This window comes from Polyodon spathula, chromosome 6 (genome assembly GCF_017654505.1).
Source record: "Polyodon spathula isolate WHYD16114869_AA chromosome 6, ASM1765450v1, whole genome shotgun sequence".
Classification (NCBI taxonomy): Eukaryota; Metazoa; Chordata; class Actinopteri; order Acipenseriformes; family Polyodontidae; genus Polyodon; species Polyodon spathula.
In genome coordinates this window covers 47,219,894-47,291,982 of record NC_054539.1, presented here as the reverse complement: position 1 = coordinate 47,291,982, position 72,089 = coordinate 47,219,894, and the positions used below count along the sequence as shown (strand labels likewise).

The window sequence follows — 72,089 nt, the reverse complement described above, 5'->3', positions numbered from 1 at the left end:
CCATTTGAACTCTCAGAGCCCTGTTCACAAAGCTTAATTTAAACTCAGGAGTTTTTTAAAGAATGTTTTTATGAATACAATGAAGTTTTATATATACACAACTTTCCTAGTCTGTTGTAAAGCCCACAACAGTGTAGAACAGTTTCAAATTGTGTTTCGTTACTACTGACTAGCATTTAAACAGATAGAAGAATCAATCATACAAAACCAGGCTGTAAATACAAAATTATGGCAATTAGTATCATGAATAATCAGCTCACCAAGACTATGGTATTCAAGCAATGGCCTGCATTTTTAAATGCTGCAAGTTTTTGCAGCCAGATACCAGTACAGTGCAGCACCTTAATGTGGTTTTCATATACATATATTATATTTGGTTTTGTGTATTGTATTATAATCTTAAACAGTAAATAGTTTCAGACGTCATTTTAATTAATTCTTTACTTTGTGTCACTTTGTGGTATTTGCAAGCATGCTTGAGTACAACACCAAATAAGAGTTGAAAGGTCAAATTGTCACATGGCTTGAATTGGATGCTCAGGGGCAGCAGTTAGGATCTCCAGGTAAGGTAACAGATATAGAGAAAAATGATGCTACCCAATATTGGAGAAACAGAACCCAAAACAAGTTAGATTAATTGATTTTATCATAAAAAAAGTAAATAAGAAAACCATAATGTAACATATAAAAGCACATTTTACGGATTAGAACGTTTTAAACAATGAACGTTTTAAACAATAAACAGTATATTAATAGAGTATCAACAATTTAGCATCCACTAGTGTTTTCTACTATTATAACAACCTTGACTTGCAAAAAGAAGGAAAAACATTGAGTGAAATATCTCCCTTCAATTGATTTTCAAGGTGTGGTATCCGAAGCATAATCAACAAGTACATAGAAACACCATCTGTAGACAAACCCAGGACTGGAAGACCCAAAAAGCTGTCTAATAAGGATGAACAATACTTGAAGACAATATACTTAAGGAATAGAAAAAAAGACAAACTTTGAATTGACAACAGAACAGAATTTCTGAGTTCTTGTGCATGTTTTAACCTTTTAGTCTTGTTCCCCTTTCTCAACAGAGGTATTCTTACTGCAACACATCCTTTAAGTCCTGATTTCAAGAGTAACCTTAGTACTGTTGATTTGATTGACAACGACACCTGTGCCTTCTGCCAGGTCTGTTGTCAATTCAACGCCCGGCTGGTCTTGTCAGCTGCAGTAAGATGTTATTTATGGCATAGGATATTCATAGACCCTTTTTTTAAAAAACGACATAACTTTGGTTCCTCCCCCTTCAAAATCATGAATGAAGATTTAGAAATAAAAATAATAATAATAATAATAATAATAATAATAATAATAATAATAATAATAATAATAATGGAAACAGTTGATTGTTGAGTTTTTCGAGATTTACGATTATACTGTAGTTACACACATTTGCCCATTTTCCCATTGGAAATAGTGATATTTTGAAATATCACTGTCCTGGTCACAAAAGCAAAGTTTGTGGGGAATAATAGCCATTTTCTATAATTCTGAGGCATAAGCAATTAGGAAATAACACTTACTACCCAGGAACAAAAATTGTGTTGCATAGTGTAATCAATTTGACACTTCAATTACCGGGCATATGAACGTCAAATAATTTTTTTAGTCCTGGCGTTGTCAGTACTTTGTCTTTGTTTCGAGCCTGTGTGATTTGAACTGAAACGAACGAAGGAATTTTTGGTACAGCTGCATCATTCCCGCTGGAGAGGAACCGAACATATTTCTCCACCCACTTGCTGTGGAACTTTGTGCCTCAACACTCAGGCAGCACTTTGCGCTCCGGAGCACATTTCAGCCAGTCAAATATCAGTCAGCGTAGCGCACCAGGCTTAAGTCCAGATCTCGTCAAATTTTCTGCCGTTATCAATACTAAAAAAAAAAAACCGAAATATAATTCTAAAGATGCGTGACATGGAGAAAACGAACGAGATTAATGGACACGCTGGCAATCACACAGAATACCCCATTCCTGCTGCGGAGGTAGATAAAGTTTCAAAAAAAAATTGTCAACTAAACGCTCAGAAGTTGTTAGCTAATTTTTTTAAAAGAAATCTTTTGGTCATATTGACCGTGTCTGGCGTCCTGGTCGGTGTTGGCATCGGCATGGCAGTCAGGAACGTGAACCTCACCCGAGCGCAAATTACTTATTTTGCCTTCCCTGGTGAAATGCTCCTAAGGATGTTGAAAATGATTATTCTTCCATTGGTCGTGTGCAGTTTGATTTCAGGTGCTGCTAGCCTGGACACCAGATCCTTAGGAAAACTAGGTGGAATTGCCATCGCTTACTTTTTGGTGACAACGCTTATAGCTTCTGGCATAGCAATTGCCCTTGCCTTCATTATCAAACCTGGAGTTGGTGCTGGGGCACTGAATACGAACAGTCTAAGATTAACTGGCACAGTAACCAACAACAAAGAGCCGGTCGACTCCTTTTTAGATCTTGCAAGGTAATATTGTATATTTTATTTAAGCAATTCTACCACCTATAATAACCGTTTGTGCTTTGTCACGCAGCCAGGAGATGCAGTAGTATAAAAGCATAATGATCATTATCATTTGCAACAAGAGTGCTGACATCATTGGGGCGAATGCGTACACAGTAAAAATGTGCTTTCACTAGGTCCAGTGTCTTTATAGCTGTTTGTGGTTATAAAAGCATAAGTTTATCTCTCCTTTTTTTTTTTTTTTTTTCGTTGAAGTGGCCCATATGTTTTTTTTTTTTTTAAAGTACTGTTTTTTCATACCGTATTTCAGATGAAAAATAATAGTTTCATAGATGTTTTCTGTAATAACCATAACAAACACCACCAGTTGAAATAAAAAACAAAAAAACAAAACGTGGTTACGTTTTTCTGTTGCCCTGGTATATAGAATAACGTGCTGGCCACGTTATCCTACACGTTAGCCTCCTGTTGCAGGTAGGAGTGGAATGGGTGTGTGTTCATTTCTCAAAGTTCCAGGATGGCTTCAAACTTGTGAAGCTACTGCTGAAACTACCGTTAGAGAATGTAAACAAACTGCACTGGTTTCTGGTGAGGTAATTCTGCTCAGTTAGACAAACAAGACAATTTAAGCTCTGCAGCCCCCAGTGGATCATCCCTTGTGCATTGTACATCTCACTGGAGAAACCTGAGGGGAGTACACAAAGTTCTGTTAAAAACAAAACCAGCCTTAATATGTCTGAAATAATGCAACTGTTGATAATTACAGGAGAACAGTCTTTTAGCTAAATATTTAAACTTCCCTTGAAGGCCATGAGTAGGTAAACTCCACATGTGAACAAATAAAAAGCTGATATCAGTGCAGAACACTGTCTGAAGGTCACAGTATGTATGGGCACAAGTGATGGGAGAACCACCAGGTTCAGAAAATGTGCAATAATAAACTCTTTTAACTGGCTAGGCTGTGCTGGGAACTGGGGGGGGGGGCACATCGTCTGTATAAGGAAGGGAATTTTGCCTACAAGTGATGGCCAAAAATGAAATGTGTACTATGGAAGTTTTTTCACCTTTTCATATATAACTATTTTTGGGTGTATTTATTGCCACATTCTTTTATTTTTTTCAAGTCAATTCAATCTGATGTAGGTCAACTTTGTTGCTCATTTTGAGGTCTTTTTTTCCTAAGTTGGAATCATTTTGCAATCCGTGTGCCATCTTTAAACAGTATCATCTTTTATTTATTGACCTAACTCTGCAGGTGTTTAAAGGTGGCCCTCACATTTTAAAAAAGCAGGGCAATTTTAAAAGAAAAGTAGGGGAAAAAATGGCCTTAAAATCAGCAAAATTGCACAAGTGGACCTACATACCATAAGATTCAATAAACATAGAAAATAAGACTGGCAACAGAGAAGTTCATTTCTGCAAATTATCACTATGGTAGTTACATTAAAGGTGAAACAACTTCCATGATAAATATTTCTTTTTTGGCTGTAAAAAATCCTACATAGAGCAGTGGTAGCACAGTAAGTGTGAATGTGAGCTTCCTCACATTGCCAAGCCATTTTCCACATTTAAAAGCCATTTTCCAATCTCTCTTAAACATATAGCATTCTCACTAGTCCCTTATTTTTACAATCAAGGGTGTCTTTTGCTATAGGGTGATTACGTCACCTACCAGCCCTGCTGCTGTCTTCCCCCGTGCACGCTACACTAAGGACAATATTTCTTCACACTGTAACAAAAATGTCACTTATTATGTGAACCAAAAGGACCCTTGGAAACCTTTCAGGAGGTTCTTTTTTTATTGCCTTTTGTAGGAGAGCAGTAGAGCCTGCATGCTTATGTTGTGGCACATCATAGTCCTCTTCCTGATATTAGCCAGAAGTGTTCAAAATAACAATGTGACATCAGTTGCCATGGTGCTCCTAGTTACAAACAATCTACGTTATAGATATTCCGTCCCATGCCTAAATCATAGAGGCCCCTCCTATTTCTAAGGATTCCTTCACAAGACTTCTTAGGCCAACTTTGACCCCTGGCTTTTGAGAAGGAAATGTGAGCTATGGCTGTAATGGTCTCCGCATGGCAACACCATGAATGTTCAAACTATTTTCAGGCTGTCTGGTTCCTCTATAAACACAAAGCTATAAATTGTGAATTATTTAAAGAACGTTTGGTATACATTAAACTGTCTAATAAAATAAACTTTAAATAGTCACAAGGTAAAGCTTTAAGAAAGAGTTTGTGATGTATTCTATGATACTTGGAACCTGGAATGAGTCTACTGTTTTATAACAGCACTCAGGGGTTACATTTGCAACACACAAAACACAGTAGTGCTGTTTCTGTGCTCACAGGCATTTGTCATGTTCGATAAAGCCACTCCGATAACTTTGAAGTGGAATCTATGTAACGAGGTCAGTGCAAAAATGATCATAGGTGGTGTGCACCAGTAAATCTTTCCCTCTGAAACATTTTTATACTGGCCTCACATCTTGCTCAACTGTTCAGACTACCACCTCGGAGTGCAGAAACAGTAAAACAACATGTAAATAGAGAGATACACATTTAAATATCATGCAAACAGAGAGGTAGTAAAGTATTCCTTTAAATGGCCTATATGAATTTTGGACTGTGCATGGCAGGTCTATTTTTCTGTCCTGCTCTTATACAGATCCCAGCTGACAGTTTCATGCCATAGTGACAGATGGAATTTGGAAATGAACAAGCCAGCGGGTGGGATAGCCCAGTCAATTAGCTCAGTCCAGAAGTGGTTACGTAAATCTTCTAAGTCAGCACTAATATAGTAACACTTTGAGTCTTCAGCAAGTGTAAATTGACGCATGTACAAATCTAAATCTTAAACCACACTGACATTTGTATGATTTATTCATGTATTCATTTAGGTAAAACTATAAGAAAGTAATTTAAAGTTTTGGCAAATGCCTGGATTTTTGATTGAGCGTTTAAATGTATTTATACAGTATTCCTAAACGTTAATCATGGAAACATTAGCCACAGCAAACATAAGTTTTAACAGTCTCTTTGGGCACAGGAGACCTAACAAAAATAGTTCTTGACACGTGCCACATGTAAGATGAAAATAAAATATGGATTCAAGTTTTTTTACTTTCGAGCTGGACTTAGTTCCTTCCAATGCTGTTTAATATACAGTAGTAAAAAAATACCTTTCTGTGAACCAACCCAGGCAATCTTGACTCTTCCTAGGCCAGTCCATCACAGGATTTCCAGACAGTTTCTTAATTATTTAATTGACTGCTAAAGGTCTTAGAATGGTTTGGATTAGAAGGTACCCCTGCATGATATTATATCCTGTAGTTTAGAATGGTAAAGTTTTATGATGCATAAAACAAGCAAGCATAATAAAGAACAGAGGAATGTTGTCAGAATATGGTGAAAAATAGTACATATGAATACATTTCTGAAAGGCATGGGAAAATGAAAAGTCATTGTTCACATTTTGTATTGTAATAATAATACTCTACAAATGTTTTTTTTTGTGGCATTTTACAGTACAACAGTCTAAACGTGGTTTTCAGAAATAAGGTGAAATATTCTTTGATATGCCATGTGCTGAAGCGAGTGGTGGTTTAGGGCTTTTTGTCAAATGAGGGCTGTGATCACCAAACTCATTTCCCTTGTGATCAAATTCATTTTCTTCTTTCACAGAAACCTGTTTCCTGCTAACCTTGTGGCCGCAGCCTTTCGATCGGTAAGACTGCTCACTGTTATTCTTGTAATCAATTCTGCAGACAGGACAGTGTCTTACGGAGACAATGACCATGCAAATTCCTGATATAGATCCTTGCAGTAAACCACAGTAAAATAGGCGTGTTTGCCGTTTTTGGGAACCAAATATAATTGTGGTAGGTCTTCCCAAGACAGACGAATCACATAAACATTATACAGTACCCTTGATTGTCACTAAGATTTTTGGGTGGCAATGTCGTGTCTCATTCTGCATTGGTTGTAAATGGACTGGTAAAAAGTAAACTAATAAAGGTAAGCAAGTAAGAATTTCTTATACAAACAATTTCACCATCCAGAAATATTTATCAGTGGTTTTATTTGAATACTTATATGTATGAATAGCTACCTAGTTAGTGTACATATCCTAGATTCCATTTTAGAACTATCAAGCCTGGCAGGCTGATGGACTTCACTGTTGAAGAAACAGCTGAAAAAGCTGGAAAATTGACATGCTTCACTTGGTGTTGTACAGAAAGAGTTCCTGAGGGAGACTGGCATGTTGGCCCTCATTGCTGGCTCAGCTGGCAGGGAGATTGCTCTGTGTCTGTGTTGTTAGGAGTATCCAGGGGCGATGATGTGCTTTCAAACCCAGGGGTTGTGAACTGAGGCTATTAGGACAGCTACACCCTCTCTGGCATCCTCATATAATTGTGAGTGAACCAGATTCCATTCACTGGTTTATATCAATGTTTTTCCATCCCTTTCCAGCCCCCAGACCCCAGTCCCCATTACCCCGGTCTTCAGAGAACTAAGTCCCCCTATTCACTGTCCTGCAACAAAACAAAACACTGGCTGATGGGAGCTATGATGAATGCTTTGTCGCACAGTCTAAGACTTGGCAGCAGACCAGGGTGCTTCTATAAAGGAATTGTGTCTTGCTTTTTTTGTGAAATAATTTCCTCTAGTCTCTGTCTTTGTGTCTGAAATTCATTAATTTCTTCCCAGAGGTATAAACAAGGAATGGACAAAATAATAGGGACACCTGCTATAGCACTGTCAATAGGACCATCAACCAGGACAGCACTGATTTCGTATGGCAAACCTTTTTTATGCATACAGGGTTTCAGCTATTACTGGCATGTGGACAAACATTTCAGCTTGTGCATCTCTACATGACTTCCAATAGTTTATTAGACGTTTTAAATTAGAATGAGTGATCAGATGTGTACACTTATGGAGGTTTTATTTATTACACAATGCATGACATTGATAATATTTGCATGCATTTTTTGTCAGTATTATTGCAAGCTTTGCACATTGAAAGCTATACAGTATATTTGGAACTAATGGCCTTCCTACTTTCGACTGTTTTAAAGTGATTGTAACTAATAAATGTAATAAATTAATGTAATAAATCTTACTTGCGCACTTGTTTTTATTATATAAGTTTCAAATGTGCAGTTTTGATAGAAACACATGTAAAATATATTTCTGTTTGCAAGCCATGCCCCTTCAACAGCTTCTTTGCTGTCTTCACTAGCTGCTTCCCCTATTGACTGACATGCTTTCAGCCAGTAACACGCTTTAACCCAGAAGACAAAACAACACATTTATACCTATATGCTAATGGAAGTGTAAAATATTAATGGAATTCTTTGGTTTGCTACAGGCGCTGTAAATAGAAGTGTAGGCATACCTGTGTCCCCAGTGTTCTTAGCTATAGATTTTGAGTGCTGTCGAGCATGAAGTTTTTAACAAGAGAACTAGTAGGTTCCTGGGAATAGATTATTCTGTGACCATGACCTTGCTAGGCAATTTGCCATGACCGGTTGTTCATGCAGATCAGATAGGAGAGGGCCAAGCTAGTGTGTATGATGTGAGTGTGGAAGGTGAAGAGGGAAAAGGGGTCGGGGTCTTATTCAGGACACATTTTTTTCACAGTAAAGTCTGGTCACAGTTGGCTAAGGGTATGGAGACATGTGACAGAGAAATAGGCAGCAATAGTACAGATCATGAACTTATACTGTACCTTCTATGGCAGGACTGAAATGAAAGGGAAGCATGACCGGGTCATAGTGTTCTTTCACAGTAAAATACATACCGTTTGATAAATAAACATATTGATCTAAGTTTGCAGATCTAAATACTGCCATTGTTTTAAATCATTGAAACAACGTGCTGTGAGTTTATTTAGACACTGAGTGAGTCCAGACACAGAGGCTTGAATAAGGCTAACAACTTTATTCAAGTAAGTTAAAGAGACATTTCACTCACCGTCAGTATTGCCAGGCAACCATGGAAGTTATATTTTCTATTCTTTGCAGTTTCAGATCACCCTGGCAGCAGTTCAGTTTATCTATTCAGTTCTCCCTTGTGGGAGCAACACCCCAAACATGGTCATTGCATTCATGTGATTCCGCTATCAGGCTTATTTTTTACGTTGTAGAATGTGACAGACCATTCTTGTCCTTACCTCCTCCTAAAACAACCTTCAAATTAAACAAAGGTCACAAACACAAATTATGCTTGCATAGCAACATAGAAAAAGCCAATCAATGTTTTACATCATATCAGTGTGTGCAAGTATTGTCTATGAGTAATGTCTTTAAAAGGAAGTAAAATTAAACTTTGGTCTTAATTTTATAGTTAAATGGTGGCGATAATTAGAACCAACACAATTTGGATCAATTGAATAGACCTCTATGGATGTTAACAAACCCTAAAGAAGTAAAAACCAGTGCTTTAAAATCCATTTTCTTACTTTCTTTTTATTGACCTGACAAAAATATTTTGTTCTTTCTTTTTTTACTTTAATAAAAATGCTTTATGAAGTACAGTGTTACGGATACCAATATACAGTACAGTCAGCACTCACATATCCAACCCTATACAATTTTGACTTCAGTGACGGTTAAAAGAGTGTGATGCATATCTGATTATTGCATTTTGACCCGTTCCAACCCTTGTCCTTTTTTTAGGGAACACAAAAAAGATACAATGTCAAAAATACATAGCTGAAAGGGCTGTTGTTTAAAATAAGTAGGCTTCCATTTAGATGTACTGTAGTTGGTTTTGTTGGAACAGTACTATATTTTCAACAGAAGAAGTATTTTAATTCAGAACGATATGATTATGAAAATATCTCTTGCCAAAAGAGATAACACTTGGACAGTACATACTTTTAAATCCAGTACGCATTGTAGCAGTATGTAAAATTCCTCATTAACAGCCCAACAGCAAAATGAAATCAAAATGTTACCCATGCACAGCACTGCATAAAAAGGTAATGTAATTTAGCAAAAGATTAAAAAAACAACAAGAATTAAAACAGTATCCAAAGTCAGTATTCAAAATTGCAGAATATAGTGCTAAGGCTCTAATGTCCGTGCAAATGAAAATGCACAAAAGCAACTAAAGAACACAGATTTTTTTAAAAATAATAATACATCACACTACCTAAAACTGTTTAATGATAAACTGTCAGGTGAAACTGGAAGAAGCATGGTGTAACTGCACAATAAAGACAGACAGATTAGGCATGCGAGAAAAAAAAAAAAAATTAATCGCTGTGGCTGACTGAGTTGAGTGTTCAGAGGTGGAACGAGAGACGTGAGTTACAGAGAATTAAAATATAAAATAATAACAATGGCTACCCGTGCTGGGTTTACACCAGCATGTACTTTGATTTATTTTACCTGTTTGTTTTGGCCATCGTGCCGTTTTTTTTGTATCAGTGTTTTGTTTTGTTGAAACCTTTGTTTCGCTTATTTATTATTGAAAATCACCAAAATTACTGCGCCTCAATATGCAAGTCCAAACAATTGTGTTGGTGCAGGTGCGTCCGTCCTTAGGGAAGTAGATTGGTAGCAAAAAATGGACTCGCTCTCTGCACTTCTGCGCAACAGGAAACAAGCCCAACAGTCGAAATTATGAGGTTAAAAACATCTATTTAAAACATTTATTAAATGACAAACAAAATGCAAAGTTTATTTACTATTAAAATGCGCAAGCAGTGCACTCATACCCCATTGCTGTCTGTGACTGTCTATTTCCAGGTCTGTGATGTCACACCACCTAGCCAACCTGCCACATATTCCCACATCTCAAATTACAGTATAAAAAAGCAGCACAAAAATATTGGTCGTCTCTTCTTTAAAACAGCTTAGAACATCACTTAATTAAGGAGGCAGTGTGGTTCAGTGGTTAAAGAAATGGGCTTGTAACCATCAGGTCCCTGGTTCAAATCCCACCTCAACCACTGACTCAGTGTGTGACCCTGAGCAAGTCACTTAATCTCAGGTGAGATGTTGTTGCAAGTGATTCTGCAGCTGATGCATAGTTCACACACCCTAGTCTTGTATCTTGCAAAGCACTTTGTGATGGTGGTCCACTATGAAAGGTGTTATATAAAGATTATTATTTACTTAATTAAAAAGCCTTACAATGTGTATTTTATAGCCTAGCTGTACTAAGGATGTGGTCCAGTGCAAAGTCTTTCCCAGTTTTCTCCCTAGTTTTAAGGATAAGCAGTTTTTATTTTATTTTTTTGAGAAAGCAACTATGTCTGTTCTTTTGTTTACACTGAAATCTGCTAAAAGGTGTGCAAACAGAAACTCATTTTGACTGCAAGCTATAGAGTTCAAAGATAACTGTACAAGTTTGACAGTACACTCCACAGTTTATGCAGTGTGGAAAATAAACAAAGATAGTGCTCAAATAATAAAGAATCCAAAGTACATAGGAGATAATTTCATCTGGGGTATTTCTGTGACTGGAGTAATCAACAAATAAAGTCAAATAAACAGCCTTATCAGTAGTCCAGTACAACCCTACTGCCCCAACACAGAAACAAAATATTTACATAGAAAGTTGTTTCACCTTAAGTGGATCTACTATAGGGTATTTTTTTAGAAATTAACTTGTTTGTGCCACATTCTTATTTTTTCTATCTGTATCAAACCAAATGTAGGTTCACTTGTTTGATTATGCTAAATTACATACAAGTGAGCTCCATTTTTAAACAACTTCAGTCATCAGTATGTTTTTAGACTAACTAGATTTGACTCTGCGATAAAGTGACGTGCGATCAAGGCTGGTCAATGACAGAAGTAGCAAACCAAGACTCAGATACTGCAGTGTAAACGGTTTTAATAATAACAAATAAACCAAACAAACACTGGAACAAAATACAGGTTTAAACTAAATACCGTAACACAAACCAGACTCCTCAAAACAAATAAAACGGCACCCACACTAAAGCTGTCACGATGCAATATTAACCTCTCTGTTTCTCTCTTTTTCTCTCTCCTCTCTCCACTCTGCTACACACCACCACAAAACAAACATTTCTTCTGTCTTTTATACCATGTGGCCAGGACTGGATAGATTCAATCACAACCTGGCCACATTTCACACTTTTTCATTCAAGCAATCACACAATTAATTAGACAATCAAACATCAAACCAGGTTGCTGTGCAAACCGTGGCCATCTTATAACCTATGATATTTCCATTAATGGTGAAACATCTTCCATCGTCCATATTACATTTTGTCAGATATAATTAATATTTATTGATGATTATGAAACATTTGGTTTGAGGGCCCACCACCTGTACAGAATAAGTAAACCAAAGGGTAGTTATATAGTTGGAGAGTGGGGAGACAGAGGAATGCAACTTACTGTAATCAATCACAAAGAGGAAAAAGTTACTGATTGGTAACATAATGTGTGTAGGGGACAGTCTTTTCTTATAAACTTCCACCTGAAACAAATAAACCCTGAAATTGATAGAAGAAATAAGTACATTTTTTGTTGTTGTCATTGACTACAGCTAGGAGAACACAGGTGCATACTGCATAGAGTTAAAAACACAATGGTTAATTGAATTCACACAACACAAAATACCAACAAAGAGTAAACAAACATGATTACATGAAGAGGTTTTCTTCCGGATCTTCAAACACAATCTTATCCGTTTGCTGAGTAAGCCCCCTCAGTCAGAAAGACACTGTGCTCTGAGAAACTAAGAAAATCTAACAAATCACACTGTTGTTTTATTTTTTACAGTATGCAACTGACTACAAGACTGTCACGACTGGAAATGCAACTGTTGGAAATCTTACCTATGAAAAGGTATGTTATACTTGAATTAAAGTGACAAAATAAACCATTAACAATTGATCATAATGCAGTTTAACTTCTGCTGCATTCCAGGGGTTCTCTGCTAAATGCCAATGGCAGCTCAAATGACATCACAATCTAGGGAAAATAAGAACAGCCTGTTTTTACCTTTTTTTTAAGGCCTTTGGTAAATGGAATCAGTTGTTATCTTAGTCTTTCTCCCGTCTTCTGCTGCAACTTACAGTAGTTGCAATTAGCATTGACACCCTGTGGTTTTATCATCTAAGCATTGCATTACAGTGATCCCCCTTTATAAGATGTCTCTTTATACCGCAGATCAGGTTATAAGGTGGTACGGTCATGGCTCCCATTTGCCCCATAATGCCATTCCACTTTCATTCCCGTTATTAGGCAAAATACAAACAACAAGTTTCGTGACTATGGCTCCCAAATACAGAATTCAAAAGGGGGAGCACTGTACTCATTAATTAAATACTGGAATAGTCACACTCAAAAAACAAAATACCTGTGATGATGATAATGTGATTATTCAATATGAAACCCAGCGCTGGCTAGAAACAGGGATGGATGAGAGACTGACATTGATGCCTCATGACATTGTTTAATTAACACGCTTGTTAGTATTTGCTTAGTGTAAAAACACATCTGCCATCAGAGCTGAAACTTGTGCTAGCAATTACATCACGGCATTGATTCCTGACTTGATTGACAGCATCAGCCATTCATTTAAAAACAGCGTTTGCTTTCCTGCTTTAGGGCTGCTTAAAAACCAACACAACCAGAATAGGTCTAAACCATTACTAAATATTCAAGTATTTTTTTCCAAGTAGATTCATACATGTGTTCTTATCTTTAGGATTCCATTTATATTAGTTACTTTTTGTTATTATTATTATTAGATGTTTGAGGGAAAAAGAGAAATTGAATAAGACAATCATTTAATGAAATATCTTGTTTAAAATTATATAATTATATATACCGCATTAATTTATATAAGAATATATATATATATATATATATATATATATATATATATATATATATATAGACACACACACACACACAGACACACACACACACACACACACACACACACAGTGCCTTGCAAAAGTATTCAGACCCCTGACCAATTCTCTCATATTACTGAATTACAAATGGTACATTGAAATTTCATTCTGTTTGATATTTTATTTTAAAACACTGAAACTCAGAATCAATTATTGTAAGGTGACATTGGTTTTATGTTGGGAAATATTTTTAAGAAAAATAAAAAAACGGAAATATCTTGCTTGCATAAGTATTCAACCCCCACACATTAATATTTGGTAGAGCCACCTTTCGCTGCAATAACAGCTTTAAGTCTTTTGGGGTAAGTATATACCAGCTTTGCACACAGTGTCAGAGTGATTTTGGCCCATTCTTCTTGGCAGATTTGCTCCAGGTTGTTCAGGTTGGTTGGACGACGCTTGTGGACCGCAATTTTCAAATAGTGCCACAGATTCTCAATGGGATTGAGATCAGGACTTTGACTGGGCCACTGTAGGACATTCACCTTTTTGTTCTTGAGCCACTCCAATGTTGCTTTGGCCTTGTGCTTGGGATCATTGTCCTGCTGAAAGGTAAATTTCCTCCCAAGCTTCAGTTTTTTAGCGGACTGAAGCAGATTCTCTTGCAGTATTTTCCTGGATTATGCTCCATCCATTCTTCCTTCAATTGTAACAAGATGCCCAGTCCCTGCTGATGAGAAGCATCCCCACAGCATGCTGCTGCCACCACCATACTTCACTGTAGGGATGGTGTGTCTTGAGACATGGGCAGTGTTAGGTTTGCGCCACACATAGCGCTTTGAGTTTTGGCCAAAAAGCTCTATCTTGGTCTCATCTGACCACAAAACCTTTTCCCACATCGCAGCTGGGTCACTCTCATGCTTTCTGGCAAACTCCAGACGTGCTTTCAGATGGTACTTTTTGAGTAACAGCTTCTTTCTTGCCACCCTCCCATACAGGCCAGTGTTATGCAGAGCTCTTGATATGGTTGACTGGTGCACCATTACTCCACTCCCAGCCACTGAACTCTGTAGCTCCTTCAAAGTGATTGTTGGCCTCTCTGTGGCTTCTCTCACAAGTCTCCTTGTTTGAGCGCTGAGTTTTGAGGGACGGCCTTTTCTTGGCAGTGCCTGGGTGGTGTGATGCAGCTTCCACTTCCTGATTATTGATCCAACTGTGCTCACTGGGATATCCAAACAATTGGATATTATTTTGTACCCTTTCCCTAATCTATGCATTTGTATTACTTTATCTCTAACTTCTGTAGAATGCTCTTTGGTCTTCATTTTCCTTCAGATTCACAGCCTTACCAATGATCCTTCAACAGTGGGGTTTTTATCCAGAAAATGTGACAGCAACTTTAATGGTTCACAGGTGGAGGCCAATGGTAAGGTAATTGTGTCCTCGTTAGGGCAATTTCTTTCATCGGTGCAAACTGGGAGCTTCCACAGCACAGGGGTTGAATACTTATGCAAGCAAGATATTTTAGTTTTTTATTTTTCTTAAAAATATTTCCCAACATAAAACTAATGTCACCTTACAATAATTGATTCTGAGTTTTAGTGTTTAAAAATATAATATCAAACAGAACGAAATTTCAATGTAGTATTTGTAATTCAGTAATATGAGAGAATTGGTCAAGGGTCTGAATACTTTTGCAAGCCACTGTATATCTATCTATCTATCTATCTATCTATCTATCTATCTATCTCTCTCTCTCTCTCTCTCTCTCTCTCTCTCTCTCTCTCTCTCTCTCTCTCTCTCTCTCTCTCTCTCTCTCTCTCTATATATATATATATATATATATATATATATATATATATATATATATATATATTAGATGTATACATTGTTATCTGAAAGACCAGCTTGGTATGGGTATGAAATATTAAAATAATAAAAGTTATTGTACTCTTACCTAATGTATAGATTCACTTTCTATCATTTTCTGTCTAATTGATTATTTCCTGGTGACATTTTAAGTTTTAAACTCTCCGGTGACCTCAAAGGATATCTGGTATACCAGAGTAGGGGTGTTAGATTCAATTTAATTTCATAAACATTTAAACTGTAAGACCAAATACATTGAGTTCAAAATACATATAAATATGAAGACTGCGTGTGCACAGTACTAATGTATATATGCAACTGACTATGAATAAATACTAAATATGAAATAGATGTGCTTACACAGCTGTTGCTACCCCTGTATAAACATCAAGGCCAACATTTAAATTTGATATGCATAGTTGCACCCATCAACTGGACATTTTACACTTTACACTAAAATAAAATAATGAACCCCTCCAGATTAGTAACACCCTCATCCGAATTCCTGCCTGGTTTCCACAGACATAGTGAGTGGATGTCGACACTCCCAAAAAAGGAAAACAGCCGATCTGATGATAGTGTTCATGATTGTGATCTGAAATGGGTTTCTGATAATAACAGTGTGTGATTAGAGCTGAGTTTAGAACCCTCTGGGTATTAGCCTTGTCCAAAAGGCATTCTGCATGGTCTTTGGGAGTCACTCCCTGTACAAAATGTGATTAGGTTCATTTGCTAGCAGTGTGTTTGTGTATTGTTGGTTTTGAATAGGGGGGCTGTTACTGTACATTCAGCTATGGCTGAGGTATCTTTTGCAGTTTATTTTCAATAAAACCAGTTATAAAATGTAATTTAAAAGCACTATTTTATAAACATGCATACATTATTTGCTTTAGAGTCTGTACTACTACAACTACTACTACTACTATTCTATGGCAGACTGCTTTATCACTGTCACTATAATGAGTAAGTCAAGCAGAAAGAACACCAGTGTTATAACTAGCACGTGGCTTTCCAGGTCTCCATCTGGGATGTCTCCTGATAGTCTTTTGTTTGCAAATCAATTACTGTTAAACGTTTATTGTTTCTGACACTGTCTGCATTTTGAATCTATGAAATCCCCTTTCTCATTACTGCATTCAAGGACAATGAGTTTGTTGTCTTCATTCCTCCTGCTTTACTAGTGGGTTGTATTAGTATTAGGAGTGTATTTCCTTGTCTACATCATTCTGTGTAGTATTTCCATTTCTTCTATTGGTGTTCAATTGCAGTCCAAAAAAGTCTGCCTAATTGTTTAATCCCAATTTTACATAATACCAAGCGCTATAATCTTTTGTACAGTGGTTAAGACTTTTGTTTGGGGAGTGTGTGGTTGCTGGTTTACTCCTGCATTTGTCTGTTATATACTGTATGCAAACAGCATTACAGTGTTAAACCTTTGTAGACTATGTCAAAATACCTCATGTTTGCTTTTACAGATACCCACTGGCTCAGACATAGATGGCATGAACATCCTGGGCCTGGTCCTGTTTGCCATTTTGTTTGGAATAGCTCTAAGAAAACTTGGACCTGAAGGGGAAGAATTAATAAAATTGTTCAACTCTTTTAATGAAGCGACAATGGTCCTTGTATCTTGGATCATGTGGTAAGTACCTAATAAATGAATGTCAGTTTCTTTTGAAGTGCTTTATCACAGTAAGCAACAGTGAGATAAAATACAACTGGAACTGCTTGCACATTGGTCAACCAAAACCCTTTTTTTAACAAAACTTAAACTCAAAAAGTTTTGTTCTTTGTATTGTCCAGCAAAAATGGACCGGCATTAACATCTGGCCACATGAATGATACAAATCACATGCTTTTTACCACATCCTTTTTACTTGAAGTTTACAAACCCCACCCTCCCATGATAGCTTGACTCATTGCCTAGGCTCTTCCACGTGCAGGAGTGTGAGGTGAGAGTGTATTAAATGGAATGTCCAGACAGTAATTTATGTGTACAGAAATAAAATAATTTATTTTTATTTTCTATACACAACAACAAAAAAATTAAATAACAAAAAGAAAACAAAACGGCGTGAGGGAGGGAGTGCAGGGGTAAAAATCTAAAACGGATCGTGAGAACTCTTCCTTAATTGTCTTCGTGGTGTACCGGACATAAACAAAACAAAGACAAAAGAAATATTAGTTAAGATTTTCAAAAATCCTGCTGCTCCAAACTAGCTTCTCCCTCCACCCGTTACTCCGCCTATTTTACCTTCGGACTAACCCCGAACACAGTAGTACGTTCCCTTTAGTATGTAATGTCCCGCCTCTGTAGTCAGTGGAACACCAATCCCCAACTGACAAGTGTCCTTATCCTTCACTTGACTCCAGTGGCTGGAATTTACATACTCGTACTTCCGCCCCTCACCAAGGTGCCGCCCCTCGAAAAGATGACTTTTGCCATGGTCACGAGATTTTGGTAAGGGAAGTCCTGAGTTGGTTTGATGCCATCTACTGTCGGGAGGCTGAATCACAGACCGAAACCCCTTTGACTCATCACATATCCCACCCCTCAGAGTGGAGCTGAAGGAACACTCGGAAACCTCTAACCCTTCCTTTTTCCCTCCTTTCCGGGAAAAAAAATCAGCATTTTGATGTAACTTACCCGCACGATACCTTATTTGAAAGGAGAAGGGTTGGAGCGCCAGGTACCACCGCGTAATCCTAGCGTTTGAATCCTTCATCGTGTCTAACCACTTTAAAGAAGCATGATCTGTGATGAGTACAAAAGGTCGTCCCAGAAGATAGTATTTTAAAGATTCCACTGCCCATTTCACTGCCAGGCATTCTTTCTCCACTACCGAATACCTCTGTTCTCTGGGCAGTAACTTCCGACTGATGTATAGTATCGGGTGTTCTATACCATCTCTCTCCTGGGAGAAATCCAGGCTTATTAATGCTGGGGCCTGACTCAAATTAGTTTTAATAGATTCAAAGGCCGCCTGACACTCTGCACTCCACTTAATTTTATTTGGAGCGTTCTTTTTAGTGAGATCAGTGAGAGGGGCGGATATAGTGGAAAAGTGTGGAATAAAGCGGCGATAATAACCAGCCACCCCTAACAGTGATCTCACCTGGGTTTTCGTGGTAGGTACCGGTGAATCCAACAAAGCCTGGACTTTTGAAACCAACGGTTTCACTCTACCCTTACCCATTATAAAACCTAAATATTTAGTTTCTTCTTTTCCAGTAGCACATTTTACCATGTTCGCTGTGAGCCCCGCCCTCCTCAGAGACTGTAAGACGGCTTCTAATCTAGTCAAATGTTCTCTCCAGGAAGAATACAGGAGATAGCCACTTTACCCTGTAGCTCCCAGGCTACCCCATCCAAGAGAGCTTGCCGAATCAATGTTTGTGCACACCCAGAGTCCACAAATGCGTAAGTACTCTTCCCCCCAACCTGTACTCTTAACTGATAAGGGCCCTCCTGACATTCCCCAGTGTTCCTACCTGTTACTGCTGACCAGGATCTTGTCGCCAGGTCCACCTCCTTTACTCGACAATTCCTGGCAATGTGTCCAGGCTCATTACATCGGTAGCACACTTGGGTAGGAGGCATCAACAGAGTTGATTTGTCCTGCGAGTCCGCGACCGGCAGGTTAGGGGGGATCTCTCTCGCCCAGGATGGGGCTAACCTGGTTACCCCCTCTGGGCTTCATTGGTTGGTTGGTCCGAGTTAGTTTAGGGGGAGGAGTGGAGTCTGAGCTGGTGCCTTCGTTTGCGTCCTCATAGGCCTCCGCCAGGAGGATGGCATCCTCGAGAGTGGTAGGTCGATTCCTCTTAATCCACTTTCGATTCCCTGGCGGTAGTATAGACGCGAACTGTTCTATAACTATTTTCTGCACCAGTTCTTGGGGTGTATGTTCTTCTGGCTGCAGCCACCGGGTGCACTGATCTAAAAGATATTGTCCCGCAACCCGGGGCCGCATCCCTTTGGACAGCTGGTATTCTCGAAAACGGCGCCGGTATGTTTCCTCCGTGATCCCGAGGCGTGAGAGAATGCCTTCTTTAACCTTATCATAATTCCCTGCATCCGTGGCCGTCAGGGCTTGATAAGCTGCCTGAACTTCCCCTGTCAGGCAGGGTGCCAATTTCATAACCCAGTGTTCCTTAGACCACTCTGCAGCCTCTGCCACTCTCTCAAAAGTGATCAAGAAAGCCTCGGGATCATCTTCCGAGGTCATCTTCTGAAGCTTTGGCTGAGCTGCAAACATCCGGGCGACCCCTCTCTCTGATGTTGATGTTGATAGTTAGTGGAACACCAATCCCCAACCGACAAGTGTCATTCACTTGACTCCAGTGGCTGGAATTTACATACTTGTACTTCCGCCCCTCACCAAGGTGCCGCCCCTCAAAAAGATGACTTTTGCCATGGTCACGAGATCTTGGTAAGGGAAGTCCCGAGTTGGTTTGATGCCATCTACTGTCAAGAGTCTGAATCACAGACCGACACCCCTTTGACTCATCACAAGGAGACAAAAAAATGGGTGAAGTTCAGAACTGATGTGGCTACCTGCAAAAAAGGATTATAGCTACAATAAACTGCTGGATATTTTCTCAGATCAAAGCTCACTTGTACATACCACCAAAAGCCTTATTTCAGCAAGGCTACTACATTTTCACTAGTGTACAGTACCATTTCCTGTTAGAAATAGAGTTTTTTTAGATCTATAGGACATAGATTAATTTACTTTTTCCTTACCTTTTGCAGTCATTCTGAGTAATTCATACTGTAATTACTCAAATCTTTTTTTTTTTTTTTTATGGCTCTGTCTCTTAAGGCCTGTTCATGCTTCTTGCTACCTTGTTACGACAATGCCCTGCTTTGAGACGTGTGTCAATGGTGCAGAAGTTCATAGTCGTATTTCAAGGCAGCAGGGACGTCTTGCGGATAGACAAGCAGAGTTGATTCAAAAGTATTTAAAATTGATTTTCAAACTACATTCTGCGGCAGAAGAAGTTGAATTATTTGAATTTCAGCCACAGCTGAACCATAAACAGTTTTTTTCATCTTATGGGGCAGTGAGGTTCCCTTGCTATGAGATGCCACAAAGGTATAATTGAGCCTTCACCTTTTAAATACACTTTAGCTAACTAGCCCATGTTACATACAGCTATGGCAAAGACCTAGAACTGATTAGCAGCTCCTAAACGCAAGACTAAAAAAATAAAAAGCTCAGGCAGTTGATTGCCTAAATAAAATTGTTTGGAAACATTACACAAACCTTCTTGCTTTGTAATTAGAAACATGTTAGTCACAGAGGTCTAGAGTTGTATTGTAGGCCATAGCCAAGAAAAGGAAATGGACAGTAAAAAGCATTTAGTATTGTTACTACTGTATCACCCTGTTTGTGGTAATTTCCTGGTGAAAAATGAATGTGTTAATTTGTGTATTTTGTTTTGAACAGGTACGTGCCAATTGGTATAATGTTCCTAATTGGCAGCAAAATCTTGGAGATGGAAGATGTAGTCCTCCTTGTCACTAGTCTGGGAAAGTATATATTTGCATCGATACTGGGACATCTTATCCATGGAGGAATAGTTCTGCCTCTTATCTATTTTGGATTTACTCGAAAAAATCCCTTCAGCTTTCTCTCAGGGCTCATCACTCCTTTTACAACTGCTTTTGCCACATGCTCCAGGTTTGTAAAGGTTCATATAATATAGATTACAGTAATTTACACACACTTTGACATTATCTTTATAGACTCTTAAGGTACACACTTGTGGCTCATTTAATACATACCAGTCTAGGATCTTTAATATTTGTTTGGTCTAGCTATGCAGAGGTAACAAAACAGTTCCAGTACATTTTACCTAATATGTATTGCCATCATATAACTGACATTTTCCTATGTAAAAGATGCACACAATGTTTTAACTGTATATTATTATTTTTTTCATACCTATTAGTGAACAAAAACATTTGCACACACCTTTTGCTGCACGTTCTGTCATCAAGAAACATAGTCAACATTGTTTAGTTTAGTCATACTAAACAAATTGTCAGTATGTATAAAATAACGTTAATATATATATCTATATATATATATATATAAATATATATCATATATGTATATATATATATATATATATATATATGGTATATATATATATATATAGTAAAGATATTTCTTTTAAATGTAATCTAAAAACTCAAAAGATAGAAAGGGACTACCATTTATTGCCTTTACAATAACTCAAATGCCCAGATACTTCACAAATTGGCAATTGACAAATTAACAATCCTCCAATGCAAATGTCTGATTACTTTCTAGGATGACTGAGCTGCCATTTCATTTGTTTAGCTGGCTGAGTTTGAAGCATAAGGTCTTCTAATTTGTGTCCAATTGGTAGTGGAGATTTCAGCTGTGTATATACAGCAGGAGTGGGCTAACATAAGGCCTACCTGCTGTCTCTGATGCACTGCTCAGTTATGAAAAGTGGTTTTCTTTAATTAAAGATGGATGTTAATAACACCACAACTATCAATACAGAATTAGATCACCACGACCGAAATCCAACGGATGTAAATTGTTACAGAAACAGTCAAACAGTTTTAATAGCTCCCATGACCTTTTAGTTACTCTATAAACCCTTGTTTACCACAGTTTCAGTTTTGCCCTTATAGCATGTGATGGGAATTAATTTTTCGCAATCTGAAACTAAAAAAAAAAAGAAGAAAAAAATCAGTTTCTTCTAATTAATTTTCAGCCTCACAGATTTTCTTGTACTTTCATAGTTTATAATTAATTGACCATTTACTGAGAACAAGTCTCCTTAGATAGATAGATATTCAAATTTGTCAGTTTTATCTTTATGTTAAGAACACCACTATGACAGAACCAAAAAAGAACCACTACAGTATGTTTTAATCCTAGCCTGAATTACATTAATATTGGTTACACAGTGTCACTCCAGTAAATGGTCAGCTACAAATTTTATGAATCTACACTGGCAATACGTAAAACACCAAAAAATACTTTTTTTTAATGTATCTGACTATTGCTTGTAAGAAAATTCTTAATTTAATCACCCTTAGTCCTTTTCTGTAATGGTAATTGTCTGACTAGTTTTTTGCCTTACTGTAGTGGTTAATTTTAATGTTCTCTTGACAGTTCTGCTACTCTTCCTTCCATGATCAAGTGCATCGAGGATAATAACGGTGTTGACAAGAGGATCAGCCGCTTCGTCCTGCCCATTGGCGCCACAGTCAACATGGACGGGGCTGCCATTTTCCAGAGCATTGCTGCCGTCTTCATTGCCCAGTTAAACAACGTCGAGCTAAATGCCGGGCAGATCTTTACCATTCTGTACGTAGTCCCTTAGTATCTTAGTCAAACTAACAAAATAATTCCATAAATCATAGCTGTTAAAACCTCCATTCACGACATAGGCGGTTTTGAAAGAAATGTCAGCAGAAACATTTGGAGCCAGTTGGAAATGTAAAGTATTTGTACCTAACATAATAATTTCCTTCCTTAGCTGTTGTCCATTTTCATTTGCTATGTAGGTCTCAATTGGGCAGTTTGTGCAGTAATGTTATTTCATCAGTATAACAGTTTTATACGTTCTCCATAGTGACGGGCAGCGGTGTTTTCCACCTATGTTATATACGTGCCTTTATCTGTGATATTAATCTGTTTGCACTGACCCTACCTGAAATTGTCAGTAACCCAGAAAAAGCCAGTCCAGGAAACCCCAATTTGTTCACTGTAATTTAAAAATTAGAAGCGGTGCAGCCACATTTTCAATGTGGTCTTTAAATGAGGTCTTTGAAATCACAAGGTAAACTAGTTCACATTATTAGTTCTTGCTGTATGTTGGGGGAATTGGATAGGATCAGAAATTCTGAACGCGGTGTTGCAATAATAAGCAGATTCTATGCATTTCTGCTTCCAGTCTTACTGCGACGGCCTCCAGTGTAGGAGCAGCCGGGATTCCGGTTGGAGGGATCATCACTATCGCAATCATACTGGAAGCCATTGGCCTGCCGACCAACGACCTGTCTCTCATGTTAGCTGTCGACTGGATTGTGTAAGTTGTAGTACAATGAAATAGAAAACAGTCTGTAGATGTACATATACACACACACAGAGGCCCTCGCTGTATAACACTGTAGTCAGGAACCATAGTTACGAGACTGTGGTATCCTGCCTTATTGCTCTATTGTAATTGTATATCAGATGTAGTACACTTTCTTCAGACTGAGGACCTCAAATTAAACTATCTATTAATAGAACACTACAGGGCGAGTTTAAAAAAGAAAAAAACAGTGATTATTCAGCAGAGTCACAGACATCACCATGCGCTTCCTCCAGATTTCATATTTAAATCATTTTCATGTACAGTATCAGTTTATTTCCCCACTTTTAAAATTGTTTTTGTGAACATCTCAATTATGTGAATGAGTAAGAGTGCTTATTTTAAATATAAATGTGTCAAAGAGTGCCAATGTCTAAATTATTTGCTGCACTAAAACTTATTTGGTCTCTAACACCATGCTGGCAGGATTTCTACAGTGCCACATATACTAATACTAAAGTGTAATGCTTATGATACTACCAGGCATTTTACACATTACACGCAAACATGTTACTCACCTCCTTATTGCAGAACACCAGTGGCTTATTCTAAATCATTATAATTCCATGATATTCCCTTGTGTGGTTGTAACTTCTATCAACCACATTTAGTGGATTTATTTATGCTGAGGTTTATAGCAACATCAGAAAAGATCAGCAGGCTCCAGAAAAATATAAGCCCTAGCTGTCAATGTGCAGGCTTTCCATAAATAGAAAGCACGATCAGTTGCCTAGGATTATGGTTTTATATATTACTCTATTGTGAATAGCACAGAAACAGTACCCGTGGAATTGAACACAGCAAGTTTTCATTGATCTTTATTTTTCCAGAGACCGGACTACTACTGTAGTAAATGTAGAAGGAGACGCCTTTGGTGCTGGAATCCTCCACCACATCAACCAACAGGAAATGAAAAAGCAGCAAGCCGAACTGGAAACTGTCAGAGTGGAAGCCATACCCAACGTCAAGTCAGAGGAGGAGACATCTCTGCTGGTCACACACCAGAACTTGGGGGTCATGCCTTCTAGAAAGGGAAACATGGAGTCAAAAGAGTCTGTACTATGAGATTTGAACCCCTCCCCTTAACATCAGACAAATGCTGTGTGACTGACATCGGACGGACACCATTTTATATGTTTTTTTCATCCCGGTTTGAAAGGTTAGATGTATTCAGATTTTTTTTCTCCTGCACCTTTACAAATTACATGATATAGCCATTTTGGTAATAATGGTAAACATCTCTGTGTTCACAAATGTATGTGCACAATCAGTATGCTGAGTTTTACAGTGAATGCTGGTAATATAAGCAGGTTTTTTTGGACTATTTTCCATTTGGGATAGTACGAGTTAACCTTGTTTTATGCTCCAGTGCAGTTTGGGCTAGTTTTTCCAATCTTCTGAAGTGATTTCTCTTTTCACATCTGGTATGTGCTTGATTCAACCCAGGCTTGCTCTGGAAAGTGTTCCAAGCCTGAACCCCAAGTAAAAGGAAATCAAACACCAGGTGAATTTCATTGGTACACAAAGTAAACCACGACCATGTTTTATAAACTGAAAAGGTGTTATCTTTTCCTCCAGTAAAATGTTTGTATTGTTTTTCTTTGTCAAAGGAAAAAGGAAACCACTAGAAAGTAAACACCACTACAGTATTTCATTTTTTTTTTCTTTGAACTGTTGTTTGTTTTTTGGCAGGGTGGGTGGGGTATCTTTTCCTTTCCTGGGGAGGGGGCAGACCCCTTTGAATTATTATCATTTTTTTTAAATAGGGTATTGAAGCTGAGTCAGTCTGGTCTGGATAGCAGGCGTGGACAGGTTCATAGCTCAGTGTTAATGGTGAGTGCTAACCATGGCCTAACATTAACTCTATTATTGGAATTATCTCCAGGTCCCCAATTTATGTGATGAATATTGTCACATGTGACTTGTTACCAGGAACAAGTGTAAACTGCATTTTATTTTCAAAATATGCATATAATAATAATCAACAATCATAATATATGGTAGACCATTTTATTGATGTGATACAGCCACCTGAGATTTCTTACAAGTCCTTTATCATTTTAATGTATTTCTCAAGACTTTTTGCGCTTTGAATTGGATGAAGCCCAATCCTGCCACAACTTTGTGGATTAAATACCTGTGGGGAGTTATTAGGAAACCACGTGACCCTTCCAGTGCACAGGAGAGGGATGTTTAGGTTACAGGCATACACTGGTGACACAGGGAGGGCATCTACAATGTGACCGGATAAATGGACTTCACCAAAGTCAAAGTGAAAATCTGTAAAGCTAAATGTCTACAAAAGAACGATAGGGACTACCGAGGGTAAGAAATATTTTAGAACTTTGGTTGTTAAACTATTAATAAGTGGACATGCCCTTATTACGCTTCAAATATGGGTGGTGAGGGTCAGCAGAGAAGCTGTCTAGCTTGTATACAATGTGTTTCTCAGTGCTGTGTTGAATACATGTTATAATATATGAATTGTATATTCCACAACTAATAAAGATGAAAGAAAAAAAACATACAGCTTCCATTATCTCTTTATTATTTAGTTCTTGTGCAAATAACAGATCCAGTAGGTGGTACTATTTTTCGAGAAATATTATCAATACTTAACAATTAAATACAGTACATTTAAATGTTTACTAATGTTTATGGAGCTTTTAGTACACCTTTTTTAAAAATGTACAGCAAAACACTACCACAAAGGAACGACCGTGCTGTATTTGATATAGACAGACTCAATGACTGCTGTGTAAGAAATCCTTAGTTTATAATTGTAACTAATTCAATTATACACAAATGGATTATACTGCTTCACTCACAAACCCTGATAAATAGGGTTATTTTTTGGGGTAATTTCAAACTCTCCAGAATATGTAATAATTTATGTTAATAGCTATGCAGAAAGTGCCAATTTAAGCCTATTATATTTTCCTAATTTTAAGCTATGGTGGTAACTGTTTTCTGAATAGTGTGTTCATTCGGTTAGATGTTCAGATCTAAAATCATTGTGTATAGTTTGGGCCATGTGCTTGGAACCAGGTTTATAGTAAACGCCTGTATTCTGTGCTGTGAGTTTAGTTTTCAAATGCTTTTGAGAACAATAAATCAGTTTAGACTTCTTTCTTTATTTTCTTACTAAAAAAAATGACATTGTTGTAAAAAATGTGAATTATTAATATTATAGGTAACACCCTGAAACTTCCAAAATCTGCCATGAAAAACAGTCAGCTGTAACAAAACATTGATGAACCCTGATACCACCCACCCAAAAACAACACAAGCCAGCTGAATCTCAATCTCTTTTCAGCCATTTCCCATTGTATTTAGTGATATTAATAAACACTGGCTCAATCAATACATAGTTGAAAGGTGGCATACCCACTGCTTGAAGGTCATTACAATAAACAGCCTTACAACTACAGAAGTGATAGCCCTTGGACACCACATGGACTGAACACAAAGGACCTGCGAGTACAATCAGATCAATAGGAAATCTGATTATAAAGCGAAATAATAGAGAACAAATAAAATGCATCAAGAATAAGATAGAGTACGATTGTGACAGATTTGGCACAACTGGCCAAACTCAATGGTCCTACATTACAGCTCTTATACTATAATAATGTATTTTGTATTTATTTAATACCGTCTTAATACAATTGAAAACACAATGCATCCCAGAGCCAGTTAAATTATGGGTCTGAGTAATTTCTAGTTTTATACAATTGTTCAAAATAGGACCTCATTCATCGGTCTTGTGTGCTGCAGGAAAGCCACTTCATGTAGGGAAGGACCACTAGCATCGGAATACCAACGTGAATTGCACAGCGCAGTAACAAAATAGGTATGCTGTTAATGATTTACCCTGTGTAACCACGGAAATGTACTATTTTATAGTCACTCGTTCTCGTTGATGTGCTTATCGGTATATTTATATTCCAGGCAAGCACTCTTAATATCACGTGGAATCCAGCCTGCTGTCTACAAACCTTCATCGCCTAGAAACTTAAAAGGGTCTCGGAGGAAACACTGGTTGATTGGCTAACAGCTACTTCCCTCGCTCCGCCTTTTAGATTTTGTAGACAATTTCACCGAAAGAATGGCAGTCAGCCTGGTGTTTTGTAAGAGTTTAACAATTTGGGAGTCAAATGCCCATCCTTTGGAGAAAACATTTACAGCGTAAATCACTACTACTGTAATACGTGAACTTCAACGCAATCTGCTGTTTAAAAATGTAAGTACCAGACTGTAAACTGTTTATCAAAGAATAAAGAGGGGAGGATGGAAACGAAATTAAACGTTACGTTGAAGCGATGATAACGGAAAAGAAACAACACACAAGATGTCATTTCCTGTAAACAGCATGTGCATTTTAAATCCTAAAACAATTCTTATTTTAAATATTGCGTATGTTATAATTCGCTTCGTTTTAACCAAACCAGAATGTGTTAATTTGTAGAGTGTTCAGACTACTTTTTTTTTTCAAGTAAATTACCGATTCCAAAACGTTTTGGTATCTTCTTCCATTCTGTGTGTAAGTAAGTGCAGGGAGTGGGGGGTTGTTTGGTTATTCTGCTTTGTCTTTAGTTGTTGATTATATACCTCAGTGTTGCCCAGGAAACCTGTTCAGGTTGTATTACAATTGCATTAATGAGGTAGCATGTCAGTTTTTTAAACGCCTGAAGTACACATACATGTTGTTTATCATACGACAAAGAGTGCATTTAAGAAATAATGTATCCCTTATACAACTTAACTGCAGAATATCAATGATGGTAAAAGTCTGGTAATGCACAGGTAAGTATTACATCACAGGTAAGTACAGCTTACGCTTATACATTTACCATAGTAAAATCATGGCAAAGTGTAAGAAGGCATAGTGAAATGTGGATAACACATCGGTAAACATTGTAAAGCACAGAGAGGTATAGTAAAGCATTTTGTAAAACATGGTAAACCTGGGTAAACTATGGTAAAGCACATCCACAGTAGAACCATGGCAAAACAACAAAATGATCGTGCAAATTGACCGTGGTAAACTATAAGGGTAACATGGTTATCCATCATAAAGCCTATAAGTGCAAAGTAAAAGAATGTGAAAATAACTTTAAGAATTATAAAATTGGTTGTACAAATTTAACATGGTCAACTAGGGCGTCTTCATTTACCTGACAGAAAATGACATTTCCATTTCTGTAACAAATAACATTGGGTGTGGAAGGCGTTGGGCTGTGTTTTTCACTATACTGAATGTAAAGTAATAAGTAAGAAGGCTTTACAAATGATCTGTGGAGAAAAGTACAGCATTTCCTAGTCAACTTTCAGCTAGAGGAATTCCAAGAACACCTAGATGCACACACTTGCAAACTTGTGACTTCAAGAGAACAGACAATTGAAGCTAAAGCAGATTCACTCACATAGAATAGAATACACAGCATCTAAAATTAGAAGTTGAAAAAACTGAGGCTGAGTTTCAGTTAGTACTGGATTTGTTAGACCATGCTTAAGATTAATCCATGCTTGGAATTCCTCTACGTTCCTGGAGTTTATTAAGAAATAATTCTTGCACTTTGGTCTCTGATACAATACTCCTAATATTCCACATGTTCTTGAGTGACAAAATAAGCCTCCTGTAGGATTAGGGGGCAGTAATTTAGTTTAAAATACTATTTGAACAGTTTCATGATAACTCCCATAAGGAGGTAAGAATAGATAAACATGGCCTATAAGCTTGTAAGAACAGTAATTTAATTAAAGATCAGCATTTACGTTGAATTGTTGCATACATCTCTCCAGCTAGCACAATGCTGCAGTTACAGATTGGAGACTAGTTACTGTGCATTGTTGAAAACATGTTATTCACATAGAAACCAGATTTTGTTAAACATACTGTATATGATAGTGTAGAAAGGTATGCCCTTGCCCTTGTTGAAAAATTGTACTTAGCAAGTACAAACATTTCCAGATTAATCTGCTTTTTCCACAATTGATTTTGCCCTTTTTGCTTTTTAGTATGACACAATCAACCAGGAAAGATAAATGGCATTTGTTTAAAAGCAAACCTGTCACAGAGACACTAAAACAGTCAATGCTCATGCAGTAATGTAGAACTAGAAATTTTACGAAAGACTGCTTGCAAAAAAGCACATGAATATCAAAAATAATTAAAAAAAAAAAAAAAACAAGCTTGCATGTCACCTGGTTTGCAGCTAATGTATTGGTAGAGAGTATGCGTGAAGCTCAATGGCATACATTGTAATACAGAATGGCATGTAAACAAGAGACTTGCTTTTATCATTGTTTTAATTTCACACTCTACCAGTGACACCATTTACACCTTATCCAGTTGACATAAGGAATGTGCACCTTTATCAGCATGGCTATAAAACCAGGTAGTTGGATCAGCTTCCACCAGTAACTCTAACAGGCCTAGGAAATAGCATTCCATGAAAACTGTTTGACATGCAAATAGTAAGTGCCCTGTGTACAGCATAAAAACACAAGAGCTTGTACGTGAATTACAATGAATTAGTCTGGCAAACATGAAAGTCAGTTGGACTTATTAGTCAATAAAATGTTCTATCTCTGTAAGCCCTTGTATAGGTGACTAAATTATTATTATTTACTGAAGTGCAAACTCAGATAGTTCTGAACTGTTCCTAAGGTAACCTTATTTTGCGGAAGCAATTCGTTTTCCTTCCATGCGGAATGATATATAATTAGAGAATATTTAAGGAACAAACAAACAAAGTGGGGTGTGGGCCTACATAAATTGTTGAAATGGTAGTACGATCAGATTGCCTCGTTAACATCTGTGTTACAGTCGTTCAAAAGGAACAAGAGTTGTTGCTAGGTGTCAACATATGGTATACTACAAACTTGCCTTGCTGTTTTGTCTGAAGGTAATTTGGGCATTATGTGGCAATAATACAAATGCCTTTTTCACAGATGTAAATATTGTTACTATTACTTACCCTGTATGTTTCCATTTATTTTTATGGAACCATAAAGCCTACATATTCAGATTGTTTAGTTAAACTAAACAAAATTATTATGCTAATTGTTATGCCAAAAAAAGGCCAAAACATTGTTTGTGAAGGAAGTGGTTCAAAGCTGTAAAACATAATCTTTTGATTGTTATAGTTCCAAACTGCAAACTGCTGTAACATGAGTAGACTTCTACATATAGAAATAACAGCTATCGTGACTGGTGTTACATCATAAGCCCAGTTTAAAAACAGAGTTTAGGGTTCTGCTTTACAGTTAATCAAGAGTGAGGCACAAGGGTATAGGGTAACTAGTTAGCCCTCATTTTACAGGTTATAGTGATTTATTTTTTTTCTTAAGAAAAAACTATCAATATGGGTGTAGTCCTTATTGCATATTGTAATACAATCACTGTCACTGGCTTTGTTGAGAGGCAATATGTTTATTGGCAAATATCTAAAAAACAACAAAAAAAACCCTGCAAAAATGTGTATAACAGGAATTTCGCAAGCCCAAATACTTAAGCAATAGAACCTGAAGAAGAGGGCTTTATCATCTGGTAAGGCCCGTCTTGTGTTGTTAAATGTTCCGAGCCGAAGGAGAGTGTATCTAACATAACGAGAAGGGCCTTTCCAGATGATGAGGGTTCTATTGCTATTAGAAAATGGATACATTTAAAAAAGTAACCAGTTGTGACAAAGTGGCTGAGTGGGAACAGGTGCAGGAGTGATGCAGTGCGGTAATTAAACAGACAGAGCCTTGTAATCCTGTTTGGAACAGTGAACTTTATTTTATATTTCAGGTCTGGTGACCTAAACAGTAATCCCCACGGCAATAAACAACAGTGTGTACTGCACGGGGTAAACAATAACAGGATTGCAGTCCCAACTAATAAACACAATATCTGACTGTCACAAAGACTGCTGGAGTGGGTGATGTCAGAACCAGGAAGGGAATACACCGAGACAAAACACAATGAAGTGAAATGATGGGGACGCTTGCTTGTGCCGGTTTATTGTAAATAAAAGGTTCACACAGACAAAAGGCAGGACACAAGTATCGTGCTGGTCCCACCAGCACGCAATAGCAATTGTTATTAAATTTCTCCTCCTCTCTCCTGTTCTTCAGTCACTGAACACCCAACCCCGAGTGGCTTTTATGCAGCTGTACCAAGACTCGATTGCTAATCAATCATTCAATTGGAGTCTTGGTACAACTGCACGTGAATTAATAAAGTGCAGTTCCCCGTGCTCACATATTATTACTTTTTACTTGCACGTGAAGTGCTGTGCAATCCTCGTGCCTAAATACAAATATGCATTTTAAACACTCGTGTTACACAGACCCGTTTATATCCCGTGTACCAATGTCTATACACGAACATTTAACACACCACATGCAACATATAACAGATAATATACACAGGGGCGGGTACATTGTCACACAGACCCACAATAATACATACACGGTCACCAGTCCTGGGTGCATGCAGTAGTGCTCATAGTGGGCGATACAGGTTATTTAGTGACTATTGGTGAAGTGCCATTCCGGCTTAGTGCTGGCCATTGGGGACAGCTCTGGAACTGTGTTAGCTGTCTGATAATGGACAGGACAGGACATTTTTGTTACTTCTGGAAAGGGGTCTCTCCGAGTCCTTCTCAGTTTATTTACAAAACTTGATAAACGGGTGCAGCCGCCTCTCTAATCTGCGGCTTCCATGTCATTTTCCTTCCGAGTCAATGCATTATTGCAACAGTCTCGCCCTCTGCTCGTCCAAGGAACCCTGTTCTCGCTGCTTAGCGCCCTCACAGGTCAGTAGGGTGATTTACAACCAAGAATCATTGTATTTTTTTCACATATATCACTGCTCAGAGTGGAGCCGAAGGAACACTGAGGAGAATCTATCTTTCCCATTACTCCCCCCTCTCGGGAAAAATAATCTGCATTTTGATTGCCTTTCCCCGCAAGGTGCACCATGTGATACATGAAGGGTTGCAATGCCAGATACCACTGAGTTATCCGGGCATTGTGATCCTTCATTGTGCTTAACCACTTGAGTGGGGCGTGGTCTGTGACAAGATCAAATGAATGCCCCAGCAGGTAATATCGTAAAGAGTGAGTAGCCCATTTAATGGCCATACACTTCTTTTTGACTACGGAGTAGTTGCACTCCTGAGGTAGCATCTTTTTGCTGAGATACAGTGTTGGTTGTTCTACTCCTTCTACCTTTTGGAACAAGACCACACCCAAACCCACGTCCGACACATCGGTGTGGAGGATGAATCTCTTGGTGAAATCAGGTGGTGGTAAGGGTGGGGGCCTGGTACAGTTTATGCTTAATAGTATCAAATGCTCCCTGACACTCAGCTGACCACTTAATTAAATTTGGAGCACTCTTTTTGGTGAGGTCAGCTAAAGGGTCAACCACAGTGGCATACTTGGGGATAAAGTAATCCCAGTAGTGACCTCACCTGAGTCTTGATTTTGGGGATCGCCGCATCAACCAAAGCTGGATTTTGGTGAGGGTGGGTCAAGAGGGTGACTTACAGCCAAGAATCATTGTATTTCTGTCACACACTGTTACACTCAAGACATTTGGACAAACCCGAATAGATGTTAAACTCTATGAGCAGAAGCGTAATGATACGCTTGATTGATTCTGTTGTTTACATTGGCAAGCAAGAACTGGCATTCAGAGGGCATGATGAACGCACCGGTTCTTCAGATAGAGATAATCATGTGGAATTACTTTCTCTGATTTCTGACTACGACAGCATGTTAAGCAGTCACTTGCCAATAGCCATAGTATTCTTGGGTACCTGTAACAAGATTCCTAACTGCTTAATCTCTTTGGTAGTTCAGGAAGGAAGCCAAGTATGTAGCTATAATGGTAGATTAAACAACCGATGTTGGAAACGCAGCTCAGCTGTCCTGTGCTTTGAGGTACTAGTATGTGATTGACAGTGGCCCGAAATAATGGTTGTTACTAAAATAAAAATAATAATAAAAATGCTTTTAAAAAGACCAAATTCCCATTGGGCTTTAAAAAAAAAAAAAAAAAAAAAATTGTTATTACTTTGCAGGACAGCTGCTATAATATTGTTACCTTTATTAAAAGTTTTAATCGATTAATCATCTAATGCCCAGGACTGCAGAGAGAACTTGGTCAGAGAACATTCAAAACATTTCTGATCCATGTACACTCATTTAAACCACAAGGTGTGCAACGAAGTTCTCTCTGCAGTCCTGAATGGTGGTAGAAAGTTTTATGACCCGCTTCCGACCCGGACTCGCAACCCGCTGCAACATCGTCTTCTTACCCGCGACCCGACCCAAACCCGGAAGTGTTTGTCCTTTACCTACTGCCTCTGTCAACTGACTCTCTCACGCTCTCACATTCACACACAGATATCTCTACCATTCTCCACAGATTGAGATTACACAATAGGCTATACAGTATAGTAGCTTAGTGGTCTGGTTATATGTTAAATATCTCTACTTACTTTACTATAAAATACCTGTCTTACTTTCATGCCACCAGTTGAAAGGGAGCTACACCTGTGCTTTTGCAGAGATGATGTACCAGTTTTGTGGTCATTGTTCACAAAAACTTAATGACTGGTTTTACAAGCAACAAATCCAGTCACAAGTTCATTATTTTAATTCCCTATGATTCCAAAATAATCCCACACTTCTGATTTACCTCAAACTATTTGTTATCCACTACATGATATAAACCCTTTGCTATCTTTTGTTTCACCTCATTCACAGACTTTTTTAATATCACCAAGCAGACGTGATAAAAAGATCTTGCGACATATCAAACAAATGAACACCACTGCTTAATCAGCTGACTAATCCTCCCTAATTGCCTCCTCCTTTAGTGCACAAAATACTGGTACATTTACCTTCTAATATGTTTTTTGGGAAAGGGTTAGAAACAAGTACGCTGAAAGGACAGAAAACGTTTTGGTGATTTAAATTCAGACCCAAAATAATTTTTTATTGACCCGCACCCGAACCTCAAACTGTGAAAAAGCTCACATTCCGACCCGAACCCGCCAGTCACTGACGGGCCCCGCGGGTACCCTGCAGGACTCTAGTGGAAACTACGTTAATGTACTTTTCACTAGTTGGAGTACAGTTACACTTCACTGATGAGCCCCAAACAGTTGCTGTACTCTTGAATGTAGAAGCTTTTTGGTGACTTTGCTGCAATTTGATTGGCTCTTGTAATACTGAAATGTGCATATCCCGATTACCCATCTCTGGAGGGGTGTTTGATACTTGAAACTTTACTCCTAAACTTCACATATATTCCACTTAGTTACTTGGAAGCCTTGCTATCTCAAGATATATTTTAATTGAAATTATAATAGGCTATGTCTTTAATTACTGTGCTCAGTATGATCACAGTTCAATTTGAAGAACAGAACAAATTCTTAACATTCTTTAGCTCTACACTCCTGCAGTGTTTGATTAATAGTTTAGTAGGAAGCTTGAATGGGCTTCTTGATTTGTGTTAAGCACTTTATGGGAGTCAAATAAGAACGTTCTTTAAGGGAAAACTTTTAAACATGGGCAAGTCTAAGCTTGCTTGGTTAATACAATAATTAATCCCAGTGAGCACCAATGCCAAAAGAAAGCAAACTACAGCTGTTCAAAAGTTATCTTTATAAGTAACATGTGGGTGAGCTTCTAGTGGCATCATTGATTAATTTTTGTGCGTTATTAAATTATTATGGTGCAAGGTTTGAGACGATGGGGTATGGATCGAGAAGGATAGTAACAAACACTTTGCCAGTTTGTCAGTTTACATATTAGTATCCCCATTCTTGTGAGCTGCAATGAGTTCCACCATCTCATATCAAGGGACTTCAGATTTATTCTTCCTGCCATATTGCTGTGATTTGGGCATGGTTTTAACCCAAAATCAGTATCTAGCCCTTTATAATAGGGGCTGGAAAGGTTGTCAGGATAAAAAAAAAAAACCCTTATCTCCCCATTTTGTCATACACTTTCAGATCTTTTTGGTAAAAATCACCAAAAACAATATTATTATTATTTTTTTTTTATGATTTGCGTGCTATAAAACCACTTTACATTTCTGCCAAAATACTTGTGCACTCTATTCAGTAATATAACAGTAATTATTGTAGTTTTTTTCAGTGGTGCTTATTTACTGGTATAAGATTAGGTGTACTATTAGCTCTATTGTTGGGATGTGGTTACTATGGAAAGTGTTGCTTAAGGCATAGAGAAGTTGGTTTCTCAGAGATCAGAGTTGTTTCAGATGTAGATGCAGCTACATTTCCCCTTTTGAGCTAGATCTTCTGTAAAAATCTGCTGTACTGAATAACAATATCCTGTCCCCAAATCCTGTTGTAGACCATTTGTACCAGCTGTTTTTGCTGGTTGCAGTTCTTCACTTCTGTTAACCTATTATTGCGAAAAGGTTAGAAATTGTCTTCGAATTAAAAAAAAAAAAAAAGTTTATTGCATATTGAATTGTTTATTAAGGCATTGTTTTCTCATTCTGTGTTGTATGGCAACACCAGGTGTATCTCACTGATGTATTTATTTAGTATGTTCAAGTTTGGCTTAAAATGCTGAGTGGCTAAGGCTTCTTCCTAGTTAAAATTCACTGAAAAACAATCATGAAAAACACCTAACTGTAAAACGATATATATATATATATATATATATATATATATATATATATATATATATATATATATATATATATATATATAATGTCATGTCATTAAAAATGTTATTTAATTATTACTCAACCTACAAAAACAAAAAAACCAACTTGTTTGTTATTATATTTGCATACTCTAGCCATACCATTGCAATGTTCTCATGCAAACAAGATGGACAGGAAAACACATTAACGCTCAATCATTACAGGGGAAGATTGTTATCTCTTGTTTCCTAAATACAATTCATTTAAATTAACAAACCCTTTTTTCTCTTTTTAGTGATCGCTGGCACTGAGCACTGGATCCATGGCTTTGGAAGTCGAAGTAATGTTTTCTGAGCTGCCATTTCAGGTGGGAACAAAGACCTGTGGAAGATGGAATTACTCTGAACTAGAGAAGGATATTCCAGAGCTTGTTCATGGTGTGCATCAGCTCATGACGACTGATGAATCAAAGTCTCCTGCACACAGATCCAGAGGGGCACTTTCAGCACAAGAGCCTGAGTCATATTCGGTACCGAGTGCTGGAGGGTCACACAGTCAGAGGAAGACGGTTGCAGTCAAACCATCTTCCAGATATTCTTCAGGGAAAGCCAAGTATGTAATGAGAAAGCCGCTGTACAACATTTCCACTGATCACAAGAAGCCATCTTCCCATGTAAGGAGAGAGTTGTTTCAAAAGAACTCCGAAAGGGTGAGATAAAGATATGTTCTAAAATGTATTGCCAACATTTGAAAAAAAAGTTTAGAAAATGGCTTGGAATTAAAAAATATTGTCTTTTTTTTTTTTTTTTTTTTTAGTTAGTTGTTGGCAGTAGTTTTTACCCTGGTTTTCTCCCTGATTTGGACTTCCCAATTATTATTTTTATCCTGGTTCACCGCTGCAACTCCCACGCCGACTTGGGGAAACGGCGGCAGACACGTGTCTTCTGAAATGTGTCCTGCCAAGCTGTCTTTTTTTCGCGCTGCAGGTCTAAAGTGAAGCCACCTGATCCGTAGTGCCGGAGGACAACACGGATCTGAGTGGCTTCTACTGCAGACCCACAGGTGCCCTATCAGCCACAGGAGTCGCTGGTGTTCGGTGAACCGAAGATTATCCTGCCGACCTGAACCCTCCCCACCCAAGCGGCGCTCGGCCAATATTGCGTAACCTGTACTTGAACCAGCGATCTCCAGGCTATAGGGTGCATCCTGCACTCCACATGGAGCGCCTTTACTCGGAGCCCTGTCTTTTAAAATTTGTTTTTAAGTAGACTCGTTCAAGTACATTAAAAATAAAACTTATATGCCAATTTTATGTACTGCAATTTGTTTTTTTTATGTAATGTTAAACTATAGGTTGATCATGTTTAATGATTTGAATTCGGTTTATTTTTTTGGTAAACTTCTTTTAACATGGCCCTACAGATGTATTTTTCTTGAATATAAATGTAGTGCATGCATATATACACAATTTGAAAAAAAAAAAAAAAAATAGACATAGACCTTACCAAACTACATGTGTTTCTTTCTTTTTTTTTCTAAGGATTTACAGATAGAGGACAAAAGTACCACACTACCAACTCCAAGTTGTGAATATCAGTCAAAGTCAGTGCAAATGAATGATAACACTGATTCTGGTTCACCTCAAAAAGGCTTGTATGAACCAGCACCCTCACATGCAGCATTGTGCTCTAGAGAGTGGCATACCTCATACAGCCAAACAAGTTTAAGATTTGATAGTGGGATCCCTAGATCTAGTAGATGTTACTTCTCTAGTCCACCTCTAGCGGACTACAACACTATGGTGAAGATGAGTCCCAGAGGGCTGTCTGCTCCCCGACTGTCTTCAATAGAAGTAACTATTCCTTATTCACGACTGTCAAAAAAAAGCACATCTCAGGTTTGGAAGTCTCCAAATACATCCAATCATTCTGGTAGGTCTTTACATCATAGCCTTGATGAGCTGCTGGATTCCAAGCACAGCAGGGAAAAATCTCCTTATCAGGCTGATTACTGGGCATGTGCAATCCCTAGCTCCTTACCTCCATCTCCCAATCGAAAGTCTCCTCATTGGGATCCTAATGAGGAATACAGGGTCTTGCTTGATTACACCTATCCCTTAAGACCAAATCATTCTAGTTCCAGGGGCAAATCATATGGGGATCCTTTAGTTTCTGACTCATTGCTGCAGGATTCTGGTATAGAGCTTAATAGCTTCTGTTACTCAACCAACAGCACTCTGAGGTCAATCAGTACACCATGCCTTGAATGCGACACTGCGGTTTTGAGAAACGACAGTTCATCTATTGAAAGAGCTTTCTCGGGCAAAGGTTTAGGACCCTCAGATCCAGAGCATAAGGAACCCTGTCCTTTGAAATTGGGTTCTGCACACCAGCAGCATGCAGGTTCTTCAAGAAGGTCCATCAGCCCATATTCTTCACTCGACCATGTCGACCTTTCTTTCGAAAACTCCAACAGTTCGGCCTGGTTTGAATCGCAAAGCAAAAAACTTGCTGAACAGAGAACGTGGCACCGTAAATATGGGGTCTTTTCATCTTCTGAATCCAAGACTTATTTTATCCCCACTACAGAGATCCTTCCATTACACAAAGCATGGGACAGTGATGAAGAATACCTTTCTCTGCCTTTAAGGCTAAATGAGTTGGAGGTATTATCACAACAATTAAATACGATAACAGTGCAGATAAGCAAGCCTGGGAATGTGCGCTGCGAAACACAATCTGTTCTGGAAAAAGATACTGCTTCACCCAAGTCCCTGTATAATCAAAATGAGCCCATGGCCAGTGAGGGAATTGCAGATTCTGATGCCCCATTTGGAACTCAAACCATCAAGGAAGACTATGACCTCGAGAGTGACTTAAGTGCGGAGGGTAAATTTACAAAAAGCAAGCTGAAAAAGGTCTCTTATTTTATGGAGCAGCTTGGAGGATTATCTCATTCTGAATTTGAAAAGAAGACACAAGTTGACCAAATCGGTGGCGAAACAAAGGAATCGCTTATGCAACACATTCAGGTATAGCCTTAATCGTAACCTCAATTTATTGCACATTATGTATCACAATTATTCCCCCACTAGGGATGCATAATCCCAGCAACAGAGATATAGTAGAGCCGTCCATTCACACTATTGTTTTACATGTCTGCATCATTCTATATCTGTCTGTCTATCTACGCATATTTGTACAGTGTGTAAAAAATTATACTTTCACTCATATTTAAAACCTGATATTTTTCTTGATACTGAAAGCACTTTGTAGTTACAGATTTGGTGCGGTACGTATGTTACTAATTTATTTATTTACTGGTTGTCATAGTGGCATGAATTGTGTAAATGGATTTGGTAAACTGGTAAGTGACACATTTCTGTTATACACAGACGTTTTGCTATAAACTGGAGGAGCTAATTCAATGGCTATACAAAGTAGCTGAGAAAATGGACAACTGGAATCCTCCAGCACCGGACATTGACAGTGTCAAGACTTCCCTTGATGTCTACAAGGTAAATATATCTGACAAGTTTAATGAAATGTCAGCTTTCTTCCTAAAGAAGGAATGAATTTTAAACTGATCTGAAAAGAAAAAAATCCTAGCTGTTGCACATTTATAATGTTATTTAAAAAAGTACACACAGATTATTTCCTTATACTGTCCCACACAAGTGCTTTACAAAATGACACATTGCATGTGTTCTACTGTCAATTTGCAGAAGTTCCAGAGGGAAGTAGATGAACACCAGCCTCTGGCTAGAGCAGTTTTAAAAGCAGGAGAAATTCTTCTTTGCTGCATGAGCTCCACCTCCCCAGGTAACTCGATTTTAAAAAATAAAAAAATAGGGTGAAATCCAAATATTCTAGCTATGTGTCTGAGTCGCCCCTTTATCTGTCATGTTTCTGTTACCCTAATTATTAATCTGCACATAATCTGCATATCAATCATTGAAAGTTCAATCAATGTGAAATCTAGGGTCCCAATATATTTTTTAAATACATGGGAGTAGGATTTGGTAACAAAGAGTCCTTACGTATTCAAATTGATTACCAGAATAAGTTATGCAGTCATCTGTCATGACAGTTCATACATAAAGCATCAGTAAAACTGTTTTCAGAAATTGAATCTACAAAGTACTCAAACCATTTGATGCTATTTGCTTCAGCTGAAATCCCTGCTGTTAGCAACTAATAGCAGTGGTTATTCTAACTCTGACTTTGCGGTTAGTTCTAAAGGAAACTCTGGGATTGATTGAAAAGCAGTCGGAGGCCCTGGACAAGCATGCAGAACACTTGTACTCCTCGATACTGACCGCTATGGATATCATGCAAGATGAGATGCTGACAAAGTCTGACCTAAGTGGTGATTCCACTGTGGATTCAAATCAGGTAAAAATGAAGGTAACCATTTCAGAATGATTTAGCTTAACTCGAGCCCAGTCATATTGCACACATCAAGTGGACAGAATACCATTGTAATTTTAGTTTTAAATAAGCAAAGTCTCTTTTTTTTTTTTCCTAGGGGAAATCAGATTAACATTTTATAGTGATCTTTGGACCCTGTATATTAACTGAATGATTCCACTTGGTCATTTAGAGTTGAAATATTTATATTAATAGTATAAGTGAAGTCAATTGAGACAATCTCCTAATATCATCACTTGGGTTATTATCACACTCTCATTAATATCAGTCACATTTTTCAATTCTACAACTGATGTTCACAGTTGCTGTGCCACTGGTATTCTTAAGCAGTGCTAAAAGTAAACTCTAGACCTGAAGGAATTCATCTTAACGTCTCTGGTGTTGAAGCCATCCACTTTTCCTGTTACAGCCCAAGAGTCCACCTAGTGGTACAAACCAGTCGCTTTTACCAGCTTTGAATTATACTGTTGGATTCCTGAAAGAACACTCAATGGTAGAATAAGTAGTAATGTTAAAGAAACATAAAATTGCATTCGACTGTTTCTTGTTGAAATGGATTCTACATAAGCCTGAAGGCACTAACTGAGTTGTCATACCAGCGAAGACTAAAGTCCTTCGTTGTTCTGATAAGATTTCCCTTGTAGCTTTTATGTATCTTTTCTTCCAACCAGAAACAAGTCTTCTTGAAGCGTATATAGCTTGAGTTTCCTATGGGAAAGATATTTCATAAAGGTCAGTAACAGAAACAAACAAAAGAATGTTTTTCTGTCTTGTGTCTGTGTAGCAATGAAGGATTCATGTGTGCTTTGATGTTCTGGTATGAAGTGTCACTTCCTCAAAACATACTTCATTTTTTTATATATATTAAGAGTCAGCAGCTGAATGAAAGTGGATTTGTGGAACAAGATCAAGAAATATGAAGATACATTACCTCAGTCAACATAACGTCAACACTGCATTTCAGTGGTTATGTAATTGTACCCATAAATGGTACCTTTTTTGTGGCATCAATATAATGTATTTCCTTTGTGCTGTGCAATAATATAATGCTTAACATGCTATTGTTGAATCTGCTGTATTAGAATATATTGGAATTTCAATATGATTAGTTTTTATTGGCACTTCTACACTATGAACATTTAATTTAAAGAGTAAGCAGCAGGGTTCCAAAAAAAAAAAAAGCGTAATATGTGCTACAACAGTTTAAATAATGTGGCTGTAATTTTTCCTGACAACTTTTGAAAGCTCTTTTCAAATGTCTGCTGTAGTGCACGGACAGTATAAGGAAGGATTATTGCCCGCATTGTCAAACAGGTAAGCAATAACGATCCATGATGTGATATGGAACAGAAAACTAGAGCACATGTTAAGATTTTTTTTTTATTTTATTTTTTTGCATGATTTATAGGAAAGCTCTCAAACCCCAGAGTAGGCATTTTGAAAAGAGCTTTGAATTACTAGTGTAAAAAGTTGGATGTTAACAATAAAAAGAAAAGTTACAGGTGTGGTATTTTAAACAGTTGTAGCAGAATGTGGGTACATTTTTTTTGGTTTGCGCTTTTTTTTTTCTGGAATATTTTTGTTTTATAACTTAATTTCTTTCATAAATGACTGCTCAGACCATACTTTAGGATTACATTTTAATTTTGCTGCCACTGTACTTGTAAATAATTGTAAAGTTGTTATCACCAGGGCTATGTTTTGCTGCAGACCCTTCTTTGTCTGGAAGTTTGATTAATGTGTGCAATAGAATAGGGACATAATGTCGAGCGTGCAGAATTAGTCACCGTGCTACAGCCAACTTACATCCCCCTAAGCCACATCATTTAGAAGTGCAGAAGTGATTTAATAAAGCATTACAAATTCAATAATATATATGTTGGAGTATATTAGCGCTCAATTGTATATGGTATATATATACAGACATGCTCAAATTTGTTGGTACCCCTCCACAAAAAACGAAGAATGTACAATTTTCTCTGAAATAACTTGAAACTGACAAAAGTAATTGGCATCCACCATTGTTTATTCCATATTTAACAGAAATCAGATTTTGATATGGATTTTTTTTTAACATAATATTGTAAATAATAAAACAAATGAAAATGGCATGGACAAAAAAGATGGGACCACTAACCTAATATTTTGTTGCACAATCTTTAGAGGCAATCACTGCAATCAAACATTTTCTGTAGCTCTCAATGAGGTAGTTTGGCCCACTCTTCCTGAACAAACTGCTCCAGCTGTCTCAGGTTTGATGGGTTGCTTCTCCAGACTACACGTTTCAGCTCTTTCCATAGATGTTCGATAGGATTCAGATCAGGACTCATAGAAGGCCACTTCAGAATAGTCCAATGTTTTGTTCTTATCCATTCTTGGGTGCTTTTAGCTGTGTGTTTTGGGTCATTATCCTGTTGGAGGACCCATGACTTGCGACTGAGACAGAGCTTTCTGACACTGGGCAGTACATTTCGCTCCAGAATGCCTTGATAGTCTTGAGATTTCATTGTGCCCTGCACGGATTCAAGGCGCAGCAAAGCAGCCCCAAAACATAACCGAGTCTCCTCCATGTTTCACTGTAGGCATGGTGTGCTTTTCTTTGAAAGCTTCATTTTTTCGTCTGTGAACATAAGAGCTGATGTGACTTGCCAAAAAGCTCCAGTTTTGACTCATCTGTCCAAAGGACATTCTCCCAGAAGGATTGTGGCTTGTCAATATGCATTTTAGCAAATTCCAGTCTGCCTTTGTTTTTCTTTCAAAAGTGGAGTCCTCCTGGGTCTTCTTCCATGGAGCCCACTTTTGCTCAAAAAGCAACAGATGGTTCAATCAGAAACTGATGTACCTTTACCTTGGAGTTCAGCTTGTATCTCTTTGACAGTTATCCTTGGTACTTTTTAAAATATTTGCACTATCCTTCTGTTCAATCTGGGGTCTATTTTCCTCTTGCGGCCACACCCAGGGAGGTTGCCTACAGTTCAATGGACCTTAAACTATTTAATAATATTTGCAACTGTTGTCACAGGAACATCAAGCTGCTTGGAGATGGTCTTGTAACCTTTACCTTTACCATGCTTGTCTTTCTTTCTGATCTCCTCAGACAACTCTCTCCTTTGCTTTCTCTGGTCCATGTTCAGTGTGGTGCACACAATGATACCAAATAGCACAGTGACTACATTTCTCAATTTAAATAGGCTGAATGACTGATTACAAGATTGGATAGATGTGTGATACTAATTAAAGAAACAAATTAGTTTGAAATATCACTATAATCCAATTATTTATTATCTTTTGTAAGGGGTACCAACAAATGTGTCCAGGGCATTTTAGAATATCTTTGTAGATAAGCAATAATTCATCTCTTTTCACAGCTTCTTTGCTTTATTCTATGACTTATCAAAGGTGTGCAAGTTTACGTGATAAAATAGCTTTTAATTTCATCACTTTTCAGGAGGAATGAAGCATTATTTCAATAAGCTGTAAGGGTACCAACAAATTTGAGCACGTCTGTATATACTGCCTGGACATGTACCTAATGTCAAGTTGGGCAGCCATTTGCCCTTTTCACAACCTTGATACAGTACCTTTGTTTGCAATTGCTGATGCATTCTCATGCCTGATGTCTAAGAGCAGCCTACCACCATGACTGTCCTTGCTACTGTAGCACTATGTGCACCCACTCATTTCATCAAATGCTGTTAGATCTTTGCCTTTTCTCATTTATGGTAGACTTTGAAATTGTGCTATTTCTGTACCTTTATAATGCTGAAAAAGTCATTCATGGCAATGCCAAATCCAATAAGGTAGGTAGGCCCAAATAAAGTGGAAAGGCAGTGTATATTAGTATGCAACGTTACACAAATACAGGAACACAACCAAATCATTTAGATTTAGGAGAATTAGTAAAGGCTAAACACATTTTGAGAAATTATTTAAAAAAAATAAAAAGATGGACAGATTCAGACCATTGATTTTAAGAATAAATAATTTAGTTTCTCAGCTGTTGCTTTTTTTAAGGAAATGCTACTAAAATAATTAACTTATTTAAAGAAAAATTCATTTAAACAATGTAAGTAATGTACTTCTGCAAAATTATTAAATACATCTTACCACAAGTGCAGACTTTACAATAAAACTTGCATTCACAGCTGTGCATGTCACATGGCACACACAATATTTAGTCAGCACTGTATTAAATGATTTTCACCAAGCAGCTTTTTTCTTTTTATTGACATGATCTAATATCCTAGCCTTTCTGGTAACACCAACAATTGAATTGTTTCTGTTTTTCTTTTTGTCTTACGTGACTTTTTTCAGTAAAGATTGTAATAATTTGTGTAAGTGCCATTTGTGTTCTAAACCTCTCTTCCACTAACTTGATACGTCATGTAACCGATGCTTTGTACTGGTACTGTAAAATACTTGTTTAATGTTGTCTCTACAATGCTGTAATTGTGAACTGATGAAAGACTGGAAATGCAGTTTTACTTGAAGGCTTACAGTATTACTGAGCAACCTGAAAAATGCAGTGATATTAACAGAAATTCAGGCTTAATATCAAGGGGATTTTAGATGGATAAACAAAATGAAATACTTGACAATAACCCAAGTAAACTAGGATGCCTTATGTCACACACCAAACATGTTTTCTTGAAATACATTCATATGTCCGTTACATTTCATGAATACAGCAAATCCTCATTCAAAAAGTACATGAATGTTACCTGTTCATTTATTTTTTGTAATTTGAGGTTGTATACTATATATGGCCTTATAGTAATTTAGCCTTGACTGGTGTAATCTATGGTACCAGCAGTTAGGCTTCCTTTTAAGTCTGTAATGTATGAAACAGGTTGTGTTAAATCAGAAAGCAAGGAACCTTTCTTATTGCATAGTGAGTATAACAGTAATGAGATACACATAGTAAAATAGAAAAGCGAGATACACACAAAAAAAATTATTAAAAAAAAAAAAATCACTGGAGAGATATCTTTGATTTGCAGCCCACACAAAGGCAGAGCAATACATTTCTTCATGCTTTTGCCTTGACTTTAGTGTTTAAGGTTATGGGTCATGTAACTTGATCTTTAAAAAAAAAAGAATACAATGCAATGTCAAAATGGGTTGCTTTTAGCGCAGAACCATTAACATTTACACCTAAAATTCCTGTTAGAGGCTGATGGTAGACTACAAGACTCTAGTCCAGCAAGATGAAAGCCAATGGAATGCAAAACCTTTTAAAATGTATTTGGTTATCTAAAGTTATCTACTCTTTATAATCTAGACCACTTGTACAAACGTCTTGATTAAATTTGATCTTATTTATAAGTTAATACACGTGTAATACACTAAAATCTTAACATACAGCTACTGCATTAATAGGTTTATAATGATCTTAGATACTTGTCATGTTTTCACTGTAATGGATTTATTTGCTTCACAGTACACGGGCTTATCTTTATATATAGTACTATAGCTAGTATGAAATTGTTAAAGCTCTTAAATGAAAATAACTTATTTGTGTAATCATTTCAACAAAATAAACCATCAAATGAATAATGTGTATAATTTAAATTGGGCAATGATTTTACCATTTAACATTTTCAAATTGCCTCCCCCTCATCTTGTGGAAGTTTCACTAGAGGGAACCAGGATGCTTGATACTGCCATCTCAGAGCCGAGGGAAGAAAATCTGACACCACTGTGTACACGTTGGGGTTAATAAGAACAACAAATTCACAAATGTAAACAGGAAATGGGTTAATTGAAAGATTTTTCTGAAGTCCTACATTTCAAATGCCAGCACATTATTATCTTACTGTCTGCAAATATCAAGGGATAATGAAGACAGGTTGATATTCCCTTCCTGCTAAGATATAACTGGACTGAATAATCATTTATTGAGGGACGTGCAAATTAAAAAATACCCTGAGCTCTGAGGGACAATAGAAAAAGTCCACATTCATATTTTCCTTTATTACATATACAGTTAATAGGGATTTTAAACTAGTTGAAGACCAGCTGCTCCAATACATTTATTATAGCAAATGAACCCATGTTAATCTACATGCAATATTCAAGTTTGATAGAGTGCTCAGAAACTAACAAAGCCTAGCTCTTAGTATGTTCCAGCTCAATTAAAACTTAATTCAGTTGCCTTTATAATGAAAAAAAAAATAAAATAATAAATAGTGTTTTATAAGAGCAATTCTGACATTGCTACTTGTAATCAGGCGTCCACAGGTGAAAGCCGATCGCAAAACAGAATCTAAATTACTGGTACAATATATATTTGCCATATAAATGTAGAATAAATTAAAAAAAAAAAAAAAAAAAAAAAAAAAAAAAAAAAAATGTATTCTACAAACCATTGGTTTCATCATACAGTCTGGTATAGTAATTCCAATAAGTACAATATTTATTAAACATTTCTTCAGTTGTTTAATGTTACAGATTGTGCAACAAATTACAATAGTCTGCAGCCACAAATTATATGCAGAGATTATGAAGTTAAACTGCTAATTATATAATGTAATTTATTCCACTTCTTTCTCTACAGAAGGACTAGCAAATCAGATCTTACATATATAACATATTTCACTAAACGCTATTGATGCCATAGACAGTGAAACACTGTTGTGCTGTTGGTTGCGCAAATGGCTGAACTTCATCTTCAGAGGAGGACCTAACTGGACAGCTAAACATGCCAATATAAACATCAAAACAAAAAACTTTATTTAAACCAACCACAGAACTGTCCTGTAGTAAAGTAAAGCAATGAGATTTACACACATTATTTATAAACCAGCACACAAAGGTTTAAAAATTCTGAAAATGAAGTTAGCGGTCTTGAATTGTGGGGATAAAAACAGCCAGGGATTGACTGTTGAATTGCTGACCTTGTTTGAAGAATTTGTAGTAGTGCGGCCACATATAGTACATTTCAGGCAACTTTTCTTACACTTGGGCTTATTACATCATAGATTTATGGGAAAGATGACGAAGAGGACCTTAGCAGCAGCCTCCAGAAGAAGGCTTGACTGGAGTGCTCTGGATTTTAACATTGGACTTCTCTGATCCACCAGCTGTAGCTCCTGGGCCCATTCGTTTTTTAATCTCCGCAGCCATTGTCATGAAGGCTTGTTCTACATTTGTTGCATTCTTTGCACTAGTTTCCAAAAATGGAATTCCGAGAGAGTCTGCAAATTCCTAGAAACAGACAATCAAGCACAACGTAAACAATGTGTAATGTTAAAAGAATTTAGTTCACTTGCCATTAACAGAATTAAGAACAAAAGAACAGTTTGAGAACGAGAAAAGGCCACTTGGCCCATCAAGGCTTATCCCTTATTAGCACAACATTTTCCCCTACTGGCAGGAACTAATTTGTCATACTGCATTCCACCCCAGCCCTCCCCCCAAAAGAAGAGTCACAGACAAAAGTACTGGCACCCTGCACTTAATAGAAGATAATTCAAGAAAACGTGTTAAATGCAAACGTTAAGTGAACATTGGCCACCAATTAGTATCACAAAAACCAAAATACAGCAAAAAAAGAAAAAAAATCAGATTAAAAGCCAGGGGCTTAAAGAAATATTTATAAGTATCGGGCATAAGAGTGTAGGAAAGAACTGTACAAAGGATACAGAAGAGATGTGTAGATGTAGACTGGTCTAAAATTTGCCAAGAAATTATGAACAGGAATGTGAAGCATTCTTTAACAAAATTCTCTGGTCTGATGAGTCTAAAATATAACTTGTCCCCAAAAATGGACCACAGAATGTTTGGAGAAAAAAAAAGGGGGAAAGTACCTACAGTTAAACATTGAGGTGGTTCGATCATGATGTGTTTGTTTTTTTTTTTTTTTTAGCAGTTCGGGGACTGGTGACATTCATGTGATGAAAATACATTCTGTAGCCAAGCATTGTGTATCCAGTCTGTCTGAGCTGAAGGAAATATGCAAGGCAGAACGGGCCCAGATGTCACCAACAAGATGTAACATACTGGTTAAGAATTATCATAAACATCTGAAAGCCATAATAAAAACAAGAGACACATGAAATACTAAAGCAGGCGTGTCAAGACTTTTGCCATGAACAAATAATTGAAATTGCTTAAGTGCTTTTTTATTTATTTGTAAACTACCAGAAATGGTGTATTTTGGTCTTTGTCATATTAATTAGTGGCTTATGTTCACTAAATGCTCATATTTAACATGCTTTCTAGAACTATTATATTAAGTGTAGGATGCCAATACTTTTTTCTACAACTAAGAGCCAAGAAAATAATTCCAGTAAAATTTTACCCAATATTAATTACCATCATTTTGTATGTGTAACATTTTTCTAAATGAAAGACGTTCACATTACTGTAAAGGTGATACAACGTACCTGGGATATAATGTACACACTGACATAAAGAACCAGTATCATGGATCAGAATACAACCGTATGAAAGCCTGTTTAAATGTTCCTTTTATTACATACTCTGATAGTGCATACTTCCTGTTATTATGCATGCACCGCGATGGCACGCAGTGGTCTGTGCTGTGCATATTGCATACTCGTAGGCCTACTTCTTGCTGTTTGAACTTGACCTTACTCTCTATTACTGTAATTTATGTAGTAGTATTATCATGGCCAGCGCTAAACAACGATCGTCACTCACTGAAGGACAAACTACATTATTACAGAAATCTTAAAAGTGACGAGTAAAAGAACTCAAGTTTAAAAAGCAGCAGTCTTATTCATAGTAGAGCAAAAAGAAAAATCAACAACCGAGTTCAAACCGATTTACTTGAACCCTAGCTCAGTGTTAGTGTCCAGATTGCCGTAATGAAACTGGGTTAGTTTAACCCAGCTGTTGAAAAAAAACAAAAACAGTTCGCTGGATGATTGTATCCCAGAAACCACTGTAATGTATACACATTCTTCTTTCTTTTTCCCCCCTTCATAAATGTTGTTTATTATTTTCATTGAACACGGGAGCAGAACGGAGGAGCTACGAGAAAGTAATCTAAGTAATCAAAAGGGGAATTTGTATGGGGGGGGGGGGGAATGCCCATGCCACAGTAAATAAATTAGACGGGCATTTGCACAAAGGGAAAATTGGGCGGATAAGACATTCTTTAAATTGAATTAGGAGTCGAAATAAAGACCTGTAACTTGCTAATATGTAATGTGATCTAAGAATTTAAAAACTGTATTGGACACATTAAGTTTTGTGTACTACAGTACATTAGCATATCTGACTGTACCAATGTCTTTTGTCTTTTCTTTATTCTTGTCTCATGTAACCAGGGGGATTACGCCAACATACTACCGCAAAGCACTCGGGGATATCGGAGGATACTGTGTAACCAGACTGGAACACAGTTCACATCCAGAATACAATTAAACTAGTTTATCTAACCCAGTTATGCCGACAACAGAGTTCGAGACTACCTACCGAGTAGGTTTTAAACTTGGTTGCTGAACTCAGTTATGAACCGTGTTTAGTGTGGATGCAAATCGATTTAAAAAGCACTTTTAAATGGGTTTTGAACCTTTAACTCTGTTCTAAAATGCTAATGTGGCCTAAAAGACTTTGCGTACAGGCAAGGATTACTCTACTGTACCTGAACTGACAGTTTGTATGGTAATGTTTATTGACTTGTATATTTTTATTATGAGTTATTTTTATAATTTGTTATTACTGTATTGTATTTTTGTATTAATATGTTTATTTTGACTAATCACATTACAGTATTATTCAGTATATTACATGTTTTTTGTTATTTTTTATAATTGGCTGACCGTCTTTATCCAAGGCAACAGAATTACTGTAATAAATTAAAATACAGAATGTTACATTCTGTATAATCTTGTACAGTACTATTTACATGTTACATTGTTTTATATTGTTTATTCTGTAATAAAACTTTATACTACATACACTGTATATGTACATTATTCAATTAGTACTGTACTAGGTTTAGATCCCAAGGCAGTACCTTGTATCAAAGTTTCACCGTATAAGGGAATTTAATTTATCGATTCCTCCTTTCACATAGAACTGCCCTTAGAATATTCTAGTTAAAACACCAACCAGTTCATAATTGTAAAGGAATTTACGATTACTATAGTAACCAATGCTCTCCGAAGCAGGTGGTCACTGAATTCTAATGCAACTGACATTAAATTAAATAGTTTAAATCCACATTATATACAATCAATATAGTAACAGTCCGCCCATACCTTTGCCGTTGTGTAGTCCACAACCTTCTTTGTAGTTAGGTCACATTTGTTCCCTACCAATAACTTGTTAACATTTTCACTGGCATAACGGTCAATCTCCTGTAGCCACTGTTTAACGTTGTTGAAAGACTCCTACAAAAAAAAGTTCTTTTTTTAAATACATAATACTTATAAAATAGATCATTGTTGAATGTAACAATACAAAATGGGCATATGGCAATGTTACAGTACAGTTCAGCTATGGATGTAAGTGGCTTCAATGGCTTATATTCATAATTTTCTAACAGAGAAACATATTAATATTTAAAGCAACAAACACGTTATCATGGAACAGCATGAAACCCTCCAAAAATCACAGTAGGCTTGCATTATTCTTGAGACTAATCTGCTTCAATTTTCAAAGAGCAGCCTGAAAAACATTAAATCAAAAGGTTGATTCTGAATTTACAGCAAGACAGAAATCACATTTGTTTTGCCAGGAAAATGTTTTTTTTTTTTTTTTTTTTTTAGGAGAACCTTTTCTTTACTGTATCCATGCTAAATATATTTAATTTCAACCATTTTACCCCTAAAACTTTGCTTTCTATCTATCAACAAACTATTCAAAAAGGCAAAAAAAATAAACAAAAACAAGCTTAACATACATTTAAGATAATATTTTCTCCAACTTACTTGGTCTGTAACATCATAAACAACTATAATGCCATGCGCTCCTCTGTAGTAACTGGATGTGATCGTTCGGAACCTTTCCTGCCCTGCTGTGTCCCACTACAAAAACACAAGAATTAGGGCTCTGCAAAAATGTAGGATTTCAAAGTTGCCAAGTTAAACAGAATTGAAGAAATGTCACTAACACACAAATACAGGGATATGTGACAAATTAGGTATACAGTCGCAGACAAAAGTATTGGCATCCTACCTTACTATACCATAATAAAAGGTAACAGATTAAAAGACAAGCATTCTGAAAACCACTTTAATAAAACAAAAAGCAAATTACACAATTTATAAACTAAAACAAATAAAGTATTTAATTTAAAGTATTTGTTCAGTATTTGCACCCCTTGCTTTTAGTATGTCTTTCAGGCGTTTATGATAATTCTTAACCAGTGTGTGACATCTTGTTAGTGAAATCTGGGCCCATTCTGTCTTGCATATTTCCTTCAGCTCAGAAAGATTGGCTACACAATGCTTGGTTACAGCTTTTTTGAGATCAGTTCAAAGCATTTCTATTGGATTTTGATCTGGTGATTGCAAAAGCCATTCCAGAACTTCTTAGTTTTCTTCAATAATTCCAGCTGACTTAACCGATGTTTTGGGTCGTTGTTGTGTTGGAAGATAAACGTTCTGCCAATCAGGGTACGAGCAGATGGTATCATTGTACTTTGAAGATTCAATAAATGCAGCCCTGTATCAAATGAATGTCTCCAGTCCCTGAACTGACAAAGCACCCCCATATCATGATCGAACCATCTCCATGTTTAACTGTAGGTGTAAGGTTTTCTTCATTGAAGGCTTTCCCCTTTTTTCTCCAAACATATGGTACATTTTTGGGGAAAAGTTATATTTTAGACTCACACCAGAACATTTCATATTGCAAATTGTAGATTTTCTTTAAAAGTGGTGTGCAGCAAGGTCTACACGAATGAAGTCTTCTGTGCACTACTGAGCCCCGATGCTTCTAAATCTTTCTTTAAAGTCCTTGGTTGTTAATCTTGGATTTTATTTTATTTTTTTAGCTGCTTTGACGATTCTCCTACCTGCAATTTTCTTTGGACGTCCACTTCAAGTGTTTCAGTTGAATGTGTCCTGTAGTACTACTTGATTATTGCTCCGATTATGGATTTTAGTATTCCATATTTCTTTGATTCTATTCTGTAGCCATTTCCTTTGTAGTGTGCCTTGATCATCACCTGCTGTGTTGTCAAAACCACCTTCTTCAACACATGTTGGAAATAATTACTTATTTTTTTCTGGCTACTGACTTTATAATGCAGCTTAGTTACTTTGTAATGGATTTCAATTAACATATGGAATTAGTTCTATTACATTTTTACAGACTTAATGAAAAAAAGTATTAGCACATTTACATTTAACAAATTTGAAATTGCTTAAGTGCTACTAGAAATTGTGTATTTTGGTCATCATAATAATTGGTGGCTAATGTTCATAAATGCTTGTATTTACCATGTTTTCTTGAATTCTTATTAAGTGTAGGGTGCCAATACTTTTGTCTGCAACTGTAGATACCATGAAAGAGTAGGTCACTATGACCCACATCCATAGCATGTAAAATGTTCTCATAACAAATGACCATGAATAGTTTAATGAAATTTGGGCACTAGATTCCAAAAATACAAAAAAAAAAATGCTTTAGCCTTCAATAGCTCAGCTCAAAAGGTACCAGTCCTGTAAAAAAGTGGGTCACTGCAAGATACATTCACAGCATGAGGATTAACCAGCTGCAAAATAGCAAACACTTAGCAATTATCAAGTTTTTAAACTGGTTGTTGTTCTCAGGATATACAGGAGGTAACAATCTGACCGTTAAAGTGCAGCCTTCTGTACAAGTCACAGTGATCACTACTATGCTGTTGCTACAAGTGAAAATCTTAACAGAAATCTTGTATTCCTTTTTCCTGGATATCCTTTACTTTGCACTTCTGACATTAGTTTTCTTCAAATGCAGCTCATGATCTTTTTCCATGATCTGCATTCTTAAACATTAATTCATTTAAAAAATCTTCAATATATGACATTTAAATAGGCAGCAGACAGTAAATGTGACTTAATAGATTACATTACTACAAAAAGCCAAAATTGTACAAAGAGTTATTAATTGTCAGGTTTAGACACCACTTCAACTGGAACAAATGGGATAATCCACTGTGAAGTTCAGCATTACCCAAGATAAGAATCATTAATTTAAAAACACAAACGGAGCGGTCATTAAGAATCTACTTACAATTTGAAGTTTGATCGTCTTTCCATCTAATTCTATAGTTCTTATTTTAAAGTCCACGCCAATTGTGCTAATGTAGCTTTCTGTGTATGTATCATCCTGTATGGAAAGATAGACAAATGAGATGTTTGTGTGTATATATTACACACAATTATTATTATTCAAATGAGGCAAATGCAGTAGACAAATACAGTAACACACTTTATATAAGTTTTCTAAATTGGAAAAAATAAGTAAACAATTTATATAATTTAAAATATTTTGTCAGTTTAACCATAAATGTTATGACTAAAGCAGATTCAGCCCATCTTTCAGGGACAGAACACAAAGTCAAGTTAGCAGACTTACTGCAAACCGAAGAAGGAGGCAAGACTTTCCCACACCGGAGTCACCAATCAGAAGCAGCTTGAATAAATAATCACTGAAAAAAAAGAATGGAGGCTATGAAAACATTTCCAGTGTTTCTGGGGTAAGGGTTCTGTTTAACACACCAATACGATGGATCACAGAAGTCCTTCTAACATGACATGCCTGCCTATATCTTTATGCTACTCAGCTCACTGAAGTGTTAAATGAGAAACATGTTTAAGGTTGAGTTTTTATTCAAAACTCTGACCTCATACCTGGGAAATTATGGGTGTTAGTATAATTTGGAGTGCTGTGTTTTCTCTATGGACTCATTCAACAAACCCAATATCATCTGAATCGAAGATGACTTAAATTGCGCAAGCTGCAACGATACCATTAAGAAATATAAGACTGAAAGAGCCCATGAGTTTGTAGCTGGATTAGGAACGGTCTGCTTTGCAAAAACACATGGGATATATTCCCACATCACTGACTTGGACAAAAGCTTTGTTGACAGTCCAGCCCGCAGTAACAAGATATTCAGGTTAAGCAGCTGCAAAATGAGAAAACAGAGTCATGAGCACTATCCTGCAGTTAACCAGAAAATCTATTGGCAGCCCTTCCTGGAATATCCAGATTCAGCAGTTATACTGAGTGAGTTTAATGGGACCTTCCCAAATTACATGCAAGTATTCTCCCATTTTTTAAACAATCAATTGTTGCATAAAACACTATGATGTTTGCTGAGCTGAACAGACTGCTCAATATATTTGAAAAAAAAGAACGAGAATGAAGTGTGATTTGTGTGTGTGATGTATGTTTTGTTAACATATCTACTACACTTCACCAAGCTGGCTGTACTAGCCTCGTGTAAAAGAACACACATTCCACTGGGAAACCAGGCAAATTAGTTCAATTTTGTGGTTGACGTTAACACAAAAGGCAACACAAGTAGAACACATTTGTTAATATAAACACTAACAGCTAAACACTCCATTACAGAGGCTGTATTAGTAATAGGCCTAGTAGCTTTTAATATCAATATTAGAAGGCTTAACAAGGGATTCTCAAACTATGAGGTTGTTCAAGGGGAGGCGCAACTTGTTTGTTTTGTTAACCCTTGACAGTGCCGTGACAGTGTAAACATGAATCATACTGAATTGTCATTCTGGGCTCGTGATCGGGTAAACACGATAAAAAGCACTTTGTTTCTTTAACTTTCTGAGCCACCATACTTTGCAGTACAGCTTGTTGGAGAGGGGAGGGATTGAGTTTCACTGCCTGATTGTTTTTTTTGTGTGATGTCACTGAGACAGGCATTTAATTTTTAAAGGGCGGAGACATTTTCAGTAGCATGCAGAAACAAGACATGACACGTGAACTTATTAACAGCAATACAGTTTTACAACATTTATAAAAGTCAACACACGAGTGGATACAAGCAGATACTATCACATGAACTAAAATGATCAGGTAGGTTTTTATTTCCCTTATTACTGATAATAGAACTATAATTGTATTTATTTTAAGAGAATAAAAAAAAAAAAGTTGATCAGTGCACATGACTGCTTATCAGAATAAATGTGTATTATGTCATTGCAATCTCTCAGGTGAAACAATGACTTGTAATTTGCCCAAACATCAAAACTTTTATTAAGTACTGTAAGGTTCCTCAGGTCACCCAGGACTACATTTAGATTTTATACTACTGGCCCCTTGGGCCACTGAGGTAGTATTTTTACTGGTACAAAACTCCTTGCTTAGCCATTCAAAAATAAAACAAACAATCTTATGGAGTATTTGTTTAACCATTCTGATTGTGTGTATACCATAAGTTTAAATGGTATTAACTGATCCATTTTTTTTTTTTTTTTTTAATCTGGCTTTTTGTACATTTAACACGTTTTGATGAGACAACTCAAAATAATGAGTTATCATCTGGAATAAATTCACCCGATGTTTAATTTTTAAACTATTATTGTGTTATTTTATATATTGTTATTTTTGGCTTCAGAGTTGCTACAGTGTCAGTAAAACAAAACAAAAAAAAACAAAAAAAAACACATCCCCGTTTTTCACTGTGGAAATCTGGTAATCCTAAACCACACGGACAGTGCAAGAAATTGAAGCTCTGGTAGAAACTTTGGTCAGACACCAAAATCTTCCTGAACTCTAAAAAACTCAAAATAGTAAACTATATTCAATCTTCTCAAATTATTTTGTTTAATGCTGACATTAGGAGGACAGTGCAGAATTTCATAAACTGCATTCTCCTACTGTAGGCATTCAAGAAATGTATTCATTAAATTAGTGAAGTGCTCCCCCAGTGCTTTCTTCCACAGCAATATGTAAGAATCTAAAACAGGTTACATTTAAAAAAAAAAAAAAAAGGCGCAATACATCAATAGCTGCCATCTTTAAATCTGCCTTCACACACCCTATAAACGAGCCGAGTGCACTTGCAAACTGCATTATGAACACAAACAGACTCAGTCCTGAAAAAAAAACGAAAGGGAAAGAAAAAAAACACTTTAGCTTGCACACATTCTTCAATGATGGTTTTTCATTTCCGTATTTTTAGTTATGTGTACGGTAACAAGAAAGCCCACGTCTCAAATATATAAAAAGTGGCTAAGGGAAGCCTTTGATTATGCGTTATTGTATTGTTTCAGCCATTTAACAGGTACACATTGGCATGTTTGCCAGAAAATGAAAATAAGGTATTCAAGATTTGAAAATGTACATGTACAAATGATGCTCGTTTTACAAGCGAACCCGCAACCGAGCTGTTACCATACGGTACGGCAATGCTAAAACGTACACTAATCCTAATAAACAATATTCAAACCATAACCATGATAAAAAATAACCGTTCTCATAACGTTGTTGCTTGTAGCCTCTCCCATGTCAGTGCCAATTTTACTGCTGATACAAACAAGTCCTGTAAAGATTATGAATGGCATTTCTGACCTGAACACATTGTATCCCAAAGCAAAACGTTAGACAATTCGATCCCGTTGTCCAGCTTCCATGTGGCGTACCTGGGTATCCATCGGTGCATCTTTTTCGCTGCAGTCAAAGCAGCAGACAAACACCTGCTATCTTGCGAACTATTACTGCGAGAATGGATACGAGGGTAACTAAATGTTGAATTCACAACAATAAAGCTGCTGTTTTATCTGCAAGTCTGGGTAACCGACATGTGTTTCATGGTCAGATTAACTCTCTTCCACTATATCTGTCTAATTGTTTTTCTTTATGAAAAAAATGTATTTGACTTAAATACTTCACTTTTGGCTTAGTGGTGCAGTTGGTTGCTTAGTTGTTTATATATAAAAACTGCCATGTCGCAGTAACGAGTAGTACCAACAGCACTTCAGTACGTAGTCTCAGATGCTGATTGTACAAAAAATATGACGAGTTCAATTACTCTGTTATTTTGGGGGGGGGGGGGGGGGGGGGGGGAAATCGGTAAGTTTTTAAAAATGGGTTTGTAAATTCTTTCAACTTTTTGTCACTACTTTCCTGCGTTCATGAAACGGAAGCCATGTGCACTATACTGTATAAATGATACCGTTTAAAAACTACCGTACCTGGGCCACCAGGCCATGGTTAATGTCGAACCCTGTCACAGAATAACCGTTTTTTTATATACATGCATCTCCTAGCAGAATACATAATAAAATAGTTAAAAAAATAATACATAAATTAAATAGGGAGCATCCCACTTAAATGCTTGGTCCTTAAAGGGTTAAAGATGCAGCTCTCTGCCGCTGCAACGTACAGTCTACAGTATAGAACTATTCAGACAACAAACAGCCACATTTTAACCCTGTTGTGTACAATTTCATGCCGAGAGGCACAAACATAAGTGCTATAAACTCACTACACAGACTAGTACATTCCCAAAAACTACTTGGAACAAGCACACCCTCAGAAACAGCCACACATACACATGCATTCATGCCAGGATGTAACCTTGTATTCCTTTGTTGTAAAAGTGATCCTGTAATGCTTGAATATAACAGGAACTACACATTGGCGCGTCTGGGGAACCAAAACAGTAATACATAAGTCTTTTTCTGTTTTTCCTAAATGTAACTGTTTAGTTTTATTAAAGATTAATATGCGTATTTGAAGTTACAAAAGCATAATACATTCACATGTTACAGCAACAATAATACAACGTAGGCCTACGTCAAAGATATGAAATGTGAAAATATACAGAAAATATACAGTATAATTGTAAATCTCGAAAAATTACTCACTTCTAAATCTTTTGTAGTCATCTTTGTATTACTTTAGTATAAATACATGTTAATTTGGATTCATATGTTGTTTTTTTCTGACTATGTGAACGAAGAGACACACATTTTCCCACTGGAAATAGTGATATTTTGAAATTTACCTGTCCTGGTCACAAAAGCAAAGTTTGTGGGGAATAATAGCCATTTTCTACACTTTTGAGGCATAAGCAATTAGGAAATAACACTTACTACCCAGGAACAAAAATTGTGTTACATAGTGTTATCTATACAATATTAAAATAAAAAAGAGTGTAAATCTCATGACAATGTGTATGTATTTATTTTTCAGTGAGAGTAGTGCAGGGAAAGAATGTTGCTCTCCCATCAGGGTATGAAACCAGGATCACCCTGCTGCAGCAGTGTTCTAGTTAGCCATCATGGGACAAGCAGTTAGATGCCGAAAAACAGCTGCAAAATGATGTACATGTAAAAAAAAGTATATAATACAAATAAGAAAAAACATGTATTTACAGAATTTGATGGAGCCTACTGTAAACAGTGTGTACATTTTGCCAGAAAAATAGTACAAAATGTAGAGAACCCCGAGAGGTCCTTAAAAATCTGGGGTTCAGGCAGAAGTTAGTTTTATATTTGAATAACTCCCAGGTATTTCTTATTATAATTACACTCTTAGTATGTTACTTAAATTTACCAGCAAATGTGTTCCAAACTGCACTGAGGCATTTCGTTAACCCTTTCCAGTCCGATGTCGGACCCTCTCCGACATCATCAAAAAGACGTAAAGCACAGGTCTCTAGTCGTTTATTTTCCGGAAAAAGCAAAGAGAAAACCTTTCAATGGCCGAGTGAGACCGGCAGGAGCTGAATGAAGCTGAAAAAAAAAAAGGAGATAGCTGCTTCCGCATCCAGCGCTCAAAAGAATATGACATTTGTAGAGCTTTTTGAAATGTTATAGTAATAAAGTAATGACTTGGATCGCATTATTGAGGAGTTTGGTAATAAAACGTGTGATCAGGAGAGGACTTATCAGTGTGTACGTCTACAAAGAGGTATGGAAAAATATAGCGAATAAGGGCTGCGCCTTGGATGGAGATACACGTCCTTTTGCTATGCGGGGCCTTTTACACCTGTTAAAATAAACCACGCATGTGAAAATAAATTGGCCTGACAAGCGCTGAATAAATGGACCGCTAAGGGTTAAAGTATGTTATTCATTTGTTGAGGTGAGGTGGGGGTCACAGGGAACCTTTTGGGTATCTTGAAGAATTCTGTGAACCTGTCAAGCTACAAGGCTAGATCCACCCCTGTTAATCACTAATTGTTTGATTGGGTTCACCATTAAATAAAACTCAAATCCTACAAGCTAAATTCTACTTTTTTGTGTGTTTTGTGCGATGGGGAGGGGGCAAGTAGATTTTTCTAGCATTCTGTCCCTTGGACAACAAAGTTCTCTTTAAAAAATTGCACACCCATCTTGTGAATAAGCAACTGATTCTTGATTTTGGAATTCTCATCGACATCTTAGTCCCACTCCACCTAACAATTTACTTATCTGTGAACACTGTGCTTTATTACACTTTGCTATGCTTTTACTGCAGGGAAACTTTAATAATGGTCAGTGTATTATGTGTGCACAAGTGCTGTATCTTTTATATATTTGTTTTTTTTCTTACCCAAGGGAGGCTCACCATCACAGCGTTTAAGAACACCTGACTTTGCATACATGTTACCCTTAAACAATATTTTAAAGTTTTATCCTTCCTTTCAACTTCAGTAGCTAAATACAAATAGTTTTGCCATTACCCCAAACCTGTTTTGCAGGAACTCTTGAATAGCTTCTGGATAATCTTTGTTAGGCTATATCATGTAAAGGAACTCAATGTATAAACGATGTCTTCAAAAAATACACATTTCACAGTACATAGTATTTCTCAGTTTAACTTTTTTTAATTTGTTCCATGGTAGAGAAAATAAACAGGTTAACTATTTAACTGCAAAAGGAATATCATAATCTTCTTAACTCATTAGGCGTCCAGTCATTCACATCCAAGCGTCTATTCAGGGTACCTACTGTTCAAAATATAAAAACTACATTGTGCTGTTTGGTTTGTAAAATGATGCTCCTAACTTGTACTATGCAGTGGCTAATAACAGCCTGTGTGTTATTTTAAAATAATCCCATGTTCAATGAAGGATATAATAAAAAAGGTGCTGCTTATTTAGTAGACTAGACCAGATCTGGGTGGCTTGGAAATCCCCCAAAACACCAAATGAATTGTTGTATCAGTTAAAAGGCTCCTGTATGAGTTCATGTGTTGCACAGAGTACTGACTTGTGTGTATGTTGGAAATTGGTGGTCTGTGTCTTACTGCAGCAAATACTGCATTTAATAATTGTTTCTACATGAACAGGGTTCGAAATTAACACCCGCCAAACGTGGGTTAAGTTGGTCTGTGACGGGTAAATTTCATACAAACTCCACAGTGGCGGGTACGTTTTTGTACACTTAACGTGGCTCGACTGTCGTTGAAGAGCAAGGCCACTTGTGATCATCACTGTCCTGTCGTCTGCTCAAACTGCAATCACTGAAAGTTCAAATCAACTGAACTTGACGTTGTTGCTATGGTTATTACAAAGCCAAAATGGATGGTTGTTTGTCGAAGCTGCTCTGTTTATCCCTGCGTATAAGCAGTCAATAGCGCTGATTATAAAGATCAGATGAAAAAGGAGAACGCATGAGTATCAACTGCTGAACAGATGCAATCAACTGAAAGTGTAAGCGGTGAAGTTTATCAATACACACTGTATATTACGAAGTGCCCCAGGTCCAACACAATCTTATTATTATTTATTCATTTTTAAATATAACATAGCAAGTCCAATATTTTCTGTTATTAATAGAAATAATTTGTGTGCTACAAACTCTGAAAAAGATTCAAATGATTGCTAGTAAACTATAATGCAACCATGTTCAATAAAGTAAATTCTGATTTGGTATTTACAATGAATTTTGGTGAATTTACTATTTACTGGAATCAATTTGATCTTGCACAGTGCTCAACTTGCAAGTATTTTAACCTCACTGAAAGTGTAACTGGTGTTTTAATTTTAATACAGCGACTGTCAGCACTCACATATCAGACCCTATAAAATTTTGACCTCAGTGATGGTTAAACGCGTGTGATGCAGATCTGATTATTTCACTTCAGCCCGTTCAAAACACTTGTCAATTTTTCAGAAAACAAAGACACAATATCAAAAATACGTATCTGAAAAGATTGTTTTAAAATAAATAGGCTTCCATTTAGATGTACTGTATTGGTTTTGTTGGTACAGTACTATATTTTCAATAGAAGTAGTGTTTTAATTCAGAATACGATTCTGAAAATATCACTTGCCAAAAGACGACACGTGGATTGTAATACGGTATATACTTTTATATCTGATAAGTATTGTAGCAGTATGTAAAATTCCCTGTTAACAACCCAACAGCAAAATGAAATCAAAATGTTACCCATGCACAGAACTGCAAACAAAGTAAAAGGTAAAACAAAAATGACGCAGTTTCCAGATAAAATAGTATCCAAAGTCAGTATTTAAAATTGCTGAATATAGTGCTCGATAAGGTCCTAATGTCACACTTCACTTGCAAATGAAAATGCACAAAAACAACTGAAGATCACATGTTTAAAATAAATACACCACAGTATCTAAAACTGTTTAATGATTAACTGTTACACTACCATAGCTTGTGTTTTGTGCTTGGTTTGGCTGCATTTTCATCAAGCGAAACTGGTGGAAGCGCTGTGTAACTGCACAGGAGTGTAGGAGTTTACCAAAAAAAAAAAAAAAAACGCAAACAGTAAAATATAAAAAACTACAGTAAAATACAAATATAGAATTAAAGACAAAGAAAAAATATAAAGATAATGAAACTGTCATGCATATTCATGAGCAGTCAAGACTGGCAGTGCTTACAATGGTACCACGAAATGTTCCTGTCAGGACAACTGAGGAAGTCAGCACCTCCGGTCACTAAATAACAAAACCACTTATTCACTGCCAAACATGAACTACTTTACATGTGTAACGACTGCAGTATAGAATACTGACCTTAAGGTTCGGTGAAGGGAGAGGATTATTAATTGTTTTATTAACAATAACATGACAGCCAATGACAGTGCAGTGTCCTGACAGGAGAATTTCAAGTTACCTTTGTAAGGACAGCTCAAGACTGAGGCATGGTTTGGCAGCGGGTAGATTTATCGTCTGTATCTATTAAATAACAGCAACTGCGTCAGACTGATCTGGCATGCAGAGAGAAAGAAAAAAAAAGTGGGCTGCAGCAGATATTCAAACAAATTAACATTGAAGAGATGGGCTTTGTATCACAAAACTGGTGGAGTCGGAAATCGTGTGTGACGGGTAAGTACATTAATATATATAATTTAAAAAAAAAAAAGATTTATTTTATTCTTAATACAAGACCAACGGATGTCCAAGTGCTGACTCTACAAGATTTTTCTTTTCAATATAGGATAATACATCCAGTACTTTCTGTTATAAGAAGCAGCAGCTATATCTTCACTCAGATTGTTTCAGACCCTGTTGAGACTGACCATAAATGTTGCTTATTTTTGCATTTTCTTTTGTCGTCATTGCCCCCCCGGAACAATGTTGGCTGGTGGATTTTTCCATCCACTAGCCATGGTGGCTAGTGCATGGAAAAGTTCATTTCAAGCCCTGCATGAATATTGTAATCTGTGTCTAACTTGACAATAAAGCCCATCTGCCACTGAGAAAGTGATTTGATATAGACCCTGATCATTTCCATTGACAGCAGACTGATATTCATATGATTTGAACTGGGACTGACAGTACAGGTTTGAAACACAAGCACAGAGAATTTGCTCTGGCCTAGTCACTCTTATGGAGGAAGTAACCCAATGAGCGTCCAATGCAAAGGAGATTGGTTTAAATCACTGGTTGCAGAAAAACATTTAGGCAGAACAGACAACTGTCAAATAATTACACTACCATATGTCAGATGTCAGTGAATTGCTTCTAATTAGAAAATGATTCAGTACTATCAGCCAATCAGCTTCCAGTTCTAGCAGGCTCTAATAGACAGCAGATGCCTGCTGGTACATCTGAGCACCAAGTGTGAATCAAATTTTAAATCAATCTACGCACGGGGTGGCTTTTTCCTTTTGATTTGCTGTATTTAAGTGTAGTTCACATCTATTGGACAGTAAATACTAAACTAAGGCCCAATTGGTCTAAAGTAATTTTATTATCCAACAAAACCAGCCAATCAATACTTTGCATCAACGAACACAACCAATTTTGTACCTGCAACTGCCGAGAGCCAATCACACTGTCTGCTCAACTGGAGCACAGACACAGCATCTTTCAACAAAAAGGCGAGATGTGGATAGTCCAGTAATACTGTTTTATATTTATATTTATATATTATATATATATATATATATATATATATTATATATATATATATATATATATATATATATATATATATATACACACACACACACACACACACACACACACACACACACACACACACAGTGCCTTGCAAAACTACTCAGACCCCTGACCAATTCTCTCATATTACTGAATTACAAATCGTACATTGAAATTTCATTCTGTTAGATATTTTGTTTTATAACACACTCAAAATCAATTATTGTAAGGTGACATTGGTTTTATGTTGGGAAATATTTTTAAGAAAAATAAAAAACTGAAATATCTTGCTTGCATAAGTATTCAACCCCCATACATTAATATTTGGTCAAGCCACCTTTCGCTGCAATAACAGCTTTAAGTCTTTTGGGGTAAGTATGTACCAGCTTTGCACACAGTGTCGGAGTGATTTTGGCCCATTCTTCTTGGCAGATTTGCTCCAGGTTGTTCAGGTTGGTTGGACGACGCTTGTGGACCGCAATTTTCAAATAGTGCCACAGATTCTCAATGGAATTGAGATCAGGACTTTGACTTGGCCACTGTAGAACATTCACCTTTTTGTTCTTGAGCCATTCCAATGTTGCTTTGGCCTTATGCTTGGGATCATTGTCCTGCTGAAAGGTGAATTTCCTCCTAAGCTTCAGTTTTTTAGCAGACTAAAGCAGATTCTCTAGCAGTATTTTCCTGTATTTTGCTCCATCCATTCTTCCTTCAATTGTAACAAGATGCCCAGTCCCTGCTGATGAGAAGCATCCCCACAGCATGATGCTGCCACCACCATACTTCACTGTAGGGATGGTGTGTCTTGAGGCATGGGCAGTGTTAGATTTGCACCACACACAGCGCTTTGAGTTTTGGCCAAAAAGCTCTATGTTGGTCTCATCTGACCACAAAACCTTTTCCCACATCGCAGCTGGGTCACTCTCATGCTTTCTGGTAAACTCCAGATGCGCTTTCAGATGGTACTTTTTTGAGTAACGACTTGTTTCTTGCCACCCTCCCATACAGGCCAGTGTTATGCAGAGCTGTTGATATGGTTGACAGGTGCACCATTACTCCACTCCCAGCCACTGAACTCTGTAGCTCCTTCAAAGTGATTGTTGGCCTCTCTGTGTCTTCTCTCACAAGTCTCCTTCTTGTTTGAGCGCTGAGTTTTGAGGGACGGCCTTTTCTTGGCAGTGCCTGGGTGGTGTGATGCAGCTTCCACTTCCTGATTATTGATCCAACTGTGCTCACTGGGATATCCAAACACTTGCATTTGTATTACTTTATCTCTAACTTCTGTAGAATGCTCTTTGGTCTTCATTTTCCTTCAGATTCACAGCCTTACCAATGATCCTTCAACAGTGGGGTTTTTATCCAGAAAATGTGAACCAATCATTAAGGTTTCACAGGTGGAGGCCAATGGTAAGGTAATTGTGTCCTCGTTAGGGCAATTTCTTTCATCGGTGCAAACTGGGAGCTTCCACAGCACAGGGGTTGAATACTTATGCAAGCAAGATATTTCAGTTTTTTATTTTTCTTAAAAATATTTCCCAACATAAAACCAATGTCACCTTACAATAATTGATTCAGAGTTTCAGTGTTTAAAAAAAAAAAATATCAAACAGAACGAAATTTCAATGTACCATTTGTAATTCGGTAATATGAGAGAATTGGTCAGGGGTCTGAATACTTTTGCAAGGCACTGTGTGTGTGTGTGTGTGTATGTATATATATATATATATATATATATATATATATATATATATATATATATATATATATATATATATATATATATATTCATATATATATATATATATATATATTCATATATATATATATATATTATTCATTTATCTACACATCCTACCCCACAACTTCCAAGTGAAAAAAATATTCTAGAAATGTGTAGAAAATTAATTAAAAATAATAACTAAAATCCACCCCCTTGTAATAGCAACCCTAAATTAGCTCAGATGTAACCAATCACCATCAAAATCACACACCAAGTAGCCTCCACCTGTGTTAAATTGTAGTGATTCGCATGATTTCAGGATAAATTCAGCAGTTCCTGTAGGTTCCCTCTGCTGGGTAGTGCATTTCAAGAAAAGACTCAAACAGGCGCACCAAGGCGCTTTCAAAAGAACTCCAGGACAAAGTTGTTGAAAGGCACAGATCAGGGGATGGGTATAAAAAAAATATCAAAAGGCCTTGACTATCCCGTGGAGCACTGTCAAGACGATTATTAAGAAGTGGAAGGTGTATGGCACCACCAAGACCCTGCCTAGATCAGGCGTGACCGAGCAAGGAGGAGACTGATCAGAGAGGCTACAAAGAGGATAACGGCAACTTGGCAAGAGCTACAGGCTTTTATGGCCAAGACTGGTCAAAGTGTGCATGTGACAACAATATCCCAAGCACTCCACAAATCTGGCCTGTATGGTAGGGTGGCAAGAAGGAAGCCATTACTCAAAACCCACCTTGAATCCCATTTGAACTATGCAAAAGAACACTCAGGAGATTCTGTAGCCATGTGGCAAGAAGTTTTGTGGTCTGACGAAACTAAAATGGAACTTTTTGGCCTAAATGCAAAGCGTTATGCTCAAACCCAACACAGCGCATCACCCAAAGAATACCATCCCTACTATGAAGCATGGTGGTGGCAGCATCATGTTATGGGGATGTTTCTCATCGGCAGGGACTGGGGCACTTGTCAGGACAGAAGGGAAAATGAATGCAGCAAAGTACAGAGAAGTCCTTGAGGAAAACCTGCTGCCCTCTGCAAGAAAGCCAAAACTGGGATGGAAGCTCACCTTTCAGCATGACAATGGCCCAAAGCACACAGCCAGAGCTACAATGGAGTGGCTAAGGAACAAAAAAGTAAATGTCCTTGAGTGGCCCAGTCAGAGCCCAGACCTAAATCCAATCGAAAATTTGTGGCACGACTTGAAGATTGCTGTCCATCAACGCTCCCCAAGGAAAAAAAAGGTTTTGTAAAGAAGAATGGTCAAATATTGCCAAATCTAGGTGTGCAAAGTTGGTAGAGACCTATCCCAACAAACTCGCAGCTGTAATTGCTGCCAAAGGTGCTTCCACCAAGTATTAACTCAGGGTGGTGGAGACTTATCCAATTATGATGTTTTAGTTTTGTATTTCATATATAGATTTTTTTTCAATAAAAACTTTTTCCCCTTAAGTGTAGAATATGGTGTGTTGATAAGTGGAAAAAAATCCTCATTTAAATGCATGAAACTCTGAGGCACTGACACAACAAAATGTGAAAAAAGTTCGAGGGCGTGTAGACTTTCCTTAGGAGAGAAAGGCTTTGGCTTAAGGTAGAAACATGGTGAGTTAGGAGGCATTTTAGAGTGGTATTTAATGAGAGATTGTATTGGTAGTTCAACCTCCATCATACACGAATTGTTCAGTAAATGTAATGATTATAAATAGGGGTTTAAAACCCTAACAACTTAAAAAATAAAAATCGATTTACTAAATAAAAACTAATTGTTTTTCTCTTTACATGTATGTTATCTTACAATGTCTTTAGTCATTTACCTTTCCGCTGAGTAATCAGTAGAAGTTCAAAGTAAATCTAGGTTTGAAAAGGTGTGTTTTTTTTTTTTTTTTTTTTTTTTTTTTTTTTAAAAGAAAAGTAAAAATATTTTTCTAATAGCTACAGTGCCCTCTCAATGATGGCTCTACAATGCGATAGTTGACCTTGACTTTCGTTAGCGCCCTCGCCTCGGGACGCATAATTCCCAGCGCGGTCAACTATCATACGTTAGAGCCATCATCGACAGGCAGTATCACTTAAATGTCAGTCAGATGAAATGTTCTACACAAAGATGATTTTTGCCCTCGGTGCGATGTATAGTTGCAGCTAGAACCATTATACAAGATGTGATTAAAGTCTACATAGCATTTTCATGGAAACACATTGCAGAAGAACAGCTAATACTAAAATCGGGAGTCTGTGAAACCAAACGTTAAATTGTACCTGATGTTACAGGAATTCATCCAGAGGCCATGCAGTCTATCGAATATCATGATTCACTATACTGCATATAAAAGCAAATCCTAACCCGAGTAATTAGCAGGAATAAAGAAGCTGCAAACCTACAAAGTCACTCCCTGGGACGTGGGTGGGTGACTGATTCCATAGCAAGCACAGGAAAAGACAGCTTTCTTGCTTGCCAGCACAGTCTTTGACACCTTGGTATTGGGCAAAGGCTGTAACTTCTCCCACTCTCAACCAAGAAGGGGTTATCGGAGGTAGATTAAGAGGTCTCCTTAAAACACCCTTTCAAATTTATGACAATACATGGAAGCCCCCATCCCTTGAAATAGTAACCACCTCATAAGATATATCACAATGACTGCAGGGTTAAACAGATTTCAATGTAACGTTTATATGATGTATGGCAAAATATAGTATCTACAAATGTAACATATTAATAAATCCTTGCTGAAAGACAGAGTAAGTAGATGTAAGTATAGATGTTTAAAGTACGATGTGGAAATGAATTATTATTTTATTATACCAAATATTCAGGTAAACATTAGGGTGCTTACAAGTTTAAACTAACATTTGCTTTACACTGTTTTAAAATGAAATTATATTCCAAAATACTACCAAGACCAGCATTAAATAGGCCTACAGTAACTATGCTGGCATCTGTGTTTGAATTAGATTTCACTCTGACAAAGGACAAGAGTGATCAGGCTTTCCAGCTCCACTGTTGACAACAGCTGCTTTACAACCAGCAGGTCCTAACTCAGTGTTAGGCTACAGCTACTGCACTACACAAACAAAAAGTCTGTTCGTATGTCAGTTTATCTCACACTTGCAAATGCCCACCTGAAAAATGTAACAGTAAATAGAGAAAGGGGGGAAATCCTATTTGAGCTTTCATAATTCTGTCTACAGCATAATCATATATTTGCCAATTAAATTATATGTTGTAAGTGTATCTGTACAGCTCTTCACAAATGTGACTGCTGGGCCCCAACACATTCAAACACTGTTATATGATGCCTCACACTGCATGATGTTCAGAAATCATGAACAACTCCAATATAGAACCTGCTGTAATGTTGACCATCTTTACATCTCTCTCAAATCAAACCTTACAATGAAACTTGGAGATATGACCATTTATTCTAGTTTATACCCTTGTATCATGAATTTCTCAGTGTTATGTCATAGATATGAAAGCTGGGATAATCATTGAACTATCTTAAAATCATTAATTTCTTTAAATTAATCCTGAGTCTGCCCCAGTTCATGGTGCATCATGTATTAAAACATGTGAACTATGACTAGCGCATCAACATCAGTTTCCACAGTGAAATCATGGGTATACAAAACCACAAAAAGTGATTAAAGACCAAGAAAGTCTTCAACTAAACTTTAGCCTAACATCTTCCCGATGAGAAATCATTAAAATCTCCGATACAGGATGTAAATATGCATGGTGGCTGATGCTTTGGCCATTGTAGTCATTTTCCTTACTAATGCACATGCAAGTCAAGTACTGCTGTACCTCAGTTTAATTTTCACGACAGTAAAAAGTTACCCTGCACACTTATTTGGTCAGCAATTTTAAATCCTCTTGTCTTTAAATCAAACTCAGCAAGTACTGCATGTTTTCTTGATAGCTTTCATACTGCTTAATCCTAAAACAAAGACATCTTTATACTGCCAACATGGCTGTTTGGCTTGGTAAACACAACTTAAACAAACAAAAAAAAAAAACCCTCCCATTTCCAGTTTTCAAACAATGCTACAGGGTGTTACAAACTTAAATGCAACACTGAAAATCCTAATTAGTATCCCAATTAAAACAGATTTATTAATGTACACATTTTTTAAACCTCTGAAAAACCACCACCAAAAATAATTTTAAAAAAATTGTTATAAAACAAATGTTTACATTGGGTTTAGGAAAATATTGAATTTTATTTTGATTACTACTAACTACATCTAAATACAATTTTATTTAAAGTGGCTAAAACAATGTGTTTCCCTTCATCATGGATATGTACTGCTGAGCTGCACTATTAAACTTTTGGGAGTTTTACAAATCCTTAAGGACTAACAAGACAGAATTAAGTACTGAGTGGGAGCAGTCTAGGTCCATCATTGAAAGTAAAACAATTACACTGTTTGGTTATTCCTCATCCATTTAGAATCTTGCTGATTCATTACTTTATTAATCTGAAATGGCATCACATGAGGCAGTGATACGAAATGATGTAAACAGATAGACAATTTACTTGATTATAGTACAGTATGTCATTCAATATTTCATTTTAATTCCTAGTCAGTTTAAACCTTTAAAGGACATTACAAATTGACACAACGTTCTTTATTTTAACATTTCAAATTCGCGGATTTAAGTTAACCAATACAATAGCCCATTTAATTGCACAATTATTCCAACTGTAGAATACTTACGACAGTCATAAAACTGCTGTCAAAATACCTGCAATACAAACGCATGTAAACCCTTGAGCGAATTGCTTAAGACTGTGCAATGTATTTTGCAAGACCCATGTGACCGACATGTGACTAGCTTCTAAAAAGGATGGGTGGATCCAGCAGATTCTAAGACACTTTCCAAAGGATGTAAAACGAATCTTTAAATTCGCATAGTAAAAAAATCTAATAATTCTGCTCTATATACAGGTGTCAATAACTGGAAGTAGAAGCAAAAGCTTTGTAAACAATTTGATCAGAATAATATCTACAATAAAAATATGATTACATGTGTTGTCCAGGGCGAATAGATCAGTTATTTATGAACCTACAACCGAAGTGAAATAACTGCTTTTGCAGCAAATGATAGTGACCTAGTAAAATCATGAACTTTGACATTTCTTCAAACATCACCATCCTACTATGAATGTTTCCCATCCTAGCCAACTGAGTGTCTGAATCAACAATCTGTTATGTACAGATGTAGATAACATGTTTATATATAATAATATATATATATATATATATATATATATATATATAATATATATAATCGAGTTTTCTAAATAGAGTATATAGCAAAAAAACGGTATATATATAATATTAGCTCAAAGAGCCAGCTGCCCAACGTTTCGATATGTTCTACATATCTTTCTCAAGGGAGCCTGTGTTTGAATCAAAACATATAGTTTTGCTGGTTTCCTTACAAAGTACGGTATTATAACAAGGTACATACAGGACACAGTAGATATGAATTTGCACTTTGCTGAATGTCAAAAGCCGGACAAAGCCGGATTAAGCCTGTCCGGCTTACTATGTTATTGTTAGGAACCATTATGCTGGCGATGTAGTAAAAAAAACTGTAAGCCGTATAACGTTGAAGAACACAGAAGAAAAAAAATGTACAGGTTCTAAGAAAATAAAATACAATACTTGGTTCAACGGCGCTACAGGCCCCGTGAAGTAGTTTATTTCAACGTATTTCTAACCACTGGTTTTACTTTGGTAGGAATAACAATACATTTATATGATTTATAATTACATTTTCACACTTCATATATCATGTCATCGTAGTACTGTAATCATCCACACAGTCTTAATATAAAAAAAAAAAAAAAAAAAAAAAAAAGCTATACTTTCTGAAAACCCTTTCTTCATAGTTCATGATACCGGTATCCCGCAGGTTCAGAAAATGTAAAATATTGCCTATTTTCTGTGCTAACCTCGCGGCGGTGACACCGCCTTAATACAGCAGTCAACGTATACCCTCTTTTGTTTCTTTAACAATCAACTTCTTACAGCAACCGAATACACATCACTGTCACACAAGATCCAGCCATCGCCACGAAAAAATACTTACTATTCGGGATTCATTGTTGTCATGTCACTTTAGACTCCCTCTTCTTAAGAAATGATGTTCCCCTTGGCTTTAAAGAACTTCAAATAGAAACTGTTCAGTCAAATTAAAAGTAACTACTCCCCCAAAAACCTAAAGGCTAGTTGTCTCAAACCCAAAATGGCTGTCTAACCAGGAAATAGCAACTCCTCAAACAGAGAGCAATACTTCACCGTAAGCCATCCGCGTGTCCGTGGCTTCTCGGGATTTGTAGTCTATTAAACAGACGTGGTTATTGTCAGTAACGAAGTGACACATGATAATTGACTACGATTCCCTGGCTGCCGTGCTGAATCAGGAGCATGCGCAGTTACATACCCATACTTTTTAACCAGTTCTCCATCTCAAGCACACCCTGCTTCTTGTCAGAAAGGGGTTACGTCATCAGTGAAACGTGGCAGCTAGACCAGTACCGATAGTACGACGTAAGGTTAAGAAATAATTGATGTAATGATTAGTAA

The 72,089-nt window shown here is 36.9% G+C and overlaps 3 protein-coding genes across 7 annotated transcripts; 2 read left to right on the top strand and 1 right to left on the bottom strand.

The window, feature by feature from the left end:
• The first annotated feature begins 1,788 nt into the window (after positions 1–1,788).
• Positions 1,789–25,873, top strand: LOC121317248 (neutral amino acid transporter A-like). The gene is made up of 8 exons (XM_041252962.1): positions 1,789–2,507; positions 6,192–6,234; positions 12,281–12,346; positions 16,707–16,873; positions 20,682–20,915; positions 22,392–22,586; positions 23,176–23,310; positions 24,189–25,873. Exons 1-8 carry the CDS (start codon positions 1,963–1,965, stop codon positions 24,421–24,423), a joined length of 1,620 nt encoding a protein of 539 aa, XP_041108896.1. The 5' UTR covers positions 1,789–1,962; the 3' UTR covers positions 24,424–25,873.
• A 1,581-nt stretch (positions 25,874–27,454) lies between these two features.
• Positions 27,455–50,151, top strand: LOC121317245 (centrosomal protein of 68 kDa-like). Of its 5 annotated transcripts, none has more exons than XM_041252959.1 (8): positions 27,455–27,601; positions 36,339–36,752; positions 37,584–39,074; positions 39,438–39,560; positions 39,768–39,864; positions 40,277–40,437; positions 41,145–41,205; positions 49,770–49,855. In XM_041252959.1, the coding sequence occupies exons 2-7, from the start codon at positions 36,366–36,368 to the stop codon at positions 41,169–41,171; spliced, it is 2,286 nt and encodes a 761-aa protein (XP_041108893.1). In that variant the 5' UTR covers positions 27,455–27,601; positions 36,339–36,365; the 3' UTR covers positions 41,172–41,205; positions 49,770–49,855. The 5 variants fall into 5 exon arrangements, with proteins under 5 accessions (XP_041108893.1, XP_041108894.1, XP_041108891.1 ...); XM_041252960.1 differs by lacking the exon at positions 49,770–49,855 and adding an exon at positions 41,343–41,980; XM_041252957.1 differs by lacking the exon at positions 41,145–41,205 and having other exon boundaries at positions 49,770–50,151.
• LOC121317247 (ras-related protein ORAB-1-like) lies at positions 46,426–71,771 on the bottom strand. The gene is made up of 6 exons (XM_041252961.1): positions 71,593–71,771; positions 54,016–54,088; positions 53,671–53,766; positions 51,378–51,473; positions 50,706–50,837; positions 46,426–47,679 (listed from the first exon to the last, which is right to left on the bottom strand). Exons 1-6 carry the CDS (start codon positions 71,613–71,615, stop codon positions 47,482–47,484), a joined length of 618 nt encoding a protein of 205 aa, XP_041108895.1. The 5' UTR covers positions 71,616–71,771; the 3' UTR covers positions 46,426–47,481.
• Positions 71,772–72,089: the final 318 nt, after the last annotated feature.

Coding starts and splice junctions, on each gene's coding strand:
- LOC121317248 (XM_041252962.1), top strand. CDS start 1,963: ATGCGTGACATGGAGAAAACGAACGAGATTAATGGACACGCTGGCAAT. Junction 2,508..6,191: donor TCCTTTTTAGATCTTGCAAG/GTAATATTGTAT, acceptor CTTCTTTCACAG/AAACCTGTTTCCTGCTAACC. Junction 23,311..24,188: donor TTAGCTGTCGACTGGATTGT/GTAAGTTGTAGT, acceptor TTATTTTTCCAG/AGACCGGACTACTACTGTAG.
- LOC121317245 (XM_041252956.1), top strand. CDS start 36,366: ATGGCTTTGGAAGTCGAAGTAATGTTTTCTGAGCTGCCATTTCAGGTG. Junction 39,075..39,437: donor CGCTTATGCAACACATTCAG/GTATAGCCTTAA, acceptor TGTTATACACAG/ACGTTTTGCTATAAACTGGA. Junction 39,865..40,276: donor CATGAGCTCCACCTCCCCAG/GTAACTCGATTT, acceptor CTTTGCGGTTAG/TTCTAAAGGAAACTCTGGGA.
- LOC121317247 (XM_041252961.1), bottom strand. CDS start 71,615: ATGACAACAATGAATCCCGAATA. Junction 53,767..54,015: donor GCCTCCTTCTTCGGTTTGCA/GTAAGTCTGCTA, acceptor CTTTCCATACAG/GATGATACATACACAGAAAG. Junction 51,474..53,670: donor AGACGATCAAACTTCAAATT/GTAAGTAGATTC, acceptor GTGTTTTTGTAG/TGGGACACAGCAGGGCAGGA.